A 60,097-nucleotide genomic window follows, 5' to 3' on the forward strand; every position below is an offset into this window, starting at 1 on the left:
ACTATTCATTTAAAAAAAAATATTTGTTTCTAAGTCATGAATGTGTTCACTATTAATTGTTAGTATTTTTCTAATTTTAAATATATAATTTTTATTTCGATTCATATTTTTATACTTTCTAAAACTTTTACAAATAATAACTCGTACCATTTATAATTAAAAATAAATAAAAGATTATAAAACATATAAAAAAATTATTTAAAAAAATAAAATTGATAAAAAAATTAAGAAACAATAATATAAAATCAATAAAAAATAATAAATTGAAAAAATAAAATTATTATGAAAAATAATAAATAAAATTAATTAAAAAAATAAAAATAAATAAAATTTATATAAAATTGAATAAATAAAGTACTGATAAAAAATAATAAACAAAATGGTTTAAAAAATAAAATCAAATAAAATTTATATAAAATTGAAAAAATAAAGTATGGACAAAAAATAGCTATTTTAAAATAAAATTAATTAAAAAATAAAATTAAATGGGAATTTTTAAAAAAAATAGAAGTGGCATTTAGAGAGAGAGAGAGAGAGAGAGAGAGAGAAGGTGGTGAATTCCTGTTATCTTCCATCATCTCATGGCGAGCTACCATTGCAGAGTCAGACAGCAGCAGGTCAAGCAGCAGGCACCTGCAACATCACAGGACGGCCCCTCTTCTCCTCCCCTCCCCTTCCCTCCCCTCCCCTCGCTGTCAACCATTGCAGAAAAGACCATCAAAAAGCATCTCCACCCTCCAAGAAGGAAAGATCCAAAGGCAAGGACCAGGAAGGTAGATGCGTGATCAAGTGGAGGAAAACCAAACCAAAAGCCACGAGGTGAGGTGAGGTGAGGTGAGAAATAGGAAGGAAGAAGGGAAGAAAAGGCAGGCAGGTGCCCTCATGGCATATGGATCACCCAACCCAGCTTCGGCTTCACCTCTCTATTTCTCAGATCCAATACTTCTCCGCAGAGGCAGATGTTGCCAGATTTGCCCCTCAGCGGACCAGAAAAGTCTTCAGCCAACGGGAAAACTCCTCGTCCTTTCCTCAATTTTTACTTATCAGATCCGCACCTCGGTTTCGCCATCGTGCCCTAAGGCGGTAGATTTTCGCATCTGGTGAGGGACGCCTTCTGCGGTTTCCTGGCTCTTCTGCCTCCGAAGGTGAGATCTCGGGATCCGGCCTCTGCGGCGATGAAGAGGGGCGAGAAGTTGGCCGTGCAGTCTTCTCCGGCGGCCAAGGCGCGGTTCAGGCACCAGAGTCTCTTGCAGGATTATGAGGATCTGGTGAAGGTGAGATCTTTGAATTTCCCCTCTTGTTCATCTTCCGATTTTTCCTAGAAATTTTGCTGCCTGGGCTGCGAATCTGAGATTTGGCAAGAGTTTTTCTTTCCCTTTTCTTTTGTCAGAGATCTAGGATTCTTCATATTCTGGCGGAAAATTCTTGGATTTCTGGTGATCCAAAACCAAAACTTTCTACTACATATTACTTTTTTTGCTCTATTGAATCTGTTGATTTGTTTTTTAGACAAAGTTTATGATGAGTTTCTTCACATAATTCTTGATGTTCTTATCCCTAGAATTTGCTTTCTCAGATATGTGTTTGAGATTATTCAAGATCTATCATCAATTTTTCCATTTTGTGTATGGAGAATGCTTCTACTAGTTTAGGTATCTCAAAAAACACAACTTAAACATCCTATAATGCTTCTTGAACATGTTTGAAGCTACAAAATTGTGGAAATTTGTATTATGCATAATGAGATTCTAGTTTTGTGTATAATACAATACTCTATATGTTCATGCAAGATCCTAACCATGAAATGAACCTTTTATTTATTGCAAGATGATAATTGAAGTTAGAGATCTTACTGAAAGTTGGAATTCTTTTCCTTCTGGAATAGGCTTTGAATAAGCTAGAACACCATAGAAGTTAGAGATCCTGGCATAGTATCTCGTTTCTCATATGAGATCTCTCAGAATTTTGTGATATAAAGGCACTCTTATGATCCTAACCATGGAAATGAAATTCCATTAGGGCATAAGAATTGATGTTCTTTAGCAAAGTTAGAATTCTTTTTATTATTATTATTATTATTAGGAATTGGTTTTGAATAAGCTGGAACATCATTAAGCTTGTGACTCTTCTACACTTACTCGATTCCAGCATAGTTTTAGTGTCTTGTTTTTGATATGGAATCTCACCGTAATTTATGATATTAAGGTACTCTGTGATAACATACCACATATGTTCATGCTTTATGATCCTAACCATAGAAATGAAATTTCAATTCTATATCGAATAAGTTCTTATGCAAAGTTGGATTCCTTTCCCATCAGGAATTGATTTCAAAAAGTTGGAAGACTTGATCTTGTGATTCTTTTTATACATACTTGATTCTGGCATAGCATCTGGTTTCTGACATGAAACTTTATGACATTAGAAGTGCTAATTGGTTTAGAATATGCTGGAACACTTTTGATCTTGCAACTCTTCAACACATACTCCGATTCCCACATGGCGTTTTATTTCCAACACTAAATCTCACAGAAATTTCTTACAGGAAACTGACGCAAAGAGAAAGAACCTCCACATAGCGAAGCAGAAGAAACTCAAACTTCATGCTGAAGTCAAGTTAGCACCTCTTTCTTCTGATTATTCACAGCAAGATAAATTATGTGTTCTTTAGGTTTATGAGCTCAATCACCCATAGTTTCAAGAAGGTTTGCCCTTTCAGTAACCCTCTTGTCTTATCTGCAATGCTGTAGATTCTTGCGAAAACGATACAAAACTCTATTGCAGAATCGATCTGGAACAGTGCAGTTTAGGCTGAAAACGAAACCAAAGAGTCGGTTCTTTGTTGCTCAACCTTCGAATTCAAATGCTTCTCATCAGCTCCCTGCTAAAGATCAAAGTTCAAAATTAAGAGATGATGCTTCTCCAAGCACTTCAGCAATCATAGATTTGAACCAGGTCTCTTTGCCGGTAACTATAGAAACCTCACAATGGTTCTTATTTTTGAAATTGACGTTGTTGTACCTAAGCCGAACGTTTCTAATAGCAGATTGGTGAAGACATGGACAAGTATCAGTTTGATGCAGCGCCTTCAAAGGTTGAAGCTACCGATATCAAGCTCTCTATTTGTCGAGATGTTGGCCATGCATCATCAAACCAAGTGGGGAAAAGAAAGATTACATGGCAAGATCAGGTAGCTTTGACAGTGTAGACATTCTCGTGTGGCATAAAAGTTGGAAAATATGGGCCTTCCGCTAATTTCATTCCTGTTCTATTGATATGTTTCTCGTAAAGGAAACCTAGAGGTAATTTACTCTTATACATGAGATCTTTTAGAATTTGTAAATGAGGTTCTTGCCGTTGCTTGTGTAGGTTTGGATGAGCTTGGTGAATCAATCATAATGACTAATAAGCAATTCTTTATCACTATGCCCCATTTACACCCGCAATGGAGTTGTGTGATTACCGAAGAGGATCAAACACCTATTTACCCTAATAGAGATGGGGGTGATCAAACCTCCTTAATTTGCCCCAATGGAGACGATGTTGAGCCTCCTTTTTGTGGCTAAGTGTATCTTAGGGTCGGTCCGAAGCTAGGTGGATGTAGTCATGGAAGGAGAAAACTCCTTTGCATGTTTGGGTTAGACAACAATCACATAAAATAAGGATGAGGGATGACGAGTAACATCCCGATAAGTGGTAGTCAAGTGAGCAATGACGGCGTGTGGAGTTCAAACAGGTGAAATTGAGGACATTCAAGAAGGCTATAAGAAGGCAACACGAACACTAACAATGTCACAAGAAGTTGAGCCCTCTCTTTTCGAGTCGGTCCAAAGCTAGGTGGATGTAGCCGTGGAAGGAAAAAACTCCTTTCAATGCTTGGGTTAGATGACAATCACATGAAATAAGGATGAGCGATGATGAGTAACATCCCAATAAGTGGTAGTCAAGAGAGCAACAATGATGATATGTGGAGCTCAAATAAATGAAATTGAGGGCATTCGACAAGGCTAACCGTTCACAAACGATAACAATGTCACAAAAGGTTGAGCCCCCTCTTTGTGACTAACCGTATCTTCGAGTCGGTCCAAAGCTAATGGATGTAGCCATGGAAGGAAAAAACTTCTTTGCATACTTGGATTAGAGTATCCACATTAATTATCTTATTTAAAATTTTTAATAAAGTAAATTATTTACTTTAAATTTTAAATATAGTAATAAGGAACTGATATTGATGCTTTTAGATGACATCAAGATGAGGGATTATGAGTATCTCAATCAGGGCTATCTCAATCATTCTTGAGGCTCTAGGCGGAAAAAAGAATTTAATATTTTTTTAAATAAATATTATTATAAATATTTAATTTTATTAGTTATAGCAAAATATGGAATTTGCCATCCTAGCAGCCCAACATGACCGATCCTACGACCATCTGTGAGGAGGTAAATCAGGAAGCTACAATTGACCACTACGGGGAAAGTATTTTTCTTGACTATGCCGACATTCGACACCTTGCCCATTGTAACAATATCTATCCCGTATTAATCAACTTAACCATGTCCCGGGGGCGACATTTAATTCTGTTAGTAAGATTTAAAAGGGCATTTTCATATATTGTCAATGATTATTTATACAATTAGAAACAGTGACTAATTATGCCACATAACAATAAAAAATTAGTAATACACTTTTTATTATTAGTAAAATAAAAAATATTTTATGTTATCTAATTTAAAAACAGTAATAAATTATTGTAATACTACTAATATACATTTTAATTATATATATATTTTAAAAAAATCAATCATTTTTAACTTCGAGAAAGGAAAGTCTCGACACAATAGTAAAATTATTATGTGACTTAGAGGAAATAGATTCGAGTACTAGATATAGTTACTACGTATAATAGACTCTTCCTCGGAATCCCTCATTGATGGGAGCTTCGTGATTTAATTTTGATAAATTATTAATAAAATTTATTTATCCAAAAATACTTAGCTAGAAAATATTGACTGTGAATTATTAAAAAAAATGAAAGAAAAATAAAATTTAAGAAAGAAATAATACTACATTATTGAATATATTTTTTACTTTCAAAAATATTTTTATCAAAAAAAAATATATATCAATTAAGGGTAACCAATAAATATTTTGATTAATAAATTAAATTTTTATCTTTAAAAAAAAATTAAAATTACTAATTAAATTTTAATAAAAAAATAAAAATAAATTACCAATTAAATCTAATTTTAATAGTAAAAAATTAAAATTATCAATTAAATCTAACACAAGTAAAAAAAATAAAAATGATCCAAATTTAATCTAAAAAAAATTAAATTTTTTTTTTTTGACTAAATATAGTTTAGCTAGTAAAAAAAATTAAAATTACCCATAAAAATAAATCTCGACTAAAATTTATTTTAACTATAATTTTAAATATTTAATATACATATTCATATGTTTTTAAATTAATATTCGTATTTAATTTATATAGGTATATATATATATAAAATTTGTGGGTCCTAATATAATAGGGGCCTCAAGTGAGTAACAATGACGACATGTGGAGTTCAAATAAGTGAAATTTAGGGCATTCGACAAGGCTATATATAAAGGCAACACGAACGATAACAATGTCACATGAAGTTCTAAGAGTGTTCTCATCAGTTACCTTTATTTAAAGATTTTATTTTAAATTTTAAATTGGATAGCTAAAAAATCTTTGTATCCTTATTCATATCTTAAATTTAGTATTTCTGAACAGTATTTCTCTAAATTTAGAAAATAAATTTCATTGCCTAAATATTATAGAGGAAAAAGGAAAAAATTAATATATATTATGAAAAATAAATATATAAATTTAATAAAATATTTTTTTTTCATTCTCAATTATATATTTTGAATAATAAAATTGATACCTCTATAGTTAAACGTCTCCAACTAAAGGACATAATGTACAAATACACTTCGACTGTCTTTGCCTTGATTCACGCATGGCTGACTACTCATGTCGTGGTCCCGTCGTCAACACGTTATAAAAGAAAAAAACATCGATCATTCGAGCTCGAGCCAAACCAAAATGTACAAGGAACTGAATTTTAATAAGATTTATATTTCATAAAATTCGTGTTTCTCGTTGGCTTTATTGGAGATTTTTGAATCATCAACCTCTCCTTGAAATTAAAATAATTCAAATAATAATTAATTATAAAATAATTCATGACATAATTGTCTGATGACCTGGGTGTAAATGACCTGGTATAGCCATTATTGTACTCGTGGACCAATAATTTTCCACCACGTTGATAGCCTCTTCTACCACGGCTACAAAACTATAATAAAATAAATAATAAAATAGACGGATAATGTGACAGAGCGACACGTAGCGTACTCATCCATGTGGTCTCGTTCCTTATCCAGCTATTTACTTTATTTTATCCTTGGTTGGTTGCAGCCTCGACACGTGGCTTGAAAATTAAATCACAAGGACGTGATATCTGTGGTTGCATCCTTGACAGTTTATCCCTCCCCAAATATTTTTAGATTATATAAAAATAAATAATTTTAAGTCAGTTTATAATCAATCATAAAATAATTAAAGGATAGAAAGATTTTTTTCTCTCTCTAAAGTCGAGTGTCTTTATTTTATTATAATAAATCTTTTATAATATGTATGATAAAAGTATTATTATAATGTAGTTGATGAAAAATAGTATATATATATATATTTAAATTGAAGTATCTTTTTGATAATAATAAAATAAAAGGTACCATTTTAATTTTTTTCCCCTTAATAAATCTCCATCTATACTTTTCTTCTTTATAAAGAAACTAAAGGAGGTATTCATGAAAATTTAGAGTGTATTTTTGAAAAAAAGCAGAATTAAAAGTATTATTTTTAATAAAAGATAAATGAAGTATTTAATCAAAAGTCAAAACAATAATCATTCAACATTTAATTTCAAACTCAAATAGCAAAACATGTGAACCACAAGCATTAAAAAAACAAATTAATAAATTAAAATTAATTCAAAACATCCGTTAAAAAATATTTTTTGATTTTTTCAAAAAATAATTAAGACTCCATCAAAAATGGCCTTTGGCTTCAACTTTCCTTCGCTTGGCTTTTGGAAGTAACAAATGGACGGCTGCGATGGACTGATCATCCACCGTCATCGTTATCGAGCCGCTTATTTCTTCTTCTCCTTCTTCCCTCTCACTTTCCACACCACCTTCGCTTCTCTCCCATGGCGAACGCCGCAGGCGCTTCGGAAGAGGAGCTGCCTCGTGCTTCGTCGGCGGACGAGGAGGTGGTAGAAGAGGAGCAGATCGGGACCGTAAATGAGCGGCTTTTGGATTACCGTTCGCTCAATCTCCGGCGCCACGCACCCAACAACACCTCCCAAGTCGCAATCGTCGGCTCCAACCTCTGTCCCATCGAGAGCCTCGATTACGAGTGATGACTCTGTTTCGTTTTTGTTTTTTTTGCTTAATCTGATCTTTTGGTGTGTAAAGATGGGATCTTACGGTACCTTTGCATTGGATGGCGCCTCAGATTGGTCGAGAACGACCTCTTCAACCAGGACTGGAGGAGCCGAAGCCGGTCGGCTATACTGCGGTATGTCTTCCTCAAGTGGACCTTCTGCCTCTTTATCGGCTGCGTCGCTGGCGCGATTGGGTTCTTCAACAACCTCGCTGTGGAGAACATCGCCGGCCTCAAGTTTGTCGCCGTTTCCAACTTGATGCTCGCCGATAAGTAAGCCACAGTAGAGATCTTCCCATATCTGGTCCATTGCGTTAAATCTGCCCCCTTTTCTAGCTAATTCGTTGATTGTGTCGATTTCAAGGTATTGGACTGCGTTCGCGGTGTTTGCTGGTTCCAATTTGGCACTTTTGATGTTTGCGACGGTGATTACGGCTTTTGTTTCAACTGCAGCAGGCGGTTCGGGGATACCAGAGGTGAAGGCTTACTTGAATGGCGTGGATGCTCCTGATATCTTCTCTCTGCGCACCCTTGCTGTAAAGGTCAGATTTGGATCCATCTTTTGACAATCTTCTCGTGGGAGATTTGATTTCTCTCCTCATTTTGGTTGAATGGAAAGTTAAGATCGATCTTGCCAATTTGAAGTTGAAAGTATAATCAAAGCTAAGGATTATTCTAGGAAACCATAGATTCATAGTCCTTATTCCTTTTAGATCCATCCATGCTCTGTTACTATATACTTTCAGGGATATCTTAAGGAAGATCTTTCAATCTATTGTTTATGGCGAATAGATAGAATTTAAAGCTAATGGCAAGATGATTCAAAGTATTTCAATCTATTTCTTACAACTTAGTCAGCTAATTCTACTGCTGGTGTTCATCAATGTCTATATCTGCCCCTCTTCAACTTTATCATACTTTTAGTTGACTTCATTGAACTTCCATGCTGTTCATGTGGTTCAAGTTGGCATATCTTTTAACTTTTTGAGTAACTATGGTCTTCATTCTTGTGATTCATGAATGTTGATTAATGATTTGTATTGTAGATTGTAGGTTTGATCACTGCTGTGTCATCCTCTCTCCATGTGGGCAAGGCAGGCCCAATGGTTCACATTGGCGCATGCATCGGGGCTATAGTTGGACAGGGTGGGTCGCGGAAGTATGGCATGAATTGGAGATGGCTTCGTTACTTCAAGAACGATAGAGATAGGCGTGACCTTGTTACTTGCGGTGCTGCCGCTGGCATTGCTGCTGCTTTTCGCGCTCCGGTTGGTGGAGTTCTCTTTGCGCTCGAGTCATTGTGTTCATGGTAGTCTCAGATACTATATGTCTAACTTCATTTGCTTCTTAGACATCGAAGAATCACTCGCTAAAACATTAGACTTTTTTTTAATCCTTTTAGATCATTTAACAAGGTTTCATTCTCAGCAGTTAAATTTTTAGTAAGAGTAGAAGTTTTCATCTATGTTTCTTGACAGAAATATACTGATTTTCATCTGAGATGCTAATTTTGTACTAGCATCTCCTCATAATTCAGATATTCATTTTATGTTACAGGTGGAGAAGTGCACTACTCTGGAGAGCTTTCTTCACAACTGCTGTAGTTGCGGTCACACTCCGTGCCCTGGTTGATGTTTGCGAAAGAGGAAATTGCGGTTTATTTGGAAAGGGTGGGCTTATAATGTATGACGTAACTGCAGATAATATTACCTATCATCTAGCTGACTTACCTCCAGTGATCCTTCTCGGGGTAATTGGGGGAATATTAGGAAGTCTATACAACTTTCTCATGCTCAAGGTCCTTCATATATTCAGCCAAGTTAACGAGTACGCATTATTTTTCGGCTCTATTATGTTTTGGATGATGTTTCTCTACTTGCATTTGATATATTTTTTTGTTCAAAAGATGACATTCTAAACTCGGAACCTTGTGTTTTACCAGGAAAGGATGCACCTACAAATTGCTTCTTGCTGCTACTGTGTCGATAATTACATCTTGTTGTCTGTTTGGGTTACCGTGGCTGGCACCCTGTAGCCCTTGTGTGAAGGATGACTGTCCCTCTATAGGCCGCTCCGGCAGCTTTTCGAATTTCCAGTGCCTTCCGAACCAGTACAACGATCTGGCCAGCTTGTTTTTCAACACCAATGACGACACGATCAGAAAACTTTTCAGTAACGGATCAAATGATGATTTCCACAAGTCGTCGATCATGGTATCCTTTATCACCTCATATGTTCTAGGCATCATAAGTTATGGTGTAGCTGCACCTTTCGGCCTTTTTGTGCCTGTTATCTTGACCGGAGCGACCTATGGGCGTGTTATTGGAATGCTAATGGGCTCAAACACGAGTCTCGATCATGGTCTCTTTGCTGTCCTTGGCGCTGCCTCTTTTCTTGGAGGAACAATGAGGATGACTGTGTCTGTGTGCGTCATTATACTAGAGTTAACCAACAATCTCTTGCTGCTTCCCTTGGTTATGTTGGTTCTCCTGATATCGAAATCTGTTGCTGACTCTTTCAATCCGAACATCTACGATCTGATTCTGAAATTGAAGGGTCTTCCTTATCTCGAAGACCATGTGGAACCATACATGAGGCAGCTCACGGTAAGTGATGTTGTCGCAGGTCCTCTACGAACCTTTAACAGTGTAGAAAAGGTCGGCTCCATAGTTCATATACTCAAGACGACTGGCCATCATGCATTCCCTGTGATAGATGAACCACCATTTTCTTCTCCTCCCGTGCTGTATGGTCTGATCCTCCGCGGGCATCTTCTGAGTTTGTTGAGGAAGAAGTATTTTCAGCCGACATGTTCACTCGCCGGTTCTAATCATGCTTCGAAGAAATTTGTAGCTGATGACTTCGCAAAGCGTGGATCAGGAAAACAAGATAGCATTGACAATATAGAGCTGACTGCTGAAGAGATGGAGATGTTTATAGATTTGCATCCATTTATAAACACTTCGCCTTACACAGTTGTTGAGACAATGTCGCTCGCGAAAGCTCTCCTTCTTTTTCGAGAAGTCGGCTTGAGGCACCTATTGATTGTTCCCAAGTCAGCCAATGTAAGAAACTTAAAGCCTAAACTTATTCTTCAAACGAATTTTGTTTTGGTTCAATCAAAAGGATTTCACTTATAATTCATGATAAGCAATTTGTGATCCTCAATTCACTTTCTTCACCTTTCAAGTGAAGGTATATTTGCTCTCTGATGAAGTAACTTGGTGTGACTTTGAATGCAGAGGGCGCCGGTGGTCGGTATATTGACGAGGCATGATTTCATGCCCGAGCACATCTTGGGTCTGCATCCATACCTAACGAAGAGCAGATGGAAGAGATTGCGGTTTCGGACATCGATTTTTACAAAGTTTTTCAGAGCTCCTTCCATATAGTTTTGCTCATAGCTTCTATGATCGATGTGTGAAGGATTTTGATTTTTCTTCTACGGCATGTAATAACCGAGAACTAAAAGTGTGTTTTTCCATTATTCTTCATGCGGAAGCTTGTAAGATTTGTATCAAGTTCACTTTTGTTACGAAATTTGTAAGAGTGCTCAGTTATTTTACAGATATTTCCGGTTCAATTTTTAATTACAACATATTTATAGAGATTTTTTCTTCAAATGAACTTGCAATTAAGGGATGCTTGACTTCTGTGTCGTCTGTCGTAAATACTTCTCGATTTTTTCTAATGGTCGATAAAAAATTTTAGTGGGATCAGACCATCATTCCAGGCTCAATATTATCCAACTTAATTAATTATAATATATAATAAAATCAAACTACTCTCACTATAATTCTCGAGATGTACATAGTGCCGACTATAAAACCGATTGTCTCATTATACAATAAAATCAAACCATAAAACCTCAATTAACTCAAGTATTTTAGATTAAAAAATTATCTCAAAGTGTTAATAATTAATTTTTTTGCTCCATTTTAAACAAATGAGTCAAATGTCTTAATATGTTCTTCCTTTTTTTTCTTAACAAAGAAAAATAAAACGTTAACTGAATTAAGGATCCATCTTTCGACTTATCTCTGCCATTTTAGTTTATCTTTTAACTTATTGCTTCGAGCAAATCAACCCTTTAAGCCCACATATAACAATGGTTAGATAATTATTAGCTTAAAGATTAGTTTTCACCCATTACATATCGGTTCGAAAGAAACGACTCAACTCCGGTCAAACTCGGATCAACTTTTTTCTTTGTCTTTTTTTTTTCTTCCCTTTGTAGCCTATTATATGCATGAAATAAATAGAAAAATAAAATTATAAATACTCACAGTGATCTCCCGAGAAAAAATCGAAGAAGATGTTGGTGAAGACGCTGTTTCTGTCGCCGAGAAGATCACCGTTTGGAACCTTCTCAGATTTTTCACGAACCAAATCCTCACCACAGGACGTTCTCTTTTGCTCACCGTCGCACTGATCACCGTTGCACTCACCTTCGCTTGATTGCTCTTGGACGCTAGTATAAATAGGAAGCAAGCATCAGTTACAAACGGATGCTTTGATGACATTCAATGGAGGAAGATGAAGGTGAATGAGCACCCCTTCATCTTCCTAACGTTGCAACTGATGCAACGTTAAACATCTCCCACTCATCCAAGTCAATCCAAAAAGTTTTTTTGGTCACATAGACTATGTCAGTCACATAGACTGCAAGATGATCATGTCACAATGCCAAAATCAAATATTAATTGGTCACAAAGATCGATTAAGTCACATAGACTATTTGACGATCAAGTCACGAAGCCAGAGCAAAATTAATTAGTCATAAAAAATAAATAAGAACATCCATTCCGTACATTAGGGAAAATGATTCGTGCGACAGCATGCATACTAAGCATTAAATTGCTAAGAAGATTGTCACACATTCCTTAACTGCTCCACTGAACGAATCAGAGACATCAAAACTTGTCTTTACCCTAGATTAAATTATTTATATCAATATGAACTTCTCTAATCGATCCCTCATATTGACTATTATGTCAAGAGCATGTTCATCATCTCCAATCAAACATATTATTCACAATTACATTTTATGTACTGAACTAAAAATGTAACTGGTACCAGTGAATAAATGTCACAGATGTAAATTAATCTTAATCTTCCTTTTTAGCTAGAATCTATTTATTCTAATCAGTCGCTTTCCTAGTTATGCTTTATAGACCGAATCACCCATAGCCAATAGGAAACATGCTAAAGTAGCAGACACTGATCAGAACTTCAAGTAGATAGCTAAATAGTCACTTAGGATAAGATTGAGATTAACTTATAATCTCAAGGGTCTCACATAGTAGAGAAGCAGGGATCCATTCTCCTACTACCTTTCTTGTCGCCATATCACATATAGTATCAATCATATGCTACGATGTTATTCTCTTTACTAAAAAGAGCGCATATTTTTTCCAAAATTTAACATTGTACATATTTCAATCTAAACATACCTAATGTCTAATCATGAATTCAACGTATAAATTTCAATATAGTTTTAAGGAGATTCAGTAAATGATGGGTGCATTTTCTCCAATCATTACATAAATGATCTCATCTTGACATAATTATCAAGATGACCTTAACTTATGGATATATCTCTATTCACAGCTACATAAACTGTCCCATAAGTAACGGTCTTACCTTTATTTATACTTAACAAATAGAGATGATTGTCCATGTGAGTGGATCAATCTCAATCTGCCAACATGCTTATCGAGACTTTTATTCGAATGTAACAAAGACATATACACTGAATAAATCATGACATTTTTCATTTATTAAAATATTTTTACAATAAGTTACATTCTTCGAAGTCCCAATGACTTCACATGTCCATGAAATGACTCTTTAGTCAATGACTTAGTAAAAGAATCAACAAGCTAAGTATATTTCGTGTAAGGATGTACTCAAGAATTATCTTTTTCTTGTCAACAATATCCTTTACAAAATTATACTTAATTTCTACATGCTTGTCTTTGTTGTGATATTTGGGATCCTTGGAAAAAGCTATTATAGCTTGACTATCACAGTATACTGTAACAGGACTCCCACTATCCTCAGCAATCTTCAGATGCTTCAGGAACCTTTTTAGCCAGACAACCTCTTGTACAGCAGCTGCACAAGCCACATACACAGCTTCCATTGTCGACAAGGCTACACAAGCCCGCTTCTTACTATTTCATGAGATGGCGCCACCATTCAACAAGAAGGTATAGCAGATGTGGATTTTCTGTCATTAAGGTCCCCTGCCTAATCTGCATCTGTGTAGCCACTTAGGCTCATATCTGATCCTTAGAAACAGAGACAATAATCTGCTGTTCCTTTAAGATATCTGAATATCCTCTTCACCACTTTCCAGTGTTTCGATCCTGGGTTTGACTGGAAACGACTAACTAAGCTAACAACATAGCTTATATCAGGATGAGTACACAACATAGTGTACATTAAACTACCAATATTACTACATATGATTTTTTTCTTCATTTCGGCTATTTTCTTAGGAGTCTTGGGATACATACTTTTGCTCAATACAGTACCTCTCGCTATAGGCGTCTGTTGAATGTTGCAATCTGACATATTGAAGTGTTGTAGCATCTTAGTAATATAAGTTTCTTGAAATAAACTCAAAAGCCTTTTTGATCGATCTCTAATGATCTTCACTTCTAAGATGTACTCTGCTTCTCCCATATCTATTATGTCAAATTGTAATGAAAGTCAAGATTTGACTTCTATCACACACTTTATGTCACTTCCAGCTATTAGCATATCATCAACATATAATGATATAATGACAAACTTTCCTTTTTCCTTTCTAAGGTAAACACAATGATCCTCATTGATCATTTCAAAATCATAAGACAAAATGACTTCATTAAATCTTATGTTTCATTGTCTTGACGCTTGCTTTAGCCCATATATAGACTTCTTAAGTCTACATACTCTATTCTCTTAGCCTTCAGCAACATACCCTTCTAGTTGTACCATATAAATTTCTTCGTCAATAGTAACACTAAGGAAAGCCGTTTTTACATCCATATGATTAATTTCATGTCAAATTATGCTACTATAGCTAGGATGACACGTATTGACACAAATTTCACAACTGGGGATAATGTCTCTTCAAAATCAATGTTCTCCATTTGGGTATATCCTTTTGCAACTAATCGAGCTTTTTATCGATTAATTGATCAATTTGCTTTTCTCTTTATTTTAAGAATTCACTTATTCCCAATAGTCCTTCGGCCTAAAGGAAGATCGACTAAATCCCAAACTTGATTATTTCTCATTGACTCCATTTCTTCATCCATTGCAACTTTCCATTCTTTTCTAACCGAGCATCTCAAAGCTTCCTCAACTATTATAGGTTCCTCATCGTCAACTTGGAGAATTATCAATGCCTCATTCTCAATATCAAACCTTCTCCGAGGAATAATCTGATGACTACTTCTTCGTAGGTTAGACAGTTGAGAAACTGATTCATTCAGTGGCAAATGATTCCCACTAGGTTGACTAGATTTAGACATCTCCTGATTTATTGATAAAGGAACATTATCATTCTCCTCTATCTCATATAGAGGAATTGTCTTGTCAACTTCACCTCGTGTTGAGAACTCAGTTTCAAGAAAAGTAGCATCTCTTGACTCTATTTCAAATATGGTTCCATCTTGTCGCTCACCAATAAAAACATAACACTTAGAAGTCTCGGAATACCTTATAAAGATACACTTCTTACCTCTGGGTCCTAATTTTTCATGTTTGTGAGTCTTATAATGAATGTAGGCAACTGACCCCCAAGGTCTCAGATTACTCAAATCCGGCTTTCTGCCTATCCAACGTTTATGTGGGCCAGATGGAACTGGCTTTGAAGGTACTTTGTTAAGTATATAGGCTGCAACTAATAATGCATCTCCCTAATAGGAGATTGATAAATTAGCCTACGCCATCATAGACCTAACCATTTCAAGAAGAGTCCTATTTCTTCTTTCAGCAATCCCATTTTATTGTGGAGTTCTAGGGACAGTTAGCTGTCTGATAATCCCTCTCTCATTACACATTGTCTTGAACTAATCAACAACTATTCACCTCCACGGTCAGTGCGCAAGGTTTTAAGCTCACATTCCAATTGATTCTCAACTTCGTTCAAGTAACGAATGAAGCAATCTAATGCTTCATTTTTATGAGAAATCAAATACACATGACTAAAACGAGTGAAGTCATCAATAAATGTAATGAAATAAGAACTCCCATTTTTAGCCTTCACATTCATTGGATCATAAATATCCGAATGAATTAATTGCAATGGTGAATCAACCCAAATAGCCTTACCAAATGGTTTCCTAGTTGTCTTTCCAGCAAGATAATGCTCACATATAGACAAGTTAATCTTAACATGAGTGCCTAAAAGGCCCTCCTTAGCTAATCTATCCATTTGTTCTTGTCCTATATATCCTAGTCTAGCATACCAAATTTCATCATTAACATCAGCATTTCTAGTAAGAGCAATGTTTGAAAAACAACCATCATTATTATTTAGTTCTACATCAAGAACCATGAAACCATTTGTTACATAACCATTCCCAATTAACATAGAGTTAATTCGAAGTTCCACACAACGACTATAAAAATTTACACAATAACCTAAATCAAGAAGACAAATGACAGAAACCAGATTCCGTCGAATCTCATGAGCATACAGGACATCATGTAGAAATAAAGTTCGTCCACCACGTAGGTTGAGTTTGCAAGTGTCAATTCCTTTGACTTCAATTCTTGCATTGTTTCCCACATATATCCATTTATTGCCAGCTGGTACCCTACGGTACTCCACATATGTAGCTCGATCATGAGCTACATGGTTCGTTGCTCCTAAATCTATAATCCACAAAGGATAAGAATCAGCTAACAGCACTGTACTTGCAACATGATGCTCATGGAAAGAAGATAGAGATGGATTTACCTTTTTAGGCTTAATACAATCCTGAGCAAAATGCCCCTTATTGCCATAGTTGAAGCAAGTCAGCTTACTTCTAGGTTTTTGTTTATATTTCTTTCCTTTCTTCTTGATTTGGTTTTTAGTAGTAACAACACTAGCCTCCTGTCCTTTTTCCTTTCCTTTCTTAAACCATCTTTTCTTATTCTTGGAACTAGAACCTTCAGCTATAAAAGCTTGACCAGAAATCCTTATGAATTCAATCCTCTCCACCTCAAGTTCTACATGGTCACTACAACAAAAAGCCTCATAGACATCGGTGGAACAACAACAGTTTTAAGCAAAAATCGATGTCTTTGAGTATTTTACACCGGTTTTTCCAAAAACCGGTGTCTATGAGCGCAGATTTTCGCTCATAGACATCGATTTTTTAGGCGATGTCTATGAGCGCCTTTTTTTTCATTAATAGACACCGATTTTAACAGCGATTTTTAAAACCCACTGTTAATGAACCAAAATAAAATATTTTAATTTTCCCACCAGTGAAAATTTGCAACACTGTGAAGTTTCCTCCAAACCTAAACCTATATCGCGCCCCTTCCTCCGACCATCTCTCTCAGCCTAAACCTAAACATAAACCTCCGACCATCACTCTCAACCTCATCTCCCTCTTCCCCTTCCTAGATCGACGCCCCTTCTTCTCCCGATTAGGATCAACACACGACGTCCTTGCTTCCTCTCTCCGTCTCTGTGTCCGTCTTCGGTCGTCAGGCTACCCCTTCAATTTTGTCGTCTCCCCTCCAGATCCCCGTCGGCATCGATCTAGTCTCAAGATCTAGTGCTTAAATTCATAGTCAGAAGAAGCTTCTATAGATCTGGCTTCGGATTTGAGCCCTAGATATGTTCAGGGTCGGCCCTGACTTTTCAGGGCCCTTGGGCGAAAAGAAAAAAGGGACCTCTATAGGAAAATATATATATATACTAACGTACAATTTGAATACATTTTAATAGAAAAACTTAAAAATTAATATATTTCATTTAAAATATGATAAACTCCATACAAAATATATTTCTCAAGATTCTTCAAAAAGTACAACACCGTACAAAATATATTTCCTATGTTTCTCCAAAAAGTGTAATACCTATGAATACAAAAAATAAGTATGAAATAATCATTGAAAAATCTATATCTTCTAGCATTTTGTGAAGTAAAATCGTCAATAAAATTTTCGAAATCAAAATTTTCTAACACCTCATTTTCGATACATAAAATTGTCAAGCCGTTGATATGCAAACCATTATCATCATCTTCTCTCAATTCTTCTTGCTCATTCGTTGCATGATTATGATCATCATTTTCTCTCAATTCTTCTCGTTCATTGATTGTATTATTATTTAGTTCTTCTTGATTACTCAATTGTTGCTCATTTGTTGTATAATCATTTAGTTCTTCTTAACTTTTTTCTTGTAATTCATCAATTGAATCTTCAATTGAAGAGTTAGCTTTAAAAAACTTACAAAGAATACCTTTGTGAGTTTTAATAATCTGTTCCATGCACTCTTTATCTTTTGTTTCTTTTTTGACTCCAAGGTTGATATTTCTTTGAAAACATGTTTGTACTACCAATTTCAAGTGTAAAAATAAAACACACAAAACCAGCAATAAAGCTAATAATGAAACAAACACAAGTAGTGAAAATAATAGTTGAAGAACAATAAAGCTTGGTTTATGCTTGAAGCAATCGATATAATCTATTCTATGATGATTAAAATTGAGATGCTTTATTTTAAGTCTTTCAAATATGTAAGAAAAATTATAAACTATTGGCTCCAATACAATATTAAAAATTAATATTGAATATTGACAATAAGAAAAAAAATATAGATAAGTAGGTAACTTACGTTGTAAGTTGATATATTGATCAATGATGATATTGATAAAACTATAATTTCAATTGGAGAATAAACTTTTCTAATTTAATTAGAAGAGATTCAAAGGAGAAGAAAGGAGAAAATTAACGTTCATGATTCATACTTTACTCTTTGGAGTCTTATGACTTCTGTAAACAAATTAATGAAGAAAGAGTTGTACAAACAATAAAATCTTGGAAAGAGAAAAAATGATCATTTACCTTCTTTTTTTTCTTGGATATTTATTAAATAATCCAATAAATTTTTTGGGGGATTTTTATTAAAACAATCTAATTATATATAATATATATTATATATGTATGTCAAATTCAGGGCCCCTTAAAAGTCGAGGGCCCTTGGCCGCCACCCCGGTGACATGTCTCAGGGCTAGCCTTGGATATGTTTTCCGGTGTGCACCCCCCTCTTCCTCCATTCTGATTTGTGTTTGTCTGCTATATTTTTGATCTGGCAGATATGCTGACCAAATTCGAGACGAAGAGCAACCGGGTGAAGGGTGTGAGCTTCCACAGCAAACGTCCCTGAACTATCAAGTTTGAGGAGTTACGAGCAAATTAAACGCAGGCTTTTGAGGCTGCATGGGCTGCTGCTTGCAAAGCGGGTGACTCAGTTCTGGTTGTTCTAGCAGAATTCGAGTTCCTTGTGGGTCCCATCTCCTTCTCTGGGCCTTACTGCCAGCCGAACATTGTTTTCCAGGTAAAAAAAATTACAATCTTTTTGGTTGAAAGACTAAAATTTAGAAACACAAATTTCTCAAACCATAGAAACCTGCAGCTAGATGGTATGATTATTGCTCCAACAAATGCCAAGTACTGGGCTTCTGGACTTCTATGGTGGATTGAGTTCACAAAACTGAAAGGCATAGCAATTCGAGGGAGTGGAGTAATCGAAGGGCGAGGAAGTGTCTGGTGGACAGACACTGACTCTGATGTCGATCCAGTAAGTGTTTCATCTTCTTTCAATCTCTCTCAAATCCATCAGCTCAAACAGATTGCCCATCTTTAACAGACACATGATGAGCTGAGCTCCAACCTGCCTCAGATTAAGCCTACTGTGAGATCTCCTTCCTCATGATCTGCAAAGCAAAGTTGCAATCTCGTTCTAACATTTCTGCTTCGCAGGCCTTGAGGTTCTATGGGAGCTACAATGTGTCAGTGACTGGCATCACAATTCAGAACAGCCAGCAATGCCATCTTAAGTTCGACAACTGCGAAGCTGTTCAGGTCTACAACATCACGATTGCTTCGCCAGGCAAAAGCCTCAACACGGACGGAATTCATCTGCAGAACTCGAGAGATGTCATAATCCACCATGCCAACATGAGTTGTGGTACATATTGCACTATCCTTTACTGATGAATGACGACCCTAAAGGAAAAGTTACTGAAACTTCTAACAAAACACAGGGGATGGCTGCGTCTCCATCCAAACGGGCTGCTCAAACATTAACAATTGAGGAGTTGTTATTTCTTGTTGCTAAGTTGATTTTATGTATTCCTTGAACTATCAAGTTTCTTTTATGTCTATGCTAATTCTTTTCACTGATATACCATGTTTTCTGGTTTATAAATTTACCTATTTTTGTTGTTGTTGTTTCTACAGGATTTGTGTGTTGGGCTTCTTAGACGCGTTACATATATAACTTACAGGCTTTGATCATTAAGTGAGTATTTCTTTTGACCTTCTTGTTAAATCGATTCATGACCAAGTTAATTATGATTTTGTGAATTTCTGAATCCATCTAAATAGTTCCTAATACGGTTTAGGGTTTAGGTGATGATTCATGAATGACTCATAGTTTATTTATTAGTATAATGATGAAGTGCAAATTTTGTTTGTCATACTAAGTTAATTGTTGTTGAAGGAGGAAAGTAGGAAACAACTCTCTGTCACAGGGTTAAAATATCCCAGTTATGCTTAGGACTCTTGGTCAGATGGCTATTGCTAATCCAATATTTACTCATGGTCAGCTACCTCCACGGGTAAGTCATTGAATATGTTTTACTTCTTTTTTTTTGCCTTCCTACTTCAAGATTGCTTAAATGTACCGTGGAAGTTTTTATTTTTTATTTTTTCAAAATCTATTGATTGAATTAATGGTCATTAGTAACTGTATTTTTTAGTTACTAGCTAAACATTTGTTGCAACAAAGATTTAGTTTGGCCATTTTATTTCTCATCCTCAAACAATCTGCTGTAGGTGAAATATGTTGATCCATTACTACACTCATCAATTGTTAGAGATGCAGCATTTGAGACTATGCTAAAGCTTGCTCATTGTATAGTCCCACCTCTTTCAAGTTGGGCACACGAGATAGCTGCTGCTTTACATATTATTTCTGAAAAAGATGTACATGCTTGGCCCTTCATTGGGTATTTTGAGCAAATAGTTAATGGTCTTTTACTATCATGTAAAGTTGGACCACTTCCAATAGATTTGTTTACCTTTATATTTCCGGTATATTTCTATCTAAATTTAGTTATAATCTAATTTTACTTGTTTCTAGCTATTCTTTTTAATTGCTTCATTTCTACTTAGTAATAAAGCATATTTTTCTCCCAAGAAGATTGCATGCATTTCACAAAATGACAGCACTTCGTACTTTTGAGCCTCCATGGCTACTACACCTGGGAATTTGTGATATGACAAACACTTCTAACCTATTTTCTAGTATTAGTTCGTTGTTATCATATTTTCCCCCAACAGATTTCTTCTTTACAACTTGTTCACCAGTTTTCATTCTCTTTATTGTTAGAATGTAGGTTTAGTTTATATTAGTTTTAGCTCATTAGTAGTTGCTAATGAGTGTCAATTCTTTTGATTCATATGTCTCTCTGTTTTACTCTTAAAATGATAGGTCATATCAAAGGAAGTTCCATTGAGGTACCTCTTGGAGCTACATGGGTTCAGGGAACAATGCGAACTTCAGGATTTGATACAATTCCGGTACAATGCTTTGCTAACATATTATGAAATTGTGAGCTTGAACTTTATGTAATATACTCCTCAACAGATATGTCCTTTGGAGAGGGCTAGGAAATGGGGAGTATCTCCTTCAGTTAAATCATTTACTTTTCTTGTTAAAGGTGGTTTTGTAATGGAGTTGACTGTTGCTTAGTTTTGGTCCAGTGAAATTGCTAGCCATGAAGTGACTCTCGTAGATTTTGAGTGAATCAACTAGCTATTTCTTACCATGCATCTTGTCATTAAAATGGAGTGATAGGAAAATCTGAGGTGTCAGATTCACACTTTCATTCATCAAATGTGTTTACTGTGTCATTATTTTGCTTGTGTACTAGTAATTTCTTTGCATTCTATTTTGAGTAAACATGTGTTGGAAATGAGATATCTTGGTGATTGTGGGGAAATTCAATTTTCTTACTAGCTTTCTACATTTCCCGGGGGTCGGGTCAATTAATAGCTCTCACTGTGCTAGTGCTAATTTAACATTAAGATCGATCTATAGAGGTATCTACTCGTTTGGTCCTAGCATGTCAAAACTTTCTATATTTTCCAGGTCAGCAAATGAGATATACTTGCATGGTGAAATATATCATTTTTTTTTGGCAAGCCACTTTACCAAAGAAGGATTTGAGATCACAAACTCTTCAATCTATAAGTTATTATCTGTGAAATATATCTTTTAAGTGTGTAATCCAGTGGAGTCTATCACTTGTAATTGATATCTATATAAATAATAAAAAATACATCTTTATGATTGTTTGTTCCACTTTGTAATCTAGTAGCTTCCCCGCTGGCAAATATCTTGTTGTCGGAGTTGTTGATGGAAGGAACATTCGGGCAAATGATTTTGCATCCTCTCTCAGCACACTTACGAGTCTCGAGGCCATTGTTGGAAAAGGTCATATTGTTGTAATGCCTTTTCTTTCTTTCTAATTCTTGTTTTTCTTCAAAATGCAGCTGATATTATTTAATGTTTGTATGTAGATAAGCTTGTTGTCTCAACTTCGTGCACACGGCTGTCGACCTTGTCAACGAGACAAATTAAACTGGATACTGAGATCAAGGGCTTGCTTTTGTGTCTCCAAAAGTTGATGAAGTAAATGCATTGGCTAAAGTGTTGGCTAGTGAGAAGGATGAGGTAGTTCTCACTGCAAAAGTTATTCATGCTTCCAGGTTTCATAATGATAGCAAAAGCTTATGATATTTGGAATAAAATGGCACAACATCATGCCATGCATATATCCCTTTCATGTTGTAATTGTCTTGACTCATAGTTTATTTTTAATTGATTTTTTTTTGTTTGTAACTTTCTGCTTGTACATACTGTAAGTCATACATAAGTACTGATTAATTAAATTGTAACTATGAGAAAACTTCGTTGCAATAATTTCTGGTTTGGATTATATTAAGTTCCCAGGAATGATAGATCTATCACTATATGATGTAGTTGAGATAATTGATGAACATTTCTCTTTTTAAGCATTCCAATTAGTTATCTTGTTACATGGTGCTCTTACTGTTTTTTTAACTATGATTTTTTGTCTTGGTTTACTAATATATTATTTATGTGTTTTTACAGTTTACAAATCTCAAGTACTCTAGAGTTGAAATTGATGAAGTGTGGTTCGAGTGGGCTGAATGCATGCTAGATTACATTTGAGTAGGAAAGGTATTTGATTTTTGAAAACTTTGGATGATGCATGCATTTGCATGGAATGTAAATTGTGGATATTACCTTGATGTGTACAATATCTATTAGCTTTTGATGTTGTAAAAAGAATATTTGTGTATTTTATCGATACTGTTGTAAGAAGAATATTTATGTAATTTGTGAATATTTGTGTATTTTATGGATACTGTTGGAAGAAGAATATTTGTGTATTTTCTTGGATACTGTCGGCTTTTCACTATTTCGGAAATCGAATTCGTGTCGTTAAACAATACTGATATTACATCGGTTTTCCACCGCTGCAAAACTGGTGTCATTAACTAATATTACATCGGTTGTATACCACTACCAAAACTGATGTTATTAACATATAATATTACATCGGTTTTACACCCGATGTCGTTAAGTGAAACTACACCGGTTTTAACCCGATGTCTAAAATGGCAGACCTTTTACATCGCCTTCATAGACATCGGTCGAAAATGTAATAGACAACGGTGGAAAATCGATGTCTATGAGGGTTTTTGTTGTAGTGGGTGTGAGACATCAGTGAAAGTCTTGATACTCTCACTGTGGGTCAGATTCTATTCATCATTTCCAAAGAATCAGGAAGGGAACGGATAACTGTCTGAACCTGATGTTCATCGGTTAATGCATGACCAACAGTCTTAAGCTCTGGAATTATGTTACACATCTCCCTGAGATGTTGGGTCATGGTAACATTCGAGCATTTTTTACAGCTATCAAACTTGATTGTTAGCTGACAGAGCCTACTCAGACTTACTAAACTATACTTCTCTCTAAGGCCTGCCCAGACAGCATGAGTCAATGGTAATGACTCATACTCAAATACCAGGTCATCAACCATTGAACTAATCAATATTTCCTTAGCAATGAAGTCCTTCCTTTTTCATGCCTTACAGGCATCAAGGTCACGTCTATGCTGTGTTATAAAACCATCAACCCGTTCGTCCATGAATTGATTTATAGCCTCTAAAACTTCTTGTTCCTCAAGAACGTATTATATCTTGAGGTGCCAGATTTTGTAGTTATCCTCATATAATTTTTCTCCTTTATTGAGTTCAGCTATAGTGTTTTTAGTTATCATAATCTACATAAATAAACACATTATTTATTATTTCAATGTAATTCATATACATGTAATTAATTATTGACTCATTGTAAATTAGAATTGGTTTACAAAATCAAGTGATAATTATGTTTCCACTCATCATTTGTATATTCCAATCTAATCAACATTGATCAATTATATTACACACATCTCATCAAATGAACTAATCATTTTTCATATGAACTAATCATATGGATATATGAACTAATCATATTCACATGAACTAATCATGAGCAAGTCAATTAACACATAACATAACTGTTTTTATAACATAACTCTGTTCGTACATAACGACAGAAATTATTACATGACTCAAAAACTCAATGGGCTAATACTATTCGTACATAATGACAGTAAATAGAACACTAGTAACATAGATAAGCTAGCACCACTCTCACTAGGATAAATGCTAGAGCAGTGGGCAAATGTATCCTGTTTATCCCAGACTCTATGATAGGTGGATCAACCTCAGATGTATCCGTCAGATTCATTTTTGGATCTTCTACACACTCTTCATGATCCTCCTCTGATTCTTCAAGATCCATCTCTAGATCCTCCTCAGGATCCATCTTTGGATCCTCCTCAAAATCTTCATGATTCTTTCTAGATCCTCATCAAATTCTTCGAGATCCATTTCTGAATCGCCCTTAGATTCTGCGGGACTTGGATCCTCCTCAAAATCTTCAAGATTTATTTCTGTATCCTCATCAAATTCTTCGAGGTCCATTTCCAGATCGTCCTCAGATTCTACGGGACTTGGATCCTCTTCAGATTCTTCAGGACCCCATTCTAATTGAAGTAACTGCTTGCACATCTCTGAATATGAGATGTGTCATTCAGAATCATCCCATAGCTAGATGTTATCTGCCTAAGATGTTCTGACAGTGAATCAACCAAAGACCATCTTCTTTCTTTGTCCTGGACTAGATCCCTTTCTCGCTCGAGTTTCCAGAACAGCTAATCGAGCCGACCAATGAGCCAACCTACTCCGTGATTCGGGTCATATTCCAGCTTCTTAATCTCCTCCCAAAGCTCATGTTGTCGTTCATAGCGACCAGTCATCGTGTATATTGTTCGTGGTATCTGGAATTCAAAATAATGATGTTAGTACAAAACTGGCAAACCAGTAACAAAATCGACTATATTCAATTCCCACATATAGAACAAAAATATACAGAATACACAAGCAAATAAGAAAAATAAATTTTCTTTATTTGGGGAGTCTCATGTAACTAACACATTGGATCTTTTGACCAGCTCCTGTGTTCGGTCCATTTTCCAATCAAAACTAATCTAATTGGAAAGGTATGCTTATCTAATTTTGTTCTAGCCCATTTAAGTTAATTTCAGATTTATTGACCAAACTTAGGTCTGTTTGATCAATCCAATGCTCATTGATTAAGTCTGACCCATTAGAATAAATTTAAATTTTTTTTTTATCAAATCTGACGTATTAGAATTAATCTGGTCATATTCGATCATTCCAACTTATGTAATCAAAATCATCTCAATTAATTCAATAATAAACCGATCTGGTTAAACAAATGAATGATTTGAACCTGATCTAAGTATTATTGAATCGAACTGGTCTAGTTAAATCAACCAATGATTTGAATCAGATTTGGGTTTAATTGGACAAGTTGTTCTAGGTCAATTTATAATTAATTGAACCATAAATTAATTTAATATGTATTTATTAATTAATAATACATTTCTATATGCATTTAATTAATTAATTAATATATTTAATTAAATTTTAATCCTTACAAGTTTTGAGAAGAATTTGTTTTTTTTTTATTTAATAAAATTAAAGTTTTTCTCAACAAAATGGATGAACACTGACAACTACTGTTCATCCTCTTTTTATCGATTACTAAGATCGATTAAAAAACTTATTTAGTTGATTACAGTGCTTGAATCGATTATACCGATCGACTACACAGATTTACTATGCTTCGTTAGTTTAATCAATTACACAGACTTTAAATCGATTAAGATCTATTTTAATTGATTAGTTTAATCGATTAAACTGCTTCTTCTCTTCTATGTCGCGACCGCGACACTCTCTTCTGTCGTGACAAACGCGATTGTCGCGACTGTCGATTGTCAGCCTCCCAACGTGGTCATCGGTACTCTCCGGCCACGAAAGCTGATGGGCAGCAACCTCTTGGGGCTCGACAACGGTAACAATCATGACCCAGTCGCGATCTTGTTTAGTGACGACAGCGACGACAACAAAGACATTTTTCAGACAAAGAGACAAGTTTCATGCATCAGACATCACTCTGATACTATTGTAGCCTATTATATGCATGAAATAAAACTGTAAACATTCACATTGATCTTCCGAGAAGAAATCAAAGAAGATGCTGGTGAAGAAGCTGTTGCTATCGCCGAGAAGATCACTGTTTGGAACCTCCTTAGATTTTTCACGAACCAAATCCCTACCATAGGACGTTCTCTTTTGCTCATCGTCGCATTGATCACCGTCGTACTTACCTTCGCTCGATGGCTCTTGGACGCTAGTATAAACAGGAAGCAAGCATCAATTACAAACTGATGCTTTGATGGCATTCAATGGAGGAAGATGAAGGTGGGCACCCTTTCATCTTCCTTGCAACTGATGCAACATCCAACACCCTTCCCTTCCTTGCTAATATCCTCAATATATAACAAGATCTTTTTCATAAAACATGTATACACACAAAAACAACAGCAAATCTTTTCGTATATAAAACAAACACACACAACAACTCTTATTCCCACACTAGATGAGTTCATCGTAAGGGCATCTCCAATGAAGGTTTTTAAAGAGATTTGTTTAATAAAAAAAAAGCTAAAAAAAAAAGTTCTAACCATTGTGGGTGCAAGATTTGAACTTTGTATTTCAAGAGCTTTAATGAAATTTCAAAACTTTTTTTTTTATCTTGAAATTAATGTAATATGCATGTAGTCATACAATTACATATTATTAATTAGACCACACAAAAATCATTTAGAACTCTAACTATTGGAGATGTTTCAATAGATTTTTAGAATGTTGATGTGGCATGATCAGGTGTGGATCTAAGATTTTATATTTGGAGGGGGGGGGGGCATATAATGAAAATCATCTACTCTTTCGAACCCAGAAACTATCCGAAGGCACTTATTAAGGACCTAAGCACAATCTTAAACACTTGAATGATTAAAAAAAGACAAAATGACTAAATTAGTATTTATAGCCCTTAGTTAAGAAATCTAACATAGCATAATATAATCACTATGTCTATATGAAATTCCATAGCATTAGATTACTAATTTGTACTATGCATCCCTTAAAGCGTCCATCACTTTCATATTTTTTAAAATGAATGATGCCACAACATCTACATATTCTATTAACATTATCTAAAATAAACAAAAAGAATAGAAAAAGATGTTTACCTTCCCATCCATGCCACATATAGCAACTGAAGCTTCTTCACTGAATGCAAAAGTCATAAAACCAAACCCTCTAGAGTCTAGACCTTCCACTTTCCATGTCAATAATGACTCTAGCTGTATAAATACCAATGAGTATAATGTACTACAAAGATTAAAAAGAAATCAGAAAAACAATCACAACTTACCATCAACAACTTCATAATTTGTAAATGCTTCTTTTAAACTCAGTCCTCAGTGCCAAATGAAAAACCTATAAAGTAATAAGACCATCATAAATTGTGTAACAGAAAATCAATAGCAAGGCAATAAGATATTCTAAAATGTATTTTATCAAACCTCCAATAAAAACTTTTGAAGCAGATTTTTTTTAGAACTTGCTAAATTTAATTTACAAAGCAGCAACAAATAGGAGCGGCACATTTTCCAAAGCAACAGATTTTACAGATGGATAGAGAGCAAATAGGGATCCAAGATTTTACACCACAGCCAAACTCTCCACCTGATTGTACAAAGCAGTAACGAATAGGAATTCACTACCTCCAACATACCTACAAACTTGCCGAATTTACAGAGCAGTAGATATTTTTTCAAATAGATGAAATGGCATAAAACTAATTGTAAATTAGTCTCATAGTCAAAGATCAAACCATGAACTTAATGTACATTCAATTAAGTATCAAATACAATCCTCTAACTAAAAGAAATTCGACGTTCTTTTAAATTTTTGAAGTCTTCAATGATATTTTCTATGCTCACCTTTCTAGCAATTTCTCTCTCAATATATACCACTAATGCATCCGAGAGAAAAGTATCTTCCATTTTGCTCCGAAACCTTGTTTTCACAATATTCATCGCAGAAAATGATCGTTCTGTAGTAGCAGTGGAAATCGGAAGAGTAAGCATAAGTATGATCACTCTAAAAATAAGGTTGTATGTAACAGATTTGTTAGTCTTCACCAACCATTGACATAATTCTGAAATGGTTGAAAGATTTTTATAGTCGGGTCTTTTAACTACATTATACTCGTAATGCTTCAATTGTATCTTCAATTGCTCTTTTTCACCTCTTGTAAAATCTTGGGCATAAAACTTTTCAACTAATTTACAAATATCCTCAATTTTGAAAGACTCCATCGCATTTTGAGGATTTAAGGCATTACTAAGAATGAGCAATTCCATAGCATCATCACTAAAGCACCCATTAATTTTTTGCAACTGTGAATCTATAGAAGCATAAAAGAGGTCTACCTGATAATGATGCTCAATGGTGAAATTGTCTTGATGAACACGAGTTCGTCCTCGTCTATCAATATACGGAGCATTGAAATCAGGAATATCAATATTTCGAAGTTCACAAAAAGATTTCACTTTTGTAAGCAAATCATTCCATTTGTTATCCCTCATATGTTGAAGTAAATTCTTGGTAGATAATACCAGCTCCATTACATTTATAATATCCTGAGACTTACTTTGTAAAGCCTGACAAAGAATATTTGTGATCCCCATAATCTCATTCATAAGATGCAAGATGAATACAAAATCAAAAGAAGTCATTTCATCATAAACAGATGTTGCATCTGCTCATTGAGAAGGAAGCCCATCATCCATAACCTTGAGTAATACCGTACACGATGCACTCAACATCTTAATTAGGCCTTTCAATGATCTCAAATGAGAACTCCAGCGTGTATCAATAGCTCGTTGTAAAGTACCTATTTGATTAAGTCCATGCCCTGTCTCGAGTTCATTAATTGCAATCAAATGTGCAATGTCATCTGCATGAACATTCTTCAATTCATCATTACGCTTACATGAAGAACCAACAATATTAACTATAAAAGTTAATCTATCAAAAAATTGATGAATAGGCGTCACATTTTTTGATGCTACAACTAAAGCCAATTGCAACCGATGAGCAAAACAATAAACATAATAAGCACCTCTACATTCTTTTATAATCAAAGCTTGCAATCCATTAAATTCACCCCTCATATTACTAGCACCATTATAACCTTGACCTCTAATATTTTGAACATCCAAATTATAGTGAGCCAAAGTAGAATATATGACATTCTTTAAAGTCAAAGCCACAGTATCAGATACATGAACAAGCCCAAAAAAACATTCTTGAATGAATCCATTAGTATCAACAAATCTCAATACTAAAGACATTTGCTCTCTTTTTGATTCATCTTGAGATTCATCAACAATTATGCAATACTTGACAACTCCAATTTCTTCACGAATTACATTTTTCACTCTCATGGAAACCACATGAAGTATTTGTTTCTGAATATCGTGACTTGTATACTTGGCATTTTTGGGGCTTTCGCAATTGCTTTTGAAAGTTCGTCATTGTACATAGTTAGCACATCCAAAAATTCAAGAAAATTGCCACGATTAGATGAACTAGATTTCTCATCATGACCCCTAAACGGAATTCCTTGAAGTGCAAGCAACAACACCACATGTATGTGACACTACAAAAATAATCAGGTTTACCAACGGAATATACCGACGGAATATTCCGTCAGTAATCTTAAATATTATCGATGGAATTAACTTTCCGTCGGTAAAATCAGAATATTACCGACGGAATTAAAATTCTGTCAGTAATATTTTCCGACGGAATTAAATTTCCATCGATACAATGATGAAAACTATTTATTAACGGGGGAAAAATTAGGATTACCGACGGAATATAATTTCTATCGGTAATCTCCGACGGAATCTAATTTCCATCGATAATCTTGAAATAAATTGCACTATAAAAATATCAGGATTACTGACGGAATCTAAATTCCGTCGGTAATTACCGACGGAATATAATTTCCGTCGGTAATTACCAACAAAATTTAGATTCCGTCGGTAATCTCGAAAATAAAATTAGGGCACCGACCCTTCCTCTCGTGCGCTCGGTTTCCTCATTTCCGGTGATTCCGATGAGTTCTCTCCTCTTTGGCGATTCCGGCGCGATCTCTCCTTTTCGGCGATTTCGGCGCGATCTCTCCTCTCCGATGATCTTCGGGTAAGTTCTCTCCTCTCCTCTCCGTGAGTCGCTACCACACGGCTGGCGGCTTTGCCGGCCGCTAGCCGCACACTGGTGGTTGTGCCGGCCGCTAGCAAGCGACCAACCGCTTGTTGACGGCTGCTAGCAAGCAACCAATGATGGTGTCGGTCAGCTGCTAGCAAGTGGTCGTCCAGCTCCTAGCAAGTGGCCAACAATTGTGCCGAGTGCTTGCAAGTGAACAGTAGCTGTGTCGAGCGCTTGCAAGCGGCCGACGGCTGTGCCGACCGATGGCTATGTTGGCTGCCAGTAAGTGGTTTCTACTACAATTTTTTCTCTATTGTGTAGGGACACAAAAGAAATAGGGAATATTATATGAATATATGGAGTACTGGAGGAGGAGACAAGAGATGACTTGGTATTTTATATAACTTGCTAGCTAGCCAACCAATACAGAATGACTCAAGCTAGCTAGTTAAATTGATCCAATTGTTAGTATTGATCCAACCTTTTAAACTAATTAAATGGGGTTTCAAAAAATTCAAAATTTTAGTTTTTTTACCTTTCTTAATAACAATTATAAGGTTTTCCCTCATGACTAGAGATTTTAGCTAGGATGGGTAGGAATGTACCATCTACATGATTGATATAAAATGATAATCTTATCAATGTTAAACCAAATTCTAATAAGATTTAATCCAACTTGTGTACTTTTGGAGAATATAGTATGCATTAGGTATTCATGGATGGTTTATAATTTCTTAGTGTCGCCTCTTTAACCCAAAAATGAGCATGTAGATCCACCACACTTTTGTCAACAGTTTTTCAGTTAAAATTAATTCAAAAAAATATTGCAATTTTTTGATGTGAGTTGAATTGCTAAAACCTAATATTCACTTAAATTATTAATTAATTAATTAATTAATCAGTTTAATTTCCTTATAGAAAATGGCAATTGTGGTTCAAATTAAGTTGGGTTAATTTGTGCAAACATTATATATATATGCGATCGAAGAGATGATCGACCACATAAATTATTAGTACCGATAGTTTATTTTTGTGTTTTTTTTTACTTGTGAATGACATAATTCACTCAAATGTTTTTGGTGCAGCATGATCCACAAAATTCGCACTTCACACTTCATTAATTAAGATGTGTGAACCAACACATCTTCCCCTATACGGGGACTTACATGGTAGTTAGATGAGGTTATGCAGTTGGTTGTGAATTCTAATTTTTGTTACACTTTGTTCAATTGATATGATGTTGTATTGACTCATGAAATAAGTATCAATCAGCTATTGAACCTCAACTTCAAAATCCTTTATGGCCTCGGTTATTTGATTTTATTTAATTCATTACCACATCTTCTGATACAGCCAAAATCCAAACTAGGTACTATACCAATATAACATCCAATATAGTTAGCTATAAGCTGACACTATCCTCTAAAACAATTGTAGATTCAAAAGCTACTAGATTATTTTGTTGGGAGAAAGATAAAGTTAAGATATTCTTACAAAGAGATGAAGGTGGAACGAAGCGGAAGAGGTACTACATTGATATGCAACAAATTTTGCAAATGTGATAGCAAAGCGCTCACATCTACAAAATTTGTTGCATATTCAATGTTGTACATCTTTTGCTTCGTTCCACCTTCATCTCTTTGTAAGAATATCTTCATCTTATCTTTTTCCCAATGGAACAATCTAGTAGCTTTTGAATCTAAAATTGTTCCAGAGGATAGTGTCAGCTTATAACTAACTATAATAGGTTCATCAATTTTCAAGACTTCTAAATCATCTGAAGATCCTAGAGCCAGGGCTCGTCCTGGTTCTTCTTCTACAAGAGACTCAAGACCCACAGGACTCTGATTAGGTTTGTATAACTATAACTTACCTTTTTTTATTTATCACTTATAAAACATGCAAAATATATTTATTCTATTTTGATATTAATTATAATCTGCTCACCTCTAATTGTATTACATTTTCTCAGGAACAATTCATCACCATCAGTAGATATCCAAAATATGATCTAGGTATCTTTTTTCATTGACATGTAAAATTAGTTAAACATTATACTTTTTTAGTGCATTACTTTCACTTCCTTTCTTGCATATTTGACGAGTGTCATTGTAATGATTTCTAGAGGAAGTCTTTACAGAGTTTTGGAGGGATCATCCTTTTGTAAGTAGTTTTTCCTACTTAGTTTTAATTATTAACCTTTTGTTTGTTTGTGTATTTTTGAAAGATTTAATCATGAATAGTTGAGGCATGCATCATTCTTGTTTAGGTTTCATCATTTCATTATAGTATTAAAAAATTATATTTATTATGTTTTGATAGTTTAATCTGCACATTTCTAAATATTATATTATTGTATGTTTCAGAAGTTCCTATTGACATATTGATCATCATCATCATCGCCATCGTTATCATCATCTGCTCATTTATATCCAGGTATCAAAATTAGTTATATATAAATCACTACAAAAATTTTATCTTATTCATAAATCTGATCATATTCTATTACATTTTACTTTCTGCAGGATTTTCTATTGTATGTGGATGTATAATTTGGAGTATTTTCTATCATGGTATGTATTTAAATATCTGATTCTGTAAATTTGGATTTATATATGGAAATTTAGATAGTTTAGTTTGTTTCTATTATTGTGATTTGTTTAGATTTTATTTGTTTTAGATGATTGTGATTGTTTTTATTTATATTACTTTGTTTGTATGGATGTTATAGTTTATTTATGTTTGTATGAATTATTAGGATATATGAAATGCGTTTGTAGGTGTGAAAGTAATTGTTTGTATGTGTTTGTATGAATGTGATTTTTTGTATGTATTTGTATATATGAAATGTCATCGTCTATGATGATTTAGTGTATATATGGATTGTAAACAAGGTACAAAAAGGAATATAAATTTTCTCTTATAATTTTTTTTTATTTTACCGACGGAATAAGTATTCCGTTGGCAATTATCGTAATGGTTTACCGACGGAAATGCTATTTCCATCGATATTTACAAAATTATTTACCGACGGAAATATAAACTCCGTCGGTAAACACCAACGGAAACAACGTTTCCGTCGGTAACCACAACCACCGGAAGCACTGTTTCTGACATGATTTACCAACGGAAATATAAATTCCGTCGGTGAATTTTACTACGGAAATCCTAATTCCGTCGGTATATCCGTTTCCGACAAATTATCTTCCGACAACTGATTTTCCGTCATAATTCCGTCACTAAGCAACTATACCGACAGAATTACGACAAAAAATTCTGTCCGTAAGCTCGTTTTTTTTTGTAGTGTGAGCTTTTAACCGAAGATGATTAGCTGCGACTTGTTCATCATTAAAGTTGTCGAATCTCCTTGATATATGTTGTGGTTGGTTCATCAAATCCTCACATGTCTTTTCAGCATTACGATGGGGTGAAGATACATTATTTTTCCCTATATGGCCTAGGAAAACACAAGCTTTTCCATTTCGAACTTTCTTCCAATTATCAAATTCATCAACAGTAAATGCAGTTTGATTTGAGCATCCTGATGGCTTGTTGAAGATAAAACATGAAAAACAATATGCTTTATATCTTTATACCAAGGAAATTATTCATACCAAGCAGACTGAAATCTTCGAGGGTGCTTAATATTTTTATTTAATGGATATTCTCGAAGAATAGGTTGATATGCCTTCAGATTCAAATAAGCTCGACGAATCTCCTCTCGTTGGTTAGGATAATATTCCCAAATTTGTCGACGCAATCCTGGATCACGCTCTAAAGAATGGAGATCAACCTTTTCTGTTTCTGTATGTTTGAATCTTTTAGGGGGGATTTCAGATGGAAGATCATTGTATTTGATCTTGTTGATGGAGTTATAGGAGTAGCTGGATCATGTTCATTTGCTCTCTTTCTTTGAAAAAACTTATCAATCGTAACAGATTTCCCATTTGAAGTATATGAAGCCTTTGACAATAAAAACTCATGTTATTTCAAATAAGTGAATAATAATTAATAACAACATTATTAAATAAAACATTAAGTTAGTGAATAATAACAAATCATCAAAAAAAATATCATGTTTTTTATCATTTCATCAAATATTAAATCAACAATTTAGCCATTTAGGTAGTTTAATTTCTAAAATCACAAGATTTAATTAAAATATCTAAAATTAATCATTTAGTGGGAGAAAGCCCAACAAAATCAAAGAATGCAGTAAAAAAGAGAAAAGCAAATAAAATAAGTAATCTAATAAGATTGTGAACTTTAGATACTTTTGCTTTTGAGAAAGAGCTGCAAGGATGAATCTTTAGGTAGCTTTAGAGCCATGGCCCAGGATAGCTAAATAGTAGGACTATGGATGAATCATGGATATTGGATGCCAATTGCAATATAATATATTTGATGTGACTATGTGTGAATATATTATAGGCTTTAGAAAAAATTCTGAAACAACCTCATCCTTTAGCAGCAAACAACAACGGGAAAGGAGACCATGTGATGTAATATTAATTTTTTTTTTTCACAAAATAAAATTTATGGAATCTTGGTCTTTGAACTTTAGGTATTTACCTCCACCGTTCTTTGTGTATGTTCTTCTTGCCTTGCAGGTTTGCCTCATTCATAAATGAAGGTATGAATAATGAATTTGTGCTAACAACTAACCTTCGTAGTGTGGTAGAAAATTACAAATGAACATTAGAACGTGGAAACATAAAAAAAAAAAAAAAAAAAAATTCTCTTTTTCCTTTCTCAGTTTGAAGAGTTTCAAAATCCTAAGAACTAAGGAGCAAGGAGTAGAAGAAAATTACACCTTTCTCTCAAATAGGGCTTGAGAATGTTCTCGTCGCACTAGACCTCCACCACTCCACGTCTAACATCCGACGATCATTGGTTCAACAACATCGGAGAGAGGAGCCGCTGCGACGACGCCACCGCCTCTTTCAAAGTCGAGTATATGTTTTTCAACCAAAATGTTTAATTAATATTTACTAATAATATTATTACTAATATTAATAAAGTTTAGACATGGACCGGCCCCCCCCCCCAAGTGTAAATCCGTCACTGGGCATGATGTGGCATATTGGGATCATAAAAAAAAATTTTTTTGTAAAACTTTAAGAGCATCTCCAATGCAATATTTGTAAAAGATTTTTAAAATCTGTCCTTTTCTTTTGAAGATGGAGTCAGTAATTAATGTGCATGATTGACCATTTTCAAACAATTAAAAATAGATTAGTTGATGAAACATTTAATTATAATGTTTTGTTTCATAAATAGTTAATAATAATTAAAGTGGTATTTTTTCTTTTGAAAATAAATATATTTGAGATAAGTTAAAAAAAATATAGAAATGATAATAGTTAAATTAAAATCATAAATTAATTAATTTATTAATTAAAAATTATAAATTAAATTAAATTAAAATAATAAATTTATTAATTAAAAATTATAAATAAATTAAATAAAATAATAAATTAATTAAAATATCAAATAAAAATTATATAGATATATTAAATGAAAAATAATAAATAAAAATATATGATTTATAATGTAGGACATAACAAAAACATTGTATGGAGGTTTTTTTATTATGGAGATAATAGTAGGTGTTTATACTTGTGATGTGGCATAATGAAAATTATAAAAAAAAAACTCATAACTGATATGTTTTTATGATGATAGCTTTGTCATTGATTTCAAAGTTCATATAGTGACAATGTGTATTTAGTATCAGTTCGCGATGATTCATAGATCCATCTTGGTCATTTTCATAACTTGGTATTTTATTGTCAAACTACATCAAACCCTCAATACTTATTCTGGATATATCAGAGTACTTGGAAGTGGGTCAAAACCAGTTAGGTCTACTTCTTCATATGTCATCTCATCTAGAACAACTAATGCAACATTGCGTGTAAAGCTTGAATTGATGGAGCAACCGCTAGTAGGCATAGAAGAAGAGCTGGCAAACACCGGAGTTCAGTTAGCAAGTATCCAAGATGAGTTGACATTAATGAAATCAAGACAAGATATGTTTGAATAAATTTTGAACTGGTTGGCACCTGGAGCATAACGATCCTTGATCCATGATTCATCTTCAACGCCACCTCCTCCTCCTCGATTTTAGACTTTGATAGTGTGAGTACTTTTGTTAGAGTTGTGAATTTGGATGTTAACTTGATGTTGTGAACTTTATATGTTGTGTTACTTGTTGTGAACTTGATGATGTTAGACTTGTATGATCTACTTGTTAGACTTGTTATTTATTGTGTTATTTGTTGTTGTTAGAGTTGTATGAGTTGTTTGTGAATGTTATTAGAGTTGTAAATGTTTTGTGAACTGGACATTTGTGACGCTGATGATGTTGAAGTATGGTTTGTGTAGGACTTTGTTTATGATTTTGTAAATCTGTATAGATATAGGATGTTAATGTAAATAAAGAATGTGATTTATTATTAAATACATTTAGCGACGAATTTAGCTAAATTTGTCACTAATCCTTAATTGTTAGCGACGAATTAGGCCCAAATTTGTCACTAAGACTGTTAGCGACGAAACATGCCAAAATTCATCACTAAGCCTAACAGTTAGTGACGAATTTGGTCAAATTCATCGCTGAAGATCACTGTTAGTGACGAAATTGGCTCAAATTCATTGCTAACAATCACACCATCGAAACCTAACCCGCCATCCATCATTTTTCAGAAAATCAACTAAACCCGTAGCTAATTACGGCAAATGTTAGCGACGATTTAGCAATATCTCATTGTTAATCCATTGTACTCGATAATATTAGCGACGAAATATTATAAATCGCGGCTAAATATCATTTACCTCAAGCTTATAGCGATGAATATTATCGCCGCTATTTTACATTAGCGATGAAAATACATGACTTGGCGACGATACCTTTCTGACGCAAAAAAATACTTTTCTTGTACCATGTATGCCACTTTCTTAACAGGTTAATATATAATAAAATCAAACTGCAATAGTGACACCCACTACAATTCTTGAGCTGCACGTGGTGTCAACTATAGAACCGATTTTGTCTGTCCTTATACAATAAAATCAAACTATAAAACCTCAATTAACTTAAGTATTTTAAAATTAAAAAATTATCTCAAAAGTGTTAATAATTAATTTTTTGGCTCTATTATTTTAAACAAATGAGTCAAATGTCTGACTATGTTCTTCCTTTTCTTTTCTTAACAAAAGACAACTGAATCAAGCTCCATCTTTCCACTTATCTCTTCCTTTTTAGTTTTTCTTTTAACTTATCTCTTCAGGCAAATCGACCCTCAAAGCCCACACAGGACAATGGTTAGATAATTATTAGCTTAAAGATTGGTTTTCGTACATATCGGTTCGAAAGAAACGCAACTCCGGTCAAACTCGGATCGGATCAAATCTTTTCTGTCTTCCCTGCCCTTCCCTTGCTAATATCCTCGATTAGTAGAAGATCTTTTTCATAAAACATGTATACACACAAAAACAACTGCAAGCCTTTTCATATATAAAAATTTAAACAAACACACAACAACTCGATGAGTTCACCATAACACACTCTCACATGAACTCACAATCACTCTCACACTGCTGAAGCATGCAATACAATACAAATATACAATACAATAGGAGAAACAATTAATTCAGGCACTCCTTCATGCACGATCATTAATTAAACTCGAAGCAGATAATAATTAAGAAGTACGTACAGTAGTATAGTCTAATTCCAGGCAGTTGGATGTCGTTTGGTGTTTCTGCTCCTGTAACGTCGACCTGCAGGGAAGTAGAGTTGTTAAAAAGGAAATAATGAAGATAAATGGATCGATGTAGTATTAGGGTCCATGCGGTTCGATGGAGGAAGTAATACCGGCCGTCCGATGGAGGATAGCGGGAGGCGGACACCAATAATACCGGCCGTCTGATGTAGGCCACGCTAACGCGAGACCCTACCAGTAATATCGGCCGTCCGATTCGAATCTGGGCCGCACCTAATCGGCTAAAGCCGTGGAAATGGCACACGAGTAATTAAGAGACAACGCCCACGGCCATGGTCGCGAACCAAGCATTACCGGGGACTTGTCGTGCGAGAAGAAAAAAACAAAAAAAAAAAACATCCACAAGCAACCTCCTGCCTGTGGCTGTAATCCCCTATGCGGTGGAAGGAGAATCTTCCGTACGTGATCTCCTATGCGGTGGAATAAGGAAGGAGTCGGTTGATAAATAGCACTTTGGCCAATTAAGTGCCTATAATTTAAGCAAAGTGTCGAAAGTTCAAGCTAAAATTGTCAGATAGCTAGCGCGTGATGCGGTGATGGCATGGATTAATCAGCTATGATTGAAATGAAATGAAATGAAATAAGTGAGAACTAAAAGCGTGCGTGTTTTCCATTATTCTTTATGCAGAAGCTGATTAATAAGTGAAATTTGATCCAAAAAATGCCTCTCCTCCTAAGTTTTGTTAGGTATGACGGTAAAGGGTCATTACATGATTAGGGTTGAAGGTCTCTTTGTACCATTTGTGTCTCCTTATGCTGAGCGGCCGATTTATAAGTGTGGTTTTTATCACGACTAAGTTTCAGACTCTCACGTCTAATGGTCGAGTAATATAATCAAACTATATATGCCACCTATATAACATGCTAATATATAATAAAATTGTTCCCGAGGTTATGGTGCATCAGTAGGACATCCAGATTGTCATTTAGACACTCGTAGTTCGATCCCTAATTTTTAAAAATTTGTAAGAATTTTTTCTCTAAATAAGATGTTTCATGGGGCCAAATTTATCACCCCAACTATCTGAGTTTATTATTATTTTTAATATATACCAAAATCAAACTCCACCCACTATCATTCTTGAGATGTACATAGTGCCAACTATAAAACTGATTATATTGTGTCGATATACAATAAAATCAAATTATAAAACTTCAATTAACTTAAGTATTTTAAGATTAAAAAATTATCTCAAAAGTGTTAATAATTAATTTTTTCGCTCTAATTTAAACAAATGAGTCAAATTCTTCCTTTTTTTTTTTTTCCTTAACAAAGATAAATAAAAGACAACTGAATTAAGGATCCATCTTTCGACTTATCTCTTCCTTTTTAGTTTATCTTTTAACTTATTTCTTCAAGCAAATCGACCCTTTAAGCCCACATATAACAACGGTTAGATAATTATTAGCTTAAAGATTGGTTTTCGCCCCATACCTATATATCGGTTCGAAAGAAACTCAACTCCTGTCCTAATATCCTCATTCCTCAATAACCAGATCTTTTTCATAAAATATTTATACACGCCAAAACAAGTGCAAGTCTTTTTATATATAAAACAAACACACAACAACTCTTATTCCCACACTCGATGAGTTCACCATAACACACTCATGAACTCACAATCACTCTCACACTACTCAAGCCAACAATACAATACAATACAATACAATAGGAGAAACAATTCAGGCAGTAGTACTCCTTCACGATAATTAATTAAACTCGAAGCAGATAATTAAGAACTATACTGTACTCTAATTCCAGGCAGTTGGATGGGTCGTTTGGTGTTTGTGATCGTGCAACGTCGTCGACCTGCAAGGAAATAGAGTTGTTAATAAGGAAATAATGAAGATATATGAATGGATCGATGTAGTATTAGGGGTACGTTGAGGGAGGGGGTGGCGTGGGCCAGAGGATGCAGGTGTAGCCGGGCGGCGGGGCCTTGCCGCAGGTGAGGAGGAGCTGGAGGGCGAGGGGGAAGTAGATGTTGATGTCGAGGTGCTTGAGCTTGATGGTGGCGCAGAGACAGACGGCGGCCTCCAGCTCCACCAGCTCCCGCAGCAGCGGGCAGCACTGGTTGGCCACCGGGTCACCGAGGCCAATATGGACCAGGCCGCCGAGCAGATCCACGCACGCCCACATCTTGAGGCTGTCCGCCGGGCAGCTCGCCGGAGGCCGGTTCGCTGGTGCAAGCGCCGGCGGCGGGCTGGGTGTGCTTCCGCCTACGGGAGGTGGTTGGATCACCAGGGGACCTGTTACTGGTGGGTATGCGATCACAGGAGGCACCGTGATGGGTGGATTTCCGATCACCGGAGGGACGGCGATGGGTGGTTTTCCGGAGTTTGGAGGGACCCTGATTGGTGGATTCACCGGAGGGACGGCGATGGGTGGTTTTTCGATGATCGGAGGGACCGTGAACGGTGGTTTTCCAATGATATGAGGGCGGTTAACAGGAGGGACGTCGATGGGTGGTTTTCCGATGATCGGAGGGACCGTGATGGGTGGTTTTCCGATGACGGGGGGTTTGGTTTTGGGGGAGTTATGGTGGTGGCTAGGAGGGTTGGGGGAATTGGATTTGAAGAGGGGGCGGAGGAGGGAGGAGAAAAAGAGGATGATGATGATGGAGGAGATGATTCTGGACTTTTGGGACGCCATGGCGAGGAGACTTAATGGAATCGATCACTCCCTGCTGTTGGAGAGCATGAGATGAGGGATATATACCGCCCTAATCAACCACCGCTACCTAATCAACCCCGTGGAAATGGCAGAAGACCGTCCGATTCTAATCGTGGACTTTAAGAGTCGAACCCCGGAGATGGCAGAAGAGTAATTAAAGACCGTCCGATTCTAATCGTGGACTTTAAGATTCGAAACCCGGAGATGGCAGAAGAGTAATTAAAGATCGTCCGATTCTAATCGTGGACTTTAAGATTCGAAACCCGGAGATGGCAGAAGAGTAATTAAAGATCGTCCGATTCTAATCGTGGACTTTAAGATTCGAACGAGTAATTAAGAGTCGACGTCAAGGCTAAATATAATTATTGAATTGAAAATTGACGATGAAAAAGTTAAGAAATCCAAAACAGGGAACAAATTATTCTAAAAAAATATAAATAATAAATATATATATATATAATCTAACATTCCCCCAAATTCACGGTACTATTGCTAGAAATATTAAGAGTTTATCAGACAAGAAACGAAAGTACGAAGTAGAATGTGACTTGATAAACATATCAATAATTTATAATTTTGAAGAAACTACGTTTGGTTGGGTGTAATGTAATTGAGCTTGTAATGTAATCAAATTTGTAATGTAATGTAATGTAATCCTGATTACATTACTACGTTTGGTAATGTAATATATGTAATCTTTGATTACAAGGGTGATTACATTCTTTTGTTTGATGTCCATTATTTTAAGGAATGTAATTCGTATTATTATAAAATGACAAAAATATCCTACGATCTCTACCGGTGGGCGCTACATCTCTGTCGGAGTTTGCGGTTGCCACCGTCAGTCGTCGGTCGCCGTTGCCGGTCGTCGGCCGCCGCCGCCGGTCGTCGGTCGCCGGCCGCCGTCGGCGGGTCGTCGGCCGGACGACGGGTCGTCGGCCGGACGACGGGTCGTCGGCCGGACGACGGGTCGCCGGCCGGACGGCGGGTCGCCGGCCGGACGGCGGGTCGCCGACCGCCGCCGGCCGGTCGCCGTCGGCGGTGGGCGGCGGCGGCGGGCGGCAACAGATTAAGGGTATATTTGACATTTAAATTTTTGTTAAACGATGACCTTGTAATGTAATCGGATTACAATGTGTTTGTTTTGTAATCCAGATTACAAAACTTCATTACATTTTGTAATCGAGATTACATTACATTACAAGTTAAAAATGAAACCAAACAAATTAATCAGCTTTGTAATGTAATCTGGATTACATTACAAGACAGATTACCCCCTACCAAACGCAGCCAAATTTAATGTAATTGAGCTTGTAATGTAATCAAATTTGTAATGTAATGTAATATTTGATTACAAAGATGATTACATTCTTTTGTTTGGTGTCAATTATTTTTATAAGAAATGTAATTCGTGTTATTATAAAATGATAAAAATATCCTACGACTTCTACCGGCGGGCGCTACATCTCTGTCGGAGCTTGCGGTGACCGCTGCTGCCGATCGTCGCCCATCGCCGGGCGTCGCTGGCCGCTGACTGTCGCCGGTCGTCGGCCGTTGCCGATCGTCGGCCGTCGCCGGACGTCGGCCGGCGACGGGCGACGACCGATCGTCGGTCACCGGCCGTCGCCCGTCGCCGACGGCCGTCAACAGCGGGGTGGCGATGGTGGGCTGTGGCAGTGACGACGAGCGAAGATGGGCCGACCGACGACCGCCAGTCGCCGGCGACCGTCAACAGCGGGGTGGCGATGGTGGGCTGTGGCAGTGACGGCGAGCGAAGATGGGCGACGACAGACTAAGGGTATATTTGACATTCAAATTTTTATTAAAAGGTGACCTCGTAATGTAATCGGATTACAATGTGTTTGCTTTGTAATCCAGATTACAAAACTTCATTACATTTTGTAATCCAGATTACATTACATTACAAGTTAAAAATGAAACTAAACAAAATAATCAGTATTGTAATGTAATCTGGATTACATTACAAGGCAGATTATACCCTACCAAACGCAGCCAAAAGGTAATATGATGATGTCAATTTGAAGATGGTGACGAGTAACATAACAGTCAATTTCAATATATTTCATCCGTTCATAAAAAACTGAATTACGTGTAATTTAAATAGCACTCTAATTATCATAATATAATAAAATAGATTGATAAACAAATATCCACATGCATGAACAACCTTCCGCATGTAATCCGCTATGCGGTGGAAGGAGTAATCTTCCGTACGTAATCTCCTATACGGTGGAATAAGGAGTCGGGGGAGTAATCGTTTGATCAATCTCCCGTACGTAATCTCCTATGCGGAAGGAAGGAGTAATCGTCCGTACGTATTCTCCTACGCGGAAGGAAGGAGTAGATCCAATATCAAATTTCAACCTCAGAATAAGGAAGGAAGGATGGGCCCTACCTATACAAATGTCGATAATTAATTTTAAATTTCACGACGGTGATCAGTTACAATTTACAATTTAGAACCACCTATACAATTCGATTAACGATCTATGATTATTTATTATTTTGCTTAAATATTATAAATTTATAAAAATCTAAAATATTAAAAAAATTGCATAGATTTAAGTTATCTGAGTCCTCTAATAAAGAATTAAAGCCATCTAATTCGTTATTTATTTCAGTATTAAAATCTTCTAGGTCGTCGTTTAAAAATTATATTTGTTTATTCTTTTAATAACTTAAAAGAATATTAATAATATCAATATTTAATAACAAAGTACATTAAAAAGAATATTATATAAAATCTTGAACCATTTTAATTATTTCATATCAATAGTTTTTTTATTCAATATTAATAATATTATAGTTCCGGTCCGAGAATGATGGATTGGTAACTTCTTGACTGATCTTGTCTGAAAATTATGAAGATGAAACACTAGACATGGTGAATTGACGGTTGACTGGTAGAAGACCTCTTGCTCCTGAAAAGTCTCCTTTTAATCCTGCGCATACAGAGACAAACTAACAAAACGTCAACGTCTTAAAAATCAGGGGGGAGTCCTTGGCGAAGACCCTTCGACCCTCAAGTTAGTATGGTTTCGGCTGAATGAATATTGAAGAACAGTAAGAACATGCACGTGAGAGTAAGTTGTAGATGTTCAGAGAACGTACTTTTGCCGCGGAGAAGACTCTCCCATTATATACCAACTCACATAACCTCCGCACTCATGAGGTGACGAAGTGTGTCAGAGTTTGTTAGGTAAAGGAAAGGGTACAACCTAGGTAATATGTAATAATTATCCCAGAAATCTTCCTTTTACTCACATATATAACTCTTTTGCCGTTTAGAGCTTTTGTTATTGCTAGGTTGCTGAAGGAATATGTTGTTGTAAAATATCGAACAAATAATAATAAAATAATAGGATTTAATAGACAAATAGCTTTATTGGAATTTTTAGAAATTTTTTGAAATTTTCTGAGAATTCTTCGGAGCTTGTATGCGTAGGTTAAGGGGATAAATTATTGGGCCACCCTCTCCTCCCTCGCCGATCTCTTCTTCCCCTCTTCTCTTCCGTCGTGACATCGCTGCCGACGCCGATCCCTTCTCTCGTCCTTCTCTCGCGACGTTGGCCAAGCTTCTTCTTCCCCATCTCTTCCTCTCTTCCACCTAGATCCACGGTGATTTCCTCCCCCGCACATCGCGCCTCTGCTCGATGTCGTTCGTCGGCCAAGCCTCCTTCCTTGGTCTGAGTCGCCCTCAATCCCGATCAGGCAAGTGCCGACCAACTCACCGCCCGTCAGCTCCCATCACCTTCATTGATCCTTGAGAACCCGAGCATCCTTTCCGGTTGTGCCCTAGATCCCTCCAGCCAGCCGCCGACGATTTAACTCGAGTCGGCATTCTATAGGTACGAATAAGGGCATGTTGTGGTGCCTTAGACCTCTACCTTTAGTTTACTTCTCCTCTATGTCCAGCTTGACATCAGATCGGCATAGTTGAGGATGTATTGATTACGAATTGGGCATTGGATCTATGATAGGTACTGATTTTCGGGCATTTGTTGGGATGAACAACAACCTAATCACTTCTTAGCTGCCAAAATCTGAGGTAAGCGCTAACCCTAGCCTCTAATCTAGGAGATGCAATGATAGATCGCTAATTTTCATGCATATTCATGTTGGACAGCGATATCGCACTAATTCCAGCCACCGTTTTCCGACAGCACGCATCTCCGATAGTGACTCAACAGTTGGGCACTCAAATTTGGGTGAGTTTTTGGATTGAGTTTTGGGTTGATTCCTTGAGGTGGATGTATTGATTTTTTATTCAGGGCTTTGAATTGCTGTGGCGATCTTGCTTCAACTGAGGATTTGGAAAGAAGGTGATTGTTAAGGTTAGTTTTCTTATTATGCATTGATTCCGAACAATGAGAATATACGAGGTGTTCTTAGCATGTGTTTATCATGTAGGGTTGATCAATAGTTGGGGGTTTACGATCATATCGATTAGAGGTTTCCCTAACAAGTTTTGGGGATTATATTTAGCTATTAAATTCATAGGAACGTAGCTAAATAAAAGTAATTTGATGCAAGACTCTAATTGAGACGGCATCACGACATAAGATTTCTGGATACGATCTTCTATTGAAGCGGGTACTTCTGACTTATCTCTTAATATAGTCATTTTAGATATGCATAATAGTTTATTTTTAGAAGTAATGATTATGTTTGCATCTTCTTTGGTATGTCACTATTTGGTTCTTGTAGTTTGCCTATATTCTTGTCTGTTGTACATTCATGTTTATATTCTCTTGTTTGTTGCCATGCTTACTCCTGTTCATAGGAATAGTGACATACATTATCCTACTGTGTAGTAGTCTGGTTATTTGACATATCTGATTTGTGTACCTAGTTTATTGTTACCTAGATCATTGTATGGATTTATTTTCTTTTTGGTACATATTATATGGAGGTGTATACTATCAGTATCTACATGTTTAGTGTCATGTACCATCTTGCATGATTGCATGCTGAGCGATTGTCGGCTCCATTATTGTTGAGCACATCGCCAGTTACATGATCTGCACATACAACCACTCATGGGTTAGTGGTATATCAGATAGGGTGTGTGCAGTTTGCTCTGCCAGTGCTCCGCTAGTCTACTCATGGGTAGCGTGACGTAGCGTGCTAGCACGACAGGGATCCCTCCTCTGGACTGTCTCAGGGAGATGAGAGCATTGCGCTCCCTCACTCTGTTTGGGGTAGGAGGATAGGTGTACTCCGACAACATTCTGTCCGCTCTGTCACTCAGGAGCAGTGATGACAGAATGCACAGTTGTCATAGCCCTACCACTCGGTCTCACCATCGTGTGTGAGATGGCTGACTGACGTCAGAGGTGACACATGTCATTTTTACATCATATGCATGGATTGCATTTATTGTTTGTGCTTGCTGCATTATGTATGCTGCATTTGTTTGGGTTGCGCATGATTGACATGCATACAGGTGACATTTTGTACCTGGTATGACGACCTTTATATTCAGATAGGAGGTTTTGGTGAGTACAGGTTCTTCAACACTTTTCAGTCTGTATTTCCTACTTTTGTTCAGGAAATTGTACCGCATGATTATTACTATTAGTTATATCTTATTATGTATGTCTATCTGGTATCCGCTGAGTTCTTAGACTCACCCCGTTGATATATTTTTATTTCAGATACCAAGTAGATATTTGTGGAGTCGCTTAGAGTATCCTGTCTGCGGGTCCTACGTCCCATCCGAAGACCTGTTTTCTGGTTTCATTTGTACTTTATTTGGTTTATGTATTCGGTGTACTTAGCTTTCTGTATTCCAGTTTTGTTTCTAGATTGTTGTGATGTAGTGTCTTGTATTGTTTTGTTGTGTGGTGTAAGCCTAGCCGGCTAGCAATCCTTGTTTTGGTTTGTAATGATTTTCTGTCTTTTCCGTTGTGTTTTTGGTTTTAGTACAACCGAGTGAGCTATTTAATATATATATATATATATATATATATATATATATATATATATATATATATATATATATATATATATATATATATATATATATATTAAATATATAAAACTATAACTGCGTGGTTGTGATATTTTGATCCAGCCGAGTATGTTGAGTATATAACTGCGTGGTTGTTTATATTTTTCAGCCATGTGTGGTTGATGTATACTTGTGGTTGTATAAATAATTCAGATTGTCACATGTACAGGGGAGATGCTGCCGGATTTTTTCTTTGGCTGGGACTCCTCTGGGGCGTGACAGTTGTTATAACTGTCTGTTGATAGGAGACAAGATGGTCCCTGAAGAAAGTTTCAGAAGCATATTATCTAACACATAGTTATTATTCTGACAGATTATTATAACTAATCTGTGAGCCGCTTGCGAGCGGCTCGGTCAAAGCTTGACTCGAGCTCGAATTTGACCGAGCACGAGCCGAGCTCGAGCTCATTTAACACTGGCTCGAGGGCTTGTCGAGTCTTGTCAAGCTAGGTTAATTTAACATTTTAATAATTAAAATTATTATTACTTTTAAAATGAAGAATAAATTAAGGAGAAGTTTGTGGCTAGAGCATTTCATTTAGTGTATTTAAGGTCCACGGTTCAAATTTTACTTGCATAGTCTTTTAATTTATTTTTACAAGTCAGGCTCGAGCTCAAACTCTCAGGCTCAAGTTGAGAGACCTTCTGACGACTTGGTCAATATTACATCCACATTATTCTGACTTTTCTGTCTTCTCAGCTTCCGACCGGATCACTATAAAACCTCAATTAACTTAAGTATTTTAAAATTAAAAAATTATCTCAAAAGTGTTAATAATTAATTTTTCGCTCTATTTTAAACAAATGAGTCAAATGTCTTACTATGTTCTTCCTTTTCTTTTCTTAACAAAGAAAAATAAAAGACAACTAAATCAAGCATCCATCTTTCTACTTATCTCTTTGATCCTGTCCGAAAGTCGAGGCGACGGATACTAGAGATGTGGTGCTCCTGCTGACCACGCATAGACTCTACTCGGACCTGTAACCACAACTACGTCAGTGCCAAGCCAAGGAAGGGGTCCCCGGCGTTGGCCCTCCTACGCTCAAGTCAGTCACCGGCATTGACCCTCCGACGCTCAAGTTAGTCACCGACAATGAGTGTGGAAGCAGCGGAGCAAGGAAACAGTAGCAGCAACAGTAATGCGCATACTGTTGGATCGAAAGCGCTAGAGGGGGGGGTGAATAACACTCGTGGCTTTCACTCGTTTTGGAATTGTAAAACAATCGAGAGTTTAAAGCAGCGGAAAAATAAAACACACAGAAGGACCCAAGTGGTTTTACTTGGTTCGGAGCCTTGGGCGACTCTTACTCCAAGGCCCACGCTCGTTGAGCGTTTACTTTGGGCAATTCACTATGAAAGCGCAAGGTTACAAATTTGTATTACAAAGGAATAATTAAAAGGCTATACCGACAACCAAAAATATAAAAACTGGAGCTCAGGGTCGTCGGGAACTTGCCATTGCTTGGCCGGGACATTTCTTGAGCAGTACGCAGTGGAAGAATACTTTAGAAATCGTTGAATCAAGCTGCTGCTCGAACACCCCTTTCATACAGTGCTGGAGGCGCCTCCAAGCCTGTCCAAGGCGCCTCCAGGCCTCCAGAATCGCCCGCGTGGATCAGCACAGAACTAGTCGCAACTTATCTGTTGAAGGCGCCTCCAAGCCACTCCAAGGCGCCTCCAACCTCTGGTCCGAGGCGCCTTCAGCTCCACCGAGGCGCCTTCAGCTCCATCCGAGGCGCTTCCAAGCCTGCTGCGCAGCCAGCTTCTGCCTTGCACCCGAGGTGCCTCCAAGCTCCATGGAGGCGCCTCGGACACTGTTCATCCGAGTCTCAACCTTGTTCTTTTGTACCTGCAAGACATGTTAGACCCAAAACACAAGCATGTCCTGCAATACAAAAGTTAGCACATATAATATCATAAATATAAAGTTTGACAGTCATCGGACTGTCCGATTCTGACTTCCGATTTCCTACCGGAAACCCTAGGTCGAACCGACGCATACTGTTCCCTCTTCCGGGGAACGCGTCCTCACCTACTCCACTCAGGAGAGTTTACCTTTGCCAGTTCGATCCTCCAGATCGATTGGACTTTTGCTCAGCGTCCGTTGCTTCCGGTCTTCATGCTCGATGTCCGGTCCTAGACCCATCCAAACTTCTACCCGGTTTGCGACACCAGGATTTTAACATAGGGTTACCGCCCCCTAGGATTTTTGCCCGAAGCTTCGACCCGCCAAGACTTTCCGCATAGGGTTACCACCCCCTAGGGTTTTTCCCTTGCCTAACCGCAGCTAGGACTTTCCTGAAACACTCAATCATACTCATTAGATAACAATTAAACTTAACTTTGAATCCCTTTGCCATTATCAAAACTAAGGTTCGATCGTCGGATGCTTCCCGCACCAACACATACCTCCGCTGAAACTTGGACCCCCCTTTATATGGAGTTCTTGTAGCGCGCGTGCATGCTTCCCAAAGTGTGCACACTTCTCAAAGCTTTCCCTGAAAGAACGTGTCAGTAAAGTATCCCTGATACAGTACCTTAACGAGCCGAGCATATCTCTGAAGTGACGGTGGAAGCTTCTGTTGATGCAATCGACCTAGGTTTGATCGGTACGATCATGGTTTTGATGTGTGTGTCAAAGAGTTTAAGTTAGGCTTTCATATGTGTTTGATATGCGTGGTTGAGTCTTGCAGGACTTGGTGAAACACACATAAGGAGCTTGGTGTAATTAAGCTTGGGAAGCTCATCCTAAGGCTCGGATCCTTGAGTCGGTGAAGGATGGTGTAGAAGGCATCCGAGGGACCGCCGGACGAGGAGCAACGGAGTAGAGCCAAGGGACGTGGACTTCAAGGCAACGTGAAGGATGGCACGGAGGGGAGCCGCGGGCTCGGGTGCATCTGAGGGACGAAGGCCAAAGAAGAGGACTTCAAGGGCGACTCCGGAGAGGATGAGTGAGAGTGTGTAACAAGGTGCAGTCCAGTCGGTTGCAACTTTTAGCAGTCGACTGCACCAGTCGACTGCATGTTTTAGCAGACGACTGGCAGCGAATAGAAGCATTCTGTTCGCTCAGAAAATAGCTACCAGTCGACTGCTAGTTTTAGCAGTCGACTGGTAAATGACCGTTAGTGCTGGAAAGTAGCAGTTGGCTACCTTTAATGGTAACACCAGTCGACTGATGGTTTTGTCAGTCGACTAGTGTCGGGGTTTGAGTTGATTGTTGATCAACTCTCTCCTCTTATTTAAGGGATGCTTTGGGGGCTTGAAGAAGGTTACTGGTGCTAATTGTAAACCTTCTTATTCTTGCCCAAAGCTTCCAAGTTCTCTTCTCTTCCTCCCAATCTAAACTCCATCTTGTAAAGAGGAAGAGATCATTTTGTGAGAGGTTTGCTCCACCGAGAAGGAGAAGCTTTAGCCGGAGATTACCGGGGACTGATCCACCGAAGGATCAAGGGCTCGTCCACCTCAAGGACACGTCGTGGAGTAGGAGCATCATCTCCGAACCACGTTACATCGAGCGTGTTAGCGTTTGTATTTTTCCTTGATTGCTTTCATTGTTTTGTTTAGTGTATTCCGCTGCGTACTAACCTTCTTGTAGAGAAGAAATCGATTTGGGGGTGCCGTTTATCCAACACCCCTTATAGCCGACCACCGATCCCCAACAAGTGGTATCAGAGCGAGGTTAGCATCGGAAGAACTAACCGTCGACCGAAGCATCAAGATGGCGCTTCAAGAGGGATATAGCACCGCTCGACCACCTTTCTTTGACGACAACGACTTCGCATATTGGAAAGGTAGGATGGAATATTACTTAATGAATGATATTGAAAATTGGTTTAGTGTTGTAGATGGATTTGAGAAACCAAAAGATGGGTCGGGAGCGCCTCTTCCAACCAAGGATTGGACAAAAGAGATGGCAAGGAAGGCTCAAGCAAATGCAAAAGCTACAACAACTCTACAATGTGGACTCTCCAAGGAGCAATTAAGCAAAGTAGGACCATTCAACTCCGCTAAAGAGCTTTGGGAAAAACTCATTGAATTGAATGAGGGATCAAGTGAATCTAGGAGGGCCAAGAGAGATCTTTTGGTGGGGCAACTTCAAACCTTTGCCATGAAGACCAATGAGACCGTGAGTCAAATGCACGGTAGATTCAAGAAGATAGTAAATGAACTTCATGTAATAGGTGAGAAGATTGACAATCGAGACCTAGTAAGGTATGTGCTCCAATCTTTTCCTAGAACCACCTTATGGGCATCAATGGTTGATGCGTATAAGGTATCTAACTAGTAGTGTGTGTTGATTTTAGATTGATCATTGATTGATTTTATTTGTTAGCATGTTGATTGATTTGATTGCTTATTTCTCTTTTGTATTTTCATGTTGGGTTATTCTTGAATTATTAATTGCTTTTACTGTTCATGTTTTTATGAGATTGAAACTTTATGCTCTAGAGTCTTCTAACATTGAGTTCTAGTGTTGTAGTGAAATACAGGAGATTTCTTTAGCATAGATCCATATTTTCAGAACTTTGGAGGTGGAATGGAGAGTTATCAGTGTTTTCAGCCTGAGTATCAGTTTTACCCAAACATGGATCAACAAAATAGGTATGAATCATTTTCTAATGGTTTTAATGCTAATTGGGTGGATAATTCATATTTCAGGTATGAAAGTGCACAAGGACCATTTATTGAGTCATATCCTTTCTACCAGAGTTCATATGGGTTCCAAGAAGTTTCAACAAATTTTATGCCACAATCTTTTCAACAAAACAATCCTCAGATGGACGAGATAGCATGGAAACTCAAGGAGATTATGCAACAGACGAGTGAGTATCAAGAGCAACAATTTTCAAGGATACAGAACATACAGATTCAGTTAGATCAGATTGCATCATCAATAAATCAGCTTCAAACACAACGTGCCAGTGAAGAGATGGAAAGTAGCGATTCTGTCAGGCCTGACCCTACTCTCATTACTTCACATGATTTTTCTAATATTTTTTGTGATAATGATGTAATTGTGCAAATTTCTGATCCTAATGATTTTGTTGTTGAAGATGTTGTTAGTGATTCAGGTTCTGAACATGTTTTTGAAGATGATTTAAGTGTAGGGGAATGCTTACTGGAAGCATTACCTCAAGAATCACCAAGAGTTAAAGATGTAAGTGTACGGACTTGTGCTATGGAGCCAAGCACCCAAGAATCACTACATGAGGATGAACATTCACCAGAACCACAGTTTGAGCCATATCTTGATGAAGAGGAGGTAATAATCACCGCTCCAGGTACCATTCAAGATGACAAAGTGGGTATTTCTTGTGATTTTTCAGAAAATCTAATTGAGGTACCAATTGTTGATTTTATTAGATGTGATTCATCTCTTGATATATTTTCTACCCACACTAATGCTCTCCTATTTTCTTTTTACCCCACATGCGTGTGGGAGTTGTTTTCCTTTATTGATGTTGTAGGAGAGTACAAGCTTCCGGAGTGGATGCTTGAACTGAACCGCCTAAGACCTCCAGAAAGAATTTGCAATGGAAAAATGGTTAATAAAAAGAAATTGAGCGGAACTTTGATTACTCCACTTCCGGGGTGGCTTCTTCTTCAAGACCTTCTTCAACCACCGGGAATTAAAGGGGAGTTGGTTCCAATCTTGCTTGCTCTTGCATTTTAAATTAATGTTGTGTTTAGTTTTTCTTTAATAAATTCTTTTTATGCAGTTCTTTAGTTCCATACTTTGCATTTTGCATTTTACTTCACACTTTGCTTCTATACTTTGTATTTTTGTTTAGTACATAGCATTTCATGTGAATTAAATTCTTCATGGGAATTTCTTAAGTAATGCTTTTAAGATGGTAAAAGTCTCTTAAATTTGATCATCAATTTTAGGTCATTTAACATGATTGGATGTTTTTCTTGCATTATATTGGTTAATTTGGTAGTGGATTCCGTTTTGATCAATTAAGCTTGATTGCATAAAAATACCTAGAGAGGACCACTTTTAGCCTATACTTCATTATTTTCTTTTGTGTGGCATGCACTCATAGCAATTGAAACTCTAGAACTTGCTTAGTTTCTTTTCAAAGTCACAATAGCATTTGTGTGCATGGAAATTGAGGATTTTGTCAATTTTATTTTCCTTCATACTTTCCATTTCTTTTTCCACAATTTTCTTGAAACAATTTCATCTAGCACGTAACTTTTGATTATCTTTGCTTGCTCTATTTCATTGAGAGTTTGGATGAATTGCTTGATGAGTAAGAATGTCCAAGATTTTAAGTGTGGGGGAAGGAATATCACTGAATTTGAAATGGCAGAAATGGATTACGACTTGGAAAAGGTTTGAGCAAGGGCTGAATTTGGGAGGTGTTTATGGTGCAAAAATTTTGAAAATTTGTTTGTGAAAGAATGACTCTAATGTTCTATGCTAAATGTGTCCATTTCTTGAGTTTTATCATGTCAAGAGCAAGTTCCAATTGCTTTGAATTTTAAGTCTTGATATTATGTTGATACATTCAAATCTATGTGGCAAGAAGGTTTGGAAATGCTGAAATATTGACTTACATGTGGAGTGGCTGATTAGGATATAGCTTTTGGTATTAATCTTCAACTGAGAGAGGAGAGTTGAAGCAAGGGCAGCACTTGAAACTTTAAACAGTGAGGTGATGATGTTGGAAACAGAATTCAGTTTGCATGTATATCAAGTTGTGAAATTCTATCATTATTAGTCTTCTAAACCTTTGGGAATGAATGGTGACAAATTGATACAAAGTCCACAAGTGGAGAATAAAAATGCTGAGATCTCCTCCTCATTACTGAAATCTGAACTTGACAACCATTCTGATTTCTATATTTTGGAAGTTGGGCTTTGCTGATAATACCAATACTGAATTTTGTCAATAGAGCTAGTAGAGTATAATTTGTTGTTGATTGTTTATGTATTTTTGAGTAGCTTGATATGGAAATGGCAAGATTTGCATGCTACATTTTGCTGAGTTATGAACCTTGAAGTTCTACTGTGAGCTTATATGAAGGTCAGTGCTAACTAAAAACTTTCCAAGTTGATATTGTGATTTCTGCACATTATGGATATGCAAGTTGCTGAACTTCTGATTTTCAAGTTGCTGTAATATCTGAGCTTTTGCTGGAATTGAAGGTCTAGCATTAGTTATGATTTTGTACTGATAATGCAGAAGCTGCACTTCAGAATCTGTATGACACAGCAAGGATTGATTTTCTGAAACTTTTATGTTTCATTGAAATGCTGTTTATTCAGATCAAGTTCTGAAATTTTTGGTTTAATAACTCAGTTGGATTTGACAGCTATTGCATTAAGGAAATCTGTTTGCCAAAGACTTACTCTGATTTCTGTTATTCTAATCTAAATGCTCAGCAAGTCACCTAGAATTGAAAGAATATACTGGAAACTGCAGTGCAGAAATCAAAAGTTGTTGATATGGATCCTTGAGACTATTCCTTCATGATATTTAGCTGAATCTGATGCTTTATTGTGCATCTAAATTGGTGATATTACAGAACTTAGAGATGAAGCAGTAAGAAAATCAGAAACAGAGAAGGAACAGGTTGAGAATTTGCTACAAACAGAGGTAAGAAAACTGAAGGAATGAAGCTGTATGTAGACTAATTTCAGCTAATTTTCAAAATTGTTGCATTGCAAATGATGTTCTCTCTATTCATTGATGCCAAAACAAGAACTTAAGCAGAGCAGTGCAGAGCTATCAGCAAGTCTGTAATGAGTAGGAGCAGTAAGTCCTCAAGGTCTTGTTTAGTGCCAAGCTTACTTGCTGATTTTGGTGTGGATCAATTTTGTATGGATTCTATGCTAAATGCAGATCTTTGTGAAGCTGTAATCTTAATGTTACAAACTGATATTACCTTAGAAGCTTGTGCAAAATTCTGAAGGAGTAAAGATGGTTGCACATTCAAAGAGCCCTGGAAAATGTGTATCATTGACATTGCTCTCAGCAATGCCATATTTATGTTCCAAGTTTCTGATCTGTGAAGTCCACGAAAGAACATAGACTTTTCATTGATACTTGGTGTCTTACATTTAGAAATTAATGTATCAATGGTGTCAAAAACAGAATGAGGATGAAGAAAACAGAAATGAAAGAAGAGTTGATATAGAAAGCAGAATTGTTACTGCTCGGTTACATAAACTTGAATTGTGTGAATGGTGTGGCACAGTAGCTTTGTTATGCTAATCATTTTGATCAGTATGCTCAATTCTAAATGCTGATTATGACTAGTAGTGAACAAAATTAAGGAGCTGAGTCTTTAAACAGGAATGCAATGGTGTCTTAGTTAATATTTACAATCTATTTCTGATTAGAAGCAAGGTAAATTCAATCCTTACTAAGTGAAGTGCTTCTGCTGTTAGTTCTCAACTTAAGACTTCAAAGTCAGGAACTCAAAGAAATCCTAGCTGGATTCATGAAATCTTAAGTTGCAATTCAGAAATAATTTGGAAATGGATTCTGTGATGATCTTTTGTAGAGTTATGGAAGTGTTCTGGTCTTGTTTTTACAAGACATTGCTGGACTCTGCCAGAAGCTAAATCTGTGCTGGATATGAAGTTGCTGTTTTACAATTGTTTTAAAATGCTACTTATGGAGAATTGAATCTATGGAGTGATTAAAAGAGTTGAGAATGGAGCTGTTAAAAGCTGAACTACAGAAGTTAAGGAACATCACTGAAGTTGAGGTGGCAGAAATGTGTAGAAATTTGCTTAGAAATGCAGAATTTTGTGTCACAAGTGCATCAAGAATATCATTCAAACTCTAGGAGACAATTGTTGGAAGAAGAAGTTGATGTGTTAGATCCTGCAAAGATTCTGCAGGGACACAGAAATTGACACTCAAAACACAGGTCTGATAAGGGAGAAGAAAATCAGAGATGCTTTGAGGGCTACTGTTGGTGTCCAAAGAGACTTTGCTAAGCTAGAATTCAATAAAAAGGAGCCAATCTCTTGGAATGTGAACCTCTGAAATAATTTTGAGAAAGCTTCCAACAGAATTGAACTAATTTTGTAAACGGGACAGCTGGTTCAGTTGTTGCTGCTGGATTACATTTGATTTGTTGAAGCTTTGGTAGATCATGAGAATTCCAGACTTGAGCACCATAATCTGATACTGAATTATGGAATTAGTGTGGCTGCTGAGACATTTGATTTTAGGTGCTCAAGTCTGGAATTCTCATGATCTACCAAAGCTTCAACAAATCAAATGTAATCCAGCAGCAACAACTGAACCAGCTGTCCCGTTTACAAAATTAGTTCAATTCTGTTGGAAGCTTTCTCAAAATTATTTCAGAGGTTCACATTCCAAGAGATTGGCTCCTTTTTATTGAATTCTAGCTTAGCAAAGTCTCTTTGGACACCAACAGTAGCCCTCAAAGCATCTCTGATTTTCTTCTCCCTTATCAGACCTGTGTTTTGAGTGTCAATTTCTGTGTCCCTGCAGAATCTTTGCAGGATCTAACACATCAACTTCTTCTTCCAACAATTGTCTCCTAGAGTTTGAATGATATTCTTGATGCACTTGTGACACAAAATTCTGCATTTCTAAGCAAATTTCTACACATTTCTGCCACCTCAACTTCAGTGATGTTCCTTAACTTCTGTAGTTCAGCTTTTAACAGCTCCATTCTCAACTCTTTTAATCACTCCATAGATTCAATTCTCCATAAGTAGCATTTTAAAACAATTGTAAAACAGCAACTTCATATCCAGCACAGATTTAGCTTCTGGCAGAGTCCAGCAATGTCTTATAAAAACAAGACCAGAACACTTCCATAACTCTACAAAAGATCATCACAGAATCCATTTCCAAATTATTTCTGAATTACAACTTAAGATTTCATGAATCCAGCTAGGATTTCTTTGAGTTCCTGACTTTGAAGTCTTAAGTTGAGAACTAACAGCAGAAGCACTTCACTTAGTAAGGATTGAATTTACCTTGCTTCTAATCAGAAATAGATTGTAAATATTAACTAAGACACCATTGCATTCCTGTTTAAAGACTCAGCTCCTTAATTTTGTTCACTACTAGTCATAATCAGCATTTAGAATTGAGCATACTGATCAAAATGATTAGCATAACAAAGCTACTGTGCCACACCATTCACACAATTCAAGTTTATGTAACCGAGCAGTAACAATTCTGCTTTCTATATCAACTCTTCTTTCATTTCTGTTTTCTTCATCCTCATTCTGTTTTTGACACCATTGATACATTAATTTCTAAATGTAAGACACCAAGTATCAATGAAAAGTCTATGTTCTTTCGTGGACTTCACAGATCAGAAACTTGGAACATAAATATGGCATTGCTGAGAGCAATGTCAATGATACACATTTTCCAGGGCTCTTTGAATGTGCAACCATCTTTACTCCTTCAGAATTTTGCACAAGCTTCTAAGGTAATATCAGTTTGTAACATTAAGATTACAGCTTCACAAAGATCTGCATTTAGCATAGAATCCATACAAAATTGATCCACACCAAAATCAGCAAGTAAGCTTGGCACTAAACAAGACCTTGAGGACTTACTGCTCCTACTCATTACAGACTTGCTGATAGCTCTGCACTGCTCTGCTTAAGTTCTTGTTTTGGCATCAATGAATAGAGAGAACATCATTTGCAATGCAACAATTTTGAAAATTAGCTGAAATTAGTCTACATACAGCTTCATTCCTTCAGTTTTCTTACCTCTGTTTGTAGCAAATTCTCAACCTGTTCCTTCTCTGTTTCTGATTTTCTTACTGCTTCATCTCTAAGTTCTGTAATATCACCAATTTAGATGCACAATAAAGCATCAGATTCAGCTAAATATCATGAAGGAATAGTCTCAAGGATCCATATCAACAACTTTTGATTTCTGCACTGCAGTTTCCAGTATATTCTTTCAATTCTAGGTGACTTGCTGAGCATTTAGATTAGAATAACAGAAATCAGAGTAAGTCTTTGGCAAACAGATTTCCTTAATGCAATAGCTGTCAAATCCAACTGAGTTATTAAACCAAAAATTTCAGAACTTGATCTGAATAAACAGCATTTCAATGAAACATAAAAGTTTCAGAAAATCAATCCTTGCTGTGTCATACAGATTCTGAAGTGCAGCTTCTGCATTATCAGTACAAAATCATAACTAATGCTAGACCTTCAATTCCAGCAAAAGCTCAGATATTACAGCAACTTGAAAATCAGAAGTTCAGCAACTTGCATATCCATAATGTGCAGAAATCACAATATCAACTTGGAAAGTTTTTAGTTAGCACTGACCTTCATATAAGCTCACAGTAGAACTTCAAGGTTCATAACTCAGCAAAATGTAGCATGCAAATCTTGCCATTTCCATATCAAGCTACTCAAAAATACATAAACAATCAACAACAAATTATACTCTACTAGCTCTATTGACAAAATTCAGTATTGGTATTATCAGCAAAGCCCAACTTCCAAAATATAGAAATCAGAATGGTTGTCAAGTTCAGATTTCAGTAATGAGGAGGAGATCTCAGCATTTTTATTCTCCACTTGTGGACTTTGTATCAATTTGTCACCATTCATTCCCAAAGGTTTAGAAGACTAATAATGATAGAATTTCACAACTTGATATACATGCAAACTGAATTCTGTTTCCAACATCATCACCTCACTGTTTAAAGTTTCAAGTGCTGCCCTTGCTTCAACTCTCCTCTCTCAGTTGAAGATTAATACCAAAAGCTATATCCTAATCAGCCACTCCACATGTAAGTCAATATTTCAGCATTTCCAAACCTTCTTGCCACATAGATTTGAATGTATCAACATAGTATCAAGACTTAAAATTCAAAGCAATTGGAACTTGCTCTTGACATGATAAAACTCAAGAAATGGACACATTTAGCATAGAACATTAGAGCCATTCTTTCACAAACAAATTTTCAAAATTTTTGCACCATAAACACCTCCCAAATTCAGCCCTTGCTCAAACCTTTTCCAAGTCGTAATCCATTTCTGCCATTTCAAATTCAGTGATATTCCTTCCCCCACACTTAAAATCTTGGACATTCTTACTCATCAAGCAATTCATCCAAACTCTCAATGAAATAGAGCAAGCAAAGATAATCAAAAGTTACGTGCTAGATGAAATTGTTTCAAGAAAATTGTGGAAAAAGAAATGGAAAGTATGAAGGAAAATAAAATTGACAAAATCCTCAATTTCCATGCACACAAATGCTATTGTGACTTTGAAAAGAAACTAAGCAAGTTCTAGAGTTTCAATTGCTATGAGTGCATGCCACACAAAAGAAAATAATGAAGTATAGGCTAAAAGTGGTCCTCTCTAGGTATTTTTATGCAATCAAGCTTAATTGATCAAAACGGAATCCACTACCAAATTAACCAATATAATGCAAGAAAAACATCCAATCATGTTAAATGACCTAAAATTGATGATCAAATTTAAGAGACTTTTACCATCTTAAAAGCATTACTTAAGAAATTCCCATGAAGAATTTAATTCACATGAAATGCTATGTACTAAACAAAAATACAAAGTATAGAAGCAAAGTGTGAAGTAAAATGCAAAATGCAAAGTATGGAACTAAAGAACTGCATAAAAAGAATTTATTAAAGAAAAACTAAACACAACATGAATTTAAAATGCAAGAGCAAGCAAGATTGGAACCAACTCCCCTTTAATTCCCGGTGGTTGAAGAAGGTCTAGAAGAAGAAGCCACCCCGGAAGTGGAGTAATCATAGTTCCGCTCAATTTCTTTTTATTAACCATTTTTCCATTGCAAATTCTTTCTGGAGGTCTTAGGCGGTTCAGTTCAAGCATCCACTCCGGAAGCTTGTACTCTCCTACAACATCAATAAAGGAAAACAACTCCCACACGCATGTGGGGTAAAAAGAAAATAGGAGAGCATTAGTGTGGGTAGAAAATATATCAAGAGATGAATCACATCTAATAAAATCAACAATTGGTACCTCAATTAGATTTTCTAAAAAATCACAAGAAATACTCACT

The 60,097-nt window shown here is 36.3% G+C and overlaps 5 protein-coding genes across 7 annotated transcripts; 3 read left to right on the forward strand and 2 right to left on the reverse strand.

Moving 5' to 3' along the window:
- Positions 1 to 541: 541 nt before the first annotated feature.
- Positions 542 to 3,379, forward strand: LOC122027652. 3 transcript variants are annotated; one of them, XM_042586648.1, is made up of 4 exons: positions 542 to 1,274; positions 2,546 to 2,616; positions 2,751 to 2,955; positions 3,047 to 3,379. In XM_042586648.1, the coding sequence occupies exons 1-4, from the start codon at positions 1,176 to 1,178 to the stop codon at positions 3,206 to 3,208; spliced, it is 537 nt and encodes a 178-aa protein (XP_042442582.1). In that variant the 5' UTR covers positions 542 to 1,175; the 3' UTR covers positions 3,209 to 3,379. The 3 variants fall into 3 exon arrangements, with proteins under 3 accessions (XP_042442582.1, XP_042442580.1, XP_042442581.1); XM_042586646.1 differs by having other exon boundaries at positions 543 to 1,274; positions 2,751 to 2,967; positions 3,044 to 3,379; XM_042586647.1 differs by having other exon boundaries at positions 554 to 1,274; positions 2,751 to 2,967.
- A 3,833-nt stretch (positions 3,380 to 7,212) lies between these two features.
- LOC122027260 (putative chloride channel-like protein CLC-g) lies at positions 7,213 to 11,052 on the forward strand. The gene is made up of 7 exons (XM_042586183.1): positions 7,213 to 7,454; positions 7,554 to 7,754; positions 7,846 to 8,023; positions 8,528 to 8,790; positions 9,039 to 9,308; positions 9,424 to 10,546; positions 10,724 to 11,052. The coding sequence occupies exons 1-7, from the start codon at positions 7,246 to 7,248 to the stop codon at positions 10,871 to 10,873; spliced, it is 2,394 nt and encodes a 797-aa protein (XP_042442117.1). The 5' UTR covers positions 7,213 to 7,245; the 3' UTR covers positions 10,874 to 11,052.
- Positions 11,053 to 13,669: 2,617 nt separating this feature from the next.
- Positions 13,670 to 19,697, forward strand: LOC122026814 (polygalacturonase At1g48100-like). The gene is made up of 7 exons (XM_042585528.1): positions 13,670 to 13,693; positions 15,264 to 15,351; positions 18,797 to 18,840; positions 18,907 to 19,038; positions 19,117 to 19,281; positions 19,351 to 19,395; positions 19,464 to 19,697. The coding sequence occupies exons 1-7, from the start codon at positions 13,670 to 13,672 to the stop codon at positions 19,695 to 19,697; spliced, it is 732 nt and encodes a 243-aa protein (XP_042441462.1).
- Positions 19,698 to 24,653: 4,956 nt separating this feature from the next.
- Positions 24,654 to 29,797, reverse strand: LOC122026815. The gene is made up of 4 exons (XM_042585530.1): positions 29,245 to 29,797; positions 28,289 to 29,109; positions 27,533 to 27,646; positions 24,654 to 24,908 (listed from the first exon to the last, which is right to left on the reverse strand). Exons 1-4 carry the CDS (start codon positions 29,795 to 29,797, stop codon positions 24,654 to 24,656), a joined length of 1,743 nt encoding a protein of 580 aa, XP_042441464.1.
- A 10,170-nt stretch (positions 29,798 to 39,967) lies between these two features.
- On the reverse strand, positions 39,968 to 41,006 carry LOC122028040 (36.4 kDa proline-rich protein-like). Its single transcript, XM_042587064.1, has 2 exons — positions 40,237 to 41,006; positions 39,968 to 40,163 (listed from the first exon to the last, which is right to left on the reverse strand). Exons 1-2 carry the CDS (start codon positions 41,004 to 41,006, stop codon positions 40,106 to 40,108), a joined length of 828 nt encoding a protein of 275 aa, XP_042442998.1. The 3' UTR covers positions 39,968 to 40,105.
- Positions 41,007 to 60,097: the final 19,091 nt, after the last annotated feature.

The sequence above is a fragment of the Zingiber officinale genome, chromosome 10A (assembly GCF_018446385.1).
Source record: "Zingiber officinale cultivar Zhangliang chromosome 10A, Zo_v1.1, whole genome shotgun sequence".
Taxonomy (NCBI): domain Eukaryota; kingdom Viridiplantae; phylum Streptophyta; class Magnoliopsida; order Zingiberales; family Zingiberaceae; genus Zingiber; species Zingiber officinale.

What these genes read in the sequence shown, in the direction of transcription:
- LOC122027652 (XM_042586646.1), top strand. Translation starts at nt 1,176, where the DNA reads ATGAAGAGGGGCGAGAAGTTGGCCGTGCAGTCTTCTCCGGCGGCCAAG. An exon ending in ATTATGAGGATCTGGTGAAG is followed by an intron (nt 1,275 to 2,545) that starts GTGAGATCTTTG and finishes AATTTCTTACAG; the next exon opens with GAAACTGACGCAAAGAGAAA. An exon ending in AAACTTCATGCTGAAGTCAA is followed by an intron (nt 2,617 to 2,750) that starts GTTAGCACCTCT and finishes GCAATGCTGTAG; the next exon opens with ATTCTTGCGAAAACGATACA.
- LOC122027260 (XM_042586183.1), top strand. Translation starts at nt 7,246, where the DNA reads ATGGCGAACGCCGCAGGCGCTTCGGAAGAGGAGCTGCCTCGTGCTTCG. An exon ending in ATCGAGAGCCTCGATTACGA is followed by an intron (nt 7,455 to 7,553) that starts GTGATGACTCTG and finishes ATGGCGCCTCAG; the next exon opens with ATTGGTCGAGAACGACCTCT. An exon ending in ATATTCAGCCAAGTTAACGA is followed by an intron (nt 9,309 to 9,423) that starts GTACGCATTATT and finishes GTGTTTTACCAG; the next exon opens with GAAAGGATGCACCTACAAAT.
- LOC122026814 (XM_042585528.1), top strand. Translation starts at nt 13,670, where the DNA reads ATGGCGCCACCATTCAACAAGAAG. An exon ending in AGAGCAACCGGGTGAAGGGT is followed by an intron (nt 18,841 to 18,906) that starts GTGAGCTTCCAC and finishes AATTAAACGCAG; the next exon opens with GCTTTTGAGGCTGCATGGGC. An exon ending in AGCCGAACATTGTTTTCCAG is followed by an intron (nt 19,039 to 19,116) that starts GTAAAAAAAATT and finishes AGAAACCTGCAG; the next exon opens with CTAGATGGTATGATTATTGC.
- LOC122026815 (XM_042585530.1), bottom strand. Translation starts at nt 29,797, where the DNA reads ATGAGAGTGAAAAATGTAATTCGTGAAGAAATTGGAGTTGTCAAGTAT. An exon ending in GCATGGACTTAATCAAATAG is followed by an intron (nt 29,110 to 29,244) that starts GTACTTTACAAC and finishes CTCAATGAGCAG; the next exon opens with ATGCAACATCTGTTTATGAT. An exon ending in AGAGAGAAATTGCTAGAAAG is followed by an intron (nt 27,647 to 28,288) that starts GTGAGCATAGAA and finishes GTATTTATACAG; the next exon opens with CTAGAGTCATTATTGACATG.
- LOC122028040 (XM_042587064.1), bottom strand. Translation starts at nt 41,006, where the DNA reads ATGGCGTCCCAAAAGTCCAGAATCATCTCCTCCATCATCATCATCCTC. An exon ending in ACGCCACCCCCTCCCTCAAC is followed by an intron (nt 40,164 to 40,236) that starts GTACCCCTAATA and finishes ATTTCCTTGCAG; the next exon opens with GTCGACGACGTTGCACGATC.